Source organism: Hakea prostrata, chromosome 2 (genome assembly GCF_041222555.1).
Source record: "Hakea prostrata isolate BN-2017 chromosome 2, UWA_Hpros_2, whole genome shotgun sequence".
Classification (NCBI taxonomy): domain Eukaryota; kingdom Viridiplantae; phylum Streptophyta; class Magnoliopsida; order Proteales; family Proteaceae; genus Hakea; species Hakea prostrata.
Genome location: NC_142601.1, coordinates 29,110,165 through 29,180,548, shown reverse-complemented (window position 1 = coordinate 29,180,548; position 70,384 = coordinate 29,110,165). Strand labels below are relative to the sequence as shown.

At 40.9% G+C, this 70,384-nt stretch overlaps 1 protein-coding gene and 1 pseudogene across 2 annotated transcripts; both read right to left on the bottom strand.

The window, feature by feature from the left end:
• Nucleotides 1–40,379: 40,379 nt before the first annotated feature.
• Nucleotides 40,380–43,837, bottom strand: LOC149024191 (rop guanine nucleotide exchange factor 7-like). Its single transcript, XM_089144506.1, has 8 exons — nt 43,822–43,837; nt 42,915–43,737; nt 42,713–42,829; nt 42,454–42,608; nt 42,152–42,226; nt 41,767–42,057; nt 41,316–41,672; nt 40,380–41,218 (listed from the first exon to the last, which is right to left on the bottom strand). Exons 2-8 carry the CDS (start codon nt 43,240–43,242, stop codon nt 40,724–40,726), a joined length of 1,818 nt encoding a protein of 605 aa, XP_089000632.1. The 5' UTR covers nt 43,243–43,737; nt 43,822–43,837; the 3' UTR covers nt 40,380–40,723.
• Nucleotides 43,838–62,865: 19,028 nt separating this feature from the next.
• Nucleotides 62,866–64,929, bottom strand: LOC149024190 (thaumatin-like protein 1; annotated as a pseudogene). Its single transcript, XR_016171426.1, has 3 exons — nt 64,686–64,929; nt 63,893–64,593; nt 62,866–63,298 (listed from the first exon to the last, which is right to left on the bottom strand). The product of XR_016171426.1 is annotated as a thaumatin-like protein 1 (transcript).
• Nucleotides 64,930–70,384: the final 5,455 nt, after the last annotated feature.

Sequence of the window (70,384 nt, the reverse complement as noted above, 5' to 3'; positions counted from 1 at the left end):
GTAGGAATGAGTGGTTGGCAATGATTGATGAAGAAGATGCTTCACCACTACCAAGGAGGAGTTCTTGGGAGGCTCTCTCACGTTCCCGGATGTTAAAAACGCAAGAATAGGGCTCCAGTCTCGAGGAATAAATAAATAGAAAAGAATATTCCAAGAATCTTTAAATCTGGGCTCAGCAGACTTGTTGGTCGATACCTTTGGTTGATAGTATCGACCAATAGTATCGACCAAAACAATCTCTCGCAGAAATTTTCCTGAAAAGGTCCACCAACTTTTAGGGGGGCGTTGGGGGCGAAACAAAAGCCATATTTTGTTTTTTTTTCTTCCTTTTCTGTGTGGGGGGGGTGTTTTTTGGGGGTGGGTGGGGGGATTATGCACAGGAGTTTGTTTGCTATTTCAACTGTCTCGCTCTTCATCAGTGCACAGATTCTAACTTAGCACTGGTAATGTGCTCAAGGAAGGAGCAGCATCATCAATGTCCATAAACTGGAATCCCGACATTACGTCATCAACCAGTAGGGCCCATAAGTCCCTCCTACCACCACTTCGGGTCTTTGGACCTACAAACATAACAATGACCGGGTCGGGTCAAGGTTAGGTAAAAGTTGGATTTTACAACTTGTGCTTGGGTTAAAGTTGAGTTATTAGTTATAAGTTATAGTGTATGTGTGTTAAGTTGTTGTCAGGGGTAGTCATTGTGAGTAAGTTGTCGTTGTGAGTGTGTTCTCGTATGAGTTTGAGTCGGGAGTTGTTGTTTTGAGTTGTCGTTGGGAGTAATGGTCGTGAGTGGTCTTTATGAGTTATGAGTCATAAGAAAATGTCAAACAATTATTAATGCAACAAAAGAAAATGCATAATGTACAATAACACAAGTGAAACAAACTGAATTTCATTAATCACTTAGGAAATTTTTACAAGTCTAAAAGCAAATACATTCATGGTAACATAAAAGGAAACTCCTAGCACTGTCTATCTAGGTGATCGACTCTAATTATCTGTCTTATCTCTCCTAGCTCTGAACTCCTCCTCCAGTTGTGCAAATCACTCTCCGAAAGTATGCATAAAGGACTCTATCCTCTCCTGTCCAACCTCAATCCTCTCAAGTGTGGAACAAATCAATGACCAATGAGAAGCCACACCTGGAGCCTCAGAAGTCGTATGTGAGGGACCTCCAACCTCAAAAAAGAGTGGTGTAGGAATTTCCTCGTGTCTTGGAACATCCTCGTGACCCTGATCCTGATCTCCCTAATCCGTAACATCATCAAGCCTCATCCTGAGCTTGAACCTCATCGTGCTCATCCTCATCATCATCCCCGTGCTCATCCCCACATCATCATCATCATCATCATCACCCTCATTAGCATCCTCATCCTCAGTATCACCATCCTCGACATCAACATGCTCCTCCTCTGATCTAGCTGCATCGCGAAGCCTCATCTTCCTAATCAACCATGAATCGATGTCCTCTCCTATGTCTCGTCGATGAAGTATAGGCATATCCTCGAATCTGACAGTGAAGTGTTGGAAGATGCTTGTCAAGAGTCGACCGAAAGCCAAGTTCCTGACCCCAGGAAACTCAACTCGGTCGATTATGACGTGCTGGATGATATAGGCCAGGTCTATCTGGAATCCAGTGTAGATGTTGTAAATCACTAGGGCCTCCATCACCGACACCTTACTGTGGTGCCTTGCCTTCAGTATGATGTTTCACACTACAATGCGAGCAATAACTCGAGCTGAGGGATGCATCGTAGTGCCGCTCCGTGGACTGTGGCAATGGATGTCATCCCAAAGAGTCATGCAAATCTCATGAAGCTCATGCGGAAGAAGAGCCTCTGTGATGTCTGTGCCGGCAACGATCCACCAACTAGAATTTGGAAAATGTGGAACTCGAGAATGCCAGGTCAACACCTTCGTAGAAAATCTGATCCTCGTCCCTCTAACCCAAGACTGAATGACTAGCCTGGGACCCCGTATATGTCGATCTTTGTGTGATAGGTCATGTTACTATAGAAGTACCTGACAAGATAGGGATAGATAGGATAATTTGTAGTCTATAGGTGAAGCCACCTCAAAGCCTCTAGTCTCTCCCGAATGTGGAAGGTCTTTAAGTCGTCCGTATAAACTAGCCTCCCGTACTCGATCGATATGTCTTTAAAGTAGTACTCAAATAGGAACTCGGCCCCTGGAGTACTGAAGAGATCCTCTTGGAGAACTACTGGTCGTGGAACATGTCCCCAACCGCTGTCTGCTCGTCATCCTCCCCTAGGCAAAGTGAACCTGTTGAGACAAGAGAAAGTTTGCTTTGGATTAGTACTTAGACCCGTTTCGCACCAAAGAAGGGCATTTTGGTAATTTTTTGAAAATTTTTTATTTTGGAAAAATTGCGATTCGACATACTAGCATGTGCATAAGACTTGGTTAAACATGTTGGTATGGTTTATTAGAAAAAACAATCCATCGAGAATGCAGTTTGGACTTGAAATTCAGCAATAAGGAAGAAGAAAATCTTCTTTTGGGCTAGGTTTTGTGATTTTTATAAAGTTGGATTTTGGTCAAACGAAGTGTGTGAGCATCTTCCTCATATTGAAACAATCATGTAGGAAGTGGTTTGGTGTCAAAATTCCATTTGGTTAGAAAATGGTGTAAGTTTTTCCAAAAAGGGATTTTTGGTAATGTGAATAGTGAAATGTGGGCAAAGTGTGTGAAATTTTGTCGTTGAAGCTTGGCATTGTGTGGAAAATTGTTGGAGCATGTTTCTAAATGTCCCTAGGCATGTTTCTAACCAAGAACAGCAAGCAATTCTTAGTTTTGAAGAAAATCATGTTGATGGTAAAGACATTAGAAAAGAAAGAGAAGTGAGAATGGAGCTTACCTGTGATTGATGATCAAAGTGTGATGAAGAGTGGTTGTGGAAGCCTTGAGCAAGCCTTTGAACCTTTAGAAACCTTAGAGAACCTTTCCCCAGAGCCAAATTCAAAGAGTGTTGTGTTAGAAATGAGTTTGAAGTGACCAAAGTGGGCCCTTTAAAGCTGTTTTTCGCGACAGTTTTGCTTTGGTCGATCCCCTTGGTCGATACCATCGAACAAAGAGCATCGACCAAGCAAGGTAGTTTTTGTTGTTTTGACCATTTTTGAGAAATTTGGATCTTTGATGATTTGTTTGGATTTTTAATGGCCGGTGTAGTTGAGTTAAGTGTGTTTGACATGTTGGGAATGTAAGTTTGACTTTGGATGAAATTTTCGTGGATTTTTTTACTTTTTTTGGTTTAGCTGAACGGTTGGAAGAAGGAATCGTGGTGCCTCCTCTAGTTGGAATGGAAGAAGGACTGTCCCTGAAGTTGGTGTGCCTTCTGGTGGTGTTGAAGACCAAAATCCTCCAAGTGGTCAAGCTGCTGGTAATCCACCCGGTGCTCCTCCTATGGTTAGTATCCATGATATCACTAATATCATGGGGAATATGATGCAACAGTAGAGTGCACAGTTTAATCAAATGTTGACTGGGATTATGGCTATGCACAATGATACCGTGCTGCTGCCTAGGCAAACCCTAATCATGTTGTTGTGCCTGATGCTGAAAGGTATGCAGGAACTCTTCATACCAGACTGATTGAGAGTTTTCTGAAGCTGCAAGTTCCGAGTTTCACAAGTGTGATAACGGATACTCTGTTCCCTAACAAGTGGTTAAGGGAATTAGAGAAAGCTTTTAGAAACTTGTAGTGCCTTGATGCATGGTGGAACTTCACCCGTCCTATCCTTGAAGCCTTGCAAGCTGATGGTATCTTTTGGGAAATATTTAAAGGAAGCTTTTTGCAAGAATTATTTCCCCGAGTCTGTGAAGGATGCGAAAGAGTCGAAGTTCATGGCTCTTACGCAAGGTCCCCTCTCTATACTTGAGTATCAACAGAAAGTTGAGGAATTGTTTTTCTTCGCTCCTAAATCCTTGAAGGAAAATAGAGCTAAAGCAAAGTTCTTCAAAGGTTTGAGACCCTTAATCAAGGCATATCTCACTATCTTGCCAATTGAGAGCTATGCTCAGATAGTACAGAATACAAAGAAAGTTGAAGAAGCTGAGAGAGAGAATGTTCGTCACCTAAGATTCCTGCCAAGAAGAAGTTCTGGTTATGTTGATAGGACCAACAGGAAGTTCACTAGACTTGCACCGTATCCCACCTCGGACTTTTTAGCCACGGACTATGGGACAAGGTGTTGGGAATGCAAACCTCGGGCAAATCTATGCAAACCCGAGGCCAGTGACTCAAAGACTTCTAGCACCAACCTGTAGAACAAAGAGAGCTTTTCTGTTATTTCTGCCTACAAACAAGACATCCCGTCTGTCTCTGCCCTCCTAAACCAAGTCGTCAAGCTGCTACAGTTGCGAAGCCAATTCAAGCCCCTCCTGCTGGTAAAGTGTATAGCATAGTTGGAAGCAATATAGACCCGAATCAAGATGTCTTGATTTGTACGTTACTCTTAGCTTAAACTCTTGATGTTAATTTAATCTTGCGATAAGATGTCATGACCAATACATTTCCAATGACGGTCGTGGGAAATTTCCGGCGAGGTGTAGGTAGAAGATGGTGAAGGGAGAACCCACGTAAGGGTTAGGTTTAAAAGGGTTTAAATGGGGGTAGTTATGTCATTTGACTCTTGATGCGTCCAAAATTTGCTCAGCCCTTAGATCTCCTTTAAATGACCTGCAAAATAAAGCGTCAGATGTGGCCCGACCGCTAGGATCAGGAGTCCACCTCCGAAGGCTAAGTCAGTTGATGAACTTAATCACAAACGGCTCTGCTTGAGCATAGAGCTAAGGAATAACAAGAATACGATTCAGATAGTAAGCATCTGAGTGTTTTCATTCGTCCTCTACCTTGTGGGTAGGTGATGTCTTATATAGAGTGTACCTTCGAATCTTCTTCGTTGGATGTATTTGAGCCTCCTTCGGATAGTCGTTGGATCTTAACTAATAGATCCGTTTAGTGATAGACTTCTACTAGTTTGGACTAGTAGATGACTCCTAGAATAACCCGACTATTATTTGATGGTTATCCATATGATAACGATGATTGGCAGCCACCGAATTCTGCTAGCCGTCATTAGGTTGATTAACCTACTCCGAAAGTATTGGATTAGGGCGTGCTTGTGACTAAGTAAGTTTTCTTCCTCAGCAAGCTATCTCATGGACCCGGTTTGCTGGGAAGCAAGTCGATTCCTTTCGTCCCGACCGAAGTCGAAGGTCGAACCAAGAATGAACCAAGTTCGATCATATTTTATCCGTATCACGAGCCCCCCAAACCAAGCGTTCGGTCGATCCCGAGGGCTTGGTTTTTAACTGGGTTCTTCATCAAACAAAAGTCTTGCATAATCCTCAACCCATTAAATGTCATTTCACATTTAATGCAGTTGTGTCGCTTTTTCCTCGAGCATTGTGAGGGTGACACCACGCGTCCTTCCGTAGCAGAAATTGTCATTGCTCACGCAATCCAAAACGACGGTTTCTGAACACCTGCTTTGGATTCGTGAGTTCAAACTTTCGAGCCGTCTTCAAATCTCGATCGTTGATGTTGAATTCATCTCGATCGTACACGTCCTCGAACACTTGTGTGGGTGCTTAAAAGTGGTTCGTTGTCTCTGTAGGTTTCATTCTCCTTGTTTAGGATTTTGAAACCTCGTCGTCTTCTTCGCGCCTTCACGATCCTCCCGTTCTCGAGCTTTCTGCCGCAATGATTCAGTAAGTTTAATGACTCCCTTGCAAAGTTTACTTTCGTCTACAGGTTTCTCTTTTAGAAACCATAATCAGTGTGAAACCCAGCCCTGACCCTAATCCGGAAACTTTTTTATTTGTAGGTCCAGTGACCCGAAGTAAGGCAAGAAGGGGCCATTTCTGTTGAAGACTTGATGGCTGGATTGGAATCCATGAGTGTTGATGCCAATGTTCCAATGGTGGAAACTGCACCCTAATGAAGATTGGATTAGTTGATGGTCTTGGAGTGGTCTCTGTATTGATTCAAAGGCATTTCTAACTCCTAGGTATGTCACTCTAGGTGTGTGCAAAACCCCTTGATGTTTGGACTTGATCTGAGCCTTCAATTCCCTATTTTGAAGTTGTTGTCTTGATTGGTCGACTCATTGGTTGATTGGACCAATCGACCAATCAATCGACCAATTGATTCTGTTTTTGAAATTTGAATCCTGTCTCTTCTATTTAAGTCTAATCTCGGGAATACTCCGCCTCATCTACCTCCTAAGCCTCTGGAACGAGTTAGAACCCTAATCTAACCCATTCCCTTGCATTCCTTGGTGATCTCTCACAAAGACTTGAAGGATTCTTCATCCTCCTACAGCAAAGGTATGATTTCACTCACTCTTTCCTCTATCTCTGATTTTCTTTCTTTAATTCTGTTCTTTGTTGAGATCGAAAGAAGATGATGCACTCTTGCAACTATCTATTCCATGATCTCATCATGTTCTTTAAGATCCATGATCATCATCATGATCTTAACCTCAGCCAGTAGAATCTTCGAAACCCTAACCCTAATCCTTTGAAACCCTTACTTATGTGATCATCTGGAGAACTTTTTGGTAACCTCCCTTGTGAAAGGAAACCTCACGGGTAATGTGGAGGTTGATCTAAATTCAATATTCTTTAATTCTTCTTGTTATAATTGACCCATCATCAATTCCCTCCCTCCTGTGATCTCAACCTTTTTCATGGGAACCAAAAAGGGTGAAACCCTAATTTCTTGGGTAAGATCAAGAACCCCTAGTTTGATCATGGTAACCCAATCAATGTGTTTTCTTTACTATATCTGTAATCTTCATATCCTAGTTCTTTAATCTTTGATTATAATATTTTTCCCTCATAATCTATATTTAACCTAGTAGGTTAACCTTTTTGTTCCTAGGTTACAACTTGGGAACTTGATTTGATTTATGATTTGATATCCTCTATACCCTAGAATACTACCATGATAATTTCCCTCTGATTTGTACCCTTTTGAACCATCAAATTCGGTTCTTGATTCTCAAAATTCGGATTCTTGTAGGCCACTGTCTGCATTGGTCGACTGGTCCAGCAGACCAATCAATCGACCAATGAGTACAGCAACCTCATTCTTGGTCTGTTTCGATTGATTTATGATCTTTTCCTTTATGCATCTTTCCTAACATGTTGTATGCACTTGTTTAGGATTGTCTTCTCAGGTTTAGTCAAGATCATACTTGATTCTTTAAGATCCTATCCAAGTTAGAAGGTAAGGACAGTTAATTTCTTAACTACATAGATTGCTTGTTCTCTGGTTTCTACTTCATGAAACTATGAGATTACCTATTTTTGTTGTATTTTAATTCTGATCTCCTACTGTGGGAACAGTAGCACTTGTTTATAATGTCTTTTTATTATTCATGATATATGAATTACTTATTATTGCCTAATCTGATTTTTGCTTTTACATTCTCTTGTATATGATGAACTACTGGTTGTGTATGTCATGACTGTTCTGAGAATGTGTTTGCTTAAGTTTGGTTTGGGATTGGGGAGTATCCTTTTGATGCTTTTGTCCTTGGACATTGGAGGGAATAGTATGGGATGTTCTCCGAAGATGCCCATCGACGCTTTCCCGAATCATTGGTTGTCATACCTAGGGATGTCTAGCAGTGTTTGGCTAGGATATACCCATGTTATATCAGACCCGATTCGGAAGGGTATTGAGACCGAACGACCCGTGGTAGCAATGGGGATTCACGGGCGCTCAAGACCGGTAACCAACCCATGAGAGGACGGGAATCACATTGTGGGGGCCATTTATTGGAGGGTTGCATATGGCTAGACTTGGGCTCATGGGCGCTCAAGACCGGTGAAATGATCCGTGAGGGGACATGAGAGCTTCCCGTTTACCATATGTGGATAACCAATAGGGTTGATGAGTCCGGTGAGTAATATCCGTGACTCTAGTGGAAAGGATACCGGAAAGGATCGCCCGGGGCGAGGAATGGAAGTATCTGGACCTGAGTTGATGTAACTGACTAGATGACTTGCATTGGGCTAGGCTTTTCCCTGACATGCGCCGGTACTTATGCCAAATGGTTGTGAGAGAGTGTGTTGACTTAACCCCGTACCATGGTTTGTCCTGAGGGATGCAGGACCCATTACAAACCGGCTGCCCAAGATATCTTAAATGGTTGAGGGAACCCAAGATATCTTATATGGTTGAGGGTGTGAGCGGACCTTCCCAAAGAAGTACGGTGCTATGACTTAAAGCATGTCTACCATAGAGACCAGCATACATAGAGTTGGATGCATTCATACTTTATCTATTTCATACTGCATTGCATCATGCTATGTTTTGCCACATGTTATCTATGATGTTATGGATTAACTACCTTACTGAGTTTCTTCGAAACTCATTCCTTTTTGTATATTCTTTGTTTAGATTATCCTGCAGGTACAGATTATTATGACGAGCAATACAGTGAAGCGCAAGCCGATGAAGCGTATTACACGCAAGGTGCTGGCGACGATCAAGATTACTCTGATGATCCCCCGGCGGATCAAGCTGCGTACTACTTTTGAAAACAGCATAGAGTTAGAACGGATTCATTGGATTGACGAAGTCCATACTTATGAAGACGTTATCTATAAACTAGAAGACGCTTGATCTTAGTTTATTTCTTAGTACATTTGTTTCAGTTGTAATTCCTTTTGACTTTCATACTGCGCTCCGCTATATTGGTGGAGTGAGTTTCCGCCTCACTTTACTCTTTTTGATATCATTGGATATCTGGTATCTTTTCCGCACTCTGATTATACTGATTATTCATTATTGTTTTGAACCTTTGTTTATAATATTAAACCTTGACTATTTCCTGTTTATGATTATGTTATTGTATATGTGGGAGGATGATCTCCTCGATACTTGATCTTCTAGGCTGTGGATCACACTCTCGGGTATACCAGTTAGGGTACCGGCTGGGAGGATGTGACAATCAGACCTTTCAGTGATGGAAGATGGTAGGGTTTCTTCTAAGACTTCCCCTGTGTCTAGTGCCAGTAAAGGCGATAGTGGTGATGAGGCCTTTGTTTCTGTCTCCTCTAGGCAGTCGGATAGTGATAAGGAAACCCTAACTGCCCTCTGGCGTGACTTCATAGAAGTCAACCAACAGAGAAGAGTAGAAGAAAAGGCTGAGACTTCTTCTGCCCCTCCTGAGTCTGGACCATCTGTGACTCCTAAGGTGACTGCCGAATCTTCTGGGCAGTCAAGACAACCTACCAAATCCGCCGGTGGACCTGATTCTATTGCTTCCTCCTATAAAGAGGAAAACCTTCCTTTAGCCGTCTAGGGTTATGACTTTCCTTCTTCGTACCATCTTAGGGTTCCCAATTATGATGAGAGAGTCGATTCAACCCTTCCGGGCAAATTTTCCTTGTATATTGATACACTAGAAAGCGGGGTTCGCTTTCCCTTCTTCAATCCTTTGTTTGCAACCATTCTGAATCATTGGGACATTTGTCCCGGAATGTTTCTTCCCAATAGCTGGCGTCTCATCGTCGGCTCTTGGGTTTATGTTTTGAACTTGGCATCACACCTTCTCTCCCTCTTTTTGTACATTTTCATGTTCTTTCTATTTCCCATCCTCCCGGTTGGGTTGTGCTTTCTAAGCGCAATAAAGTGGAGCTTGACTGGACAGGTAGCATTCTTGCCAAAGGAACTTGCCCTTCCAATCATAAAGGATGGCGCAAGTGGTATTTTTTCTGCCGAGTGCCTCAATCAGATCTTAACTTCCCGACCGTTTGGAAGCAGTACACTTCATACTCTGAGGGTAATCGGGTTCTTCCATTATCCAAAGAAGACAAAACGGCCGTCGGGAAGATCAAGTCAATTTCATGGTATCAAGAGATACATGGATATGAGATGGAATACAACTCCATCCTTCAATACTGGGGGTTGGCTCAAAGTGAGCTTTCTAACTACCACGTATCACTTTCCTGAAAATACTTGTGAATTCTTTCAACTCGACTTTTGTCTTTCTTCGCAGTGCCTCCAAGAATGAATCTCGAAAGTCTTCGGGTAAAGGCTGCCAGGGCTGTTGTGACTACTGAACAACGGTCTCCTCGAGCCTTGACTACAGAACAAGTAGCTTCTGCACCACCTCCAGACCCTTCTTACAAGGGTATCAGGAACCTGAAGCCAGTGGTTGAGGATTTTGGGAGAGGGAAAAAACCAATAGTGGAAGAGGTAGATATCCCCTCTCCGGCTCGAACTAAAAGGAAGCACGACTCCACTGATGCTTCCGCCCCGAAGAAATCCAAAAATAATAAAGATTCAGAGGAGATCTTCATGCCTCAATGGATGCTGATGTGGACAGATAGGGCAACACAGGATCCTGAGAAGGCTGTTGAATGGAGCTCTCTCGGTCTTTTGCATGCCGATCATCAGGCCTTTGAAGCCCTGGAGGATGACGTTCTCGTTCATCATTCCACAAGGTATTATTTTTCTTGATCTTTTGCTAATTGTTTTGTAATCTCTCATGAGATTTTTTGATAATCTTATTGTCCTTCCAGGGATGTTGTGTTGAGCTTTTATCAACACATGGAGGCATTGAGCCGAGTTGGTTGCAATGGCTCCTTGCTGCAAACCTGTGAAGAGAATTTGGCGAAGGCCAATTCTGAGGTGGACCGGTTGAAGAAAGCAGCCGAAGAGTTGAAGGAGAAGCACGATGAGGAGATGAATTCCTTGAAGAAGGAACTTGACTCGTCGATTGCTTGTGCAAATGCTGCCGAACGTGAGGCCAAGAAGCATAAAAATGAGGCTATTGCTTTTGGCGAGAGCCTCGAGTTCAAGTCCTTGGATAATGAGCGCCTGTTGAAAATGGCAGTTCCTAGCAAGCCCGAACATATTAGACCAGGTCTTCGGAGGGACTGCATTTGGAAATATCTAAATAGCGTCCCCTTCACTAAACTGTTGGGCTCCTTCAACCTTCAAGCTTACCGAAGCCAGGGCAAAATGATGTCTGGGAAAAGATCCTTAAATCTAATCCTTCCTTCGACACTACTCCTTTTCGAGAGGTGTGCCATAAGGAAATCTTCGGGAAGCTTAAGTTGTCTTTCCTTGACTGGGTTTTGGAAGAGGAGGATCCTATTCCAACGGACCCGAATATCGAGGAGTATCTTGTTGACTCGCCGCCTCTTCCTAAAGAACCTCAACAACCTGCTTTGGAGGAAAATCTCTATAAAGATTCTTCAGTCGATAATGAGGAAGAATCATAAGAAACCATCTCTTTATTTTCTCTTTTCTTTTGTAAGGGTTGGCCCTCCACAATTTTGATGAAATGGAAATCAGTCTTTGTTTTCTCGAACTCTTCCAATGATTGCCTTAATACTTCCTCATCTCATATCCAAAAAATTGTCTTTAAGAACAATATGTGAATGATATAAGTTATCACGTAGATTAACTTGTACTTTAACAGGAGATAACATTCGGGATATCATGAAGATGTGTTCGGGAGAGGCATGTTCGGCCTTTGAGCCTGTTTTGCCATCTGAACCTTTATCTCCCAACAGCTCCTTTATTTATAACGAAGTCCAAACATCTCCTTCGTATCTGTATACCAATTGCCTTTCCCAAGGAATTGGAAATACTCTATTATTTAATGTTGGTGCGACGGTTGGTATTTGGCAATATCCTCGTATCAGGTGCATACCGTTCCACGTGGAGACCTAGTTCAGTGTTCAAGTATCGAATTTGAAGCGCCTTTATTGTAATATCCAGCCCTATTCTAACCTTGACCCTGACCCGGATCCACTGTTGTATTCAGGTCCGAGGACCCGAAGCGGTGGAAGAAGAGATTTATGGACCATTCTGATTGATGATCTTGATTCGGAGACCGAACCCATGGACATTGACAATGATACCCCTTGCTTAAATGCATTGTCAGTGTTTAAGGAAAATCTGCGCATCGGAGAAGATTAATATGGTTGATGTACTAAATGACCTCCTGTGCACAATCCGAAGGTATTCCCCGAAACTAGACTTCTTGATTGAATTGTGGAAGAAAACCTCACTCAATTTGACCTTGTATAGCCTTTCAAATCCCTACTTGAAGTTGCTTTTCTAAACCTGAGTTTTCTGCTGAAATCATCTTGGTCGATCATTTTGGTCGATACCATCGACCAAAAGCATCGACCAAAATGTCCCAGTCTGCCAAGTTAATGATTCCATGGAATATTCCTTTTCTATTTAATATGACCTCGAGCCTTGAGCCTTTTGCAATCATTTTTCTCATCTGGGAACGTGGGGAGAGCTTCCCAAAGCAGCTCCTTGGTTAGTGTGAAGGGTATCTCATCAAAGACACTTAGTTTATCATTGATTCTTGCCTTCATCTTCTACACTAAGGTAAGACTCTTCATTCCACTCTCTACCCTACCATTTTCTACTCCTTTCTATTGTCATCTTGCTGATGGGACATTTGGAATGGTGCTGCAACCTTGCAACCACCACTCCAAGTGCCTACTCATGCTCAATCCATGATTCCCTTAGCCATTCATTGATGCTAATGCTTATATCTCATGCCTAGCATATGTATTCCATGATTTACCTATTAACATCATACCATTTGATATCAAACTGAGCTATAAAGTGTATTATGTTCATGTTTAACATTGCCATATGATTCCAATCGAATTTCTATTAGTTCCTCTAGCTATTGCATGCTATTCCTCATCAATGCAATCAAATTCCAACTCATGCCATGATGTTTATCACTTGAACTTGATAGCTCAAATTGGGGCTTTTTAATTAGACCATTGGATTGGGTTAATTCCTTGATTTATAGTGTCCTACTACTGTTGTTAAGCATGCCTCCAAGTTCCAGATCGATCCGAACACCGGAAGACTCATTTTGGACCAAAATCCCCAAAATCCACTATTCTGCCCGAGGACTATTTTGGTTGATCATTTTGGTCGATACCATTGACCAAAACCATCGACTAAAGTTGTTGCTGACAGCAACCTTGGTCAGTTTTGACTCGAATGACATCCGATCTTCCCGACTTCTTTTCTAACTTATTATTGATGTTTGTTTAGGGCCTTAACACTTCTATTGGACTATTCTTGGTATTCTCAATTCATCATCAACTCATCCAAGGTAAGGATGGTTATATCCATAAACATATAAGTCATCAAATATTGAACTATGCTTTATTCAAGGAATGAAATCCCTAAATTTCTTTCAATCATTATGATACTGATACATATGTGTTAGAACAGTAACATTTAAACCTTTATACATTTGTTGTGTTACTCTATCATTTTGATTTGCTTATGTTTATAATGATTCGTTTCAATATCATGATTTGAGTACTATTATGAATATGCATTGGATGCATGAGAAATGATGAGATTTGATGTGTGATTGCTTACGTATGACTTGGGATTGGAGGGTGTCCTACTGACACTTCTGTCCTTGGGCATCGAAGGGAATAGTATGGGATATTCTCCAATGGTGCCTATCGACACTTTCCCGAGTTATTGGATGACATACATAGGAGTGTCTAGTTGTGTGGCTAGGTTCATCCTTGTCGTGTCAGACCCGAATCGGAAGGGCATTGAGACCGAACAACCCGTGGTAGTGTACGGTTGGATGGGCGCTCTAGGCCAGTAGCCAATCCGGTAGGGGACATAAACCATGCTACGGATACCTGAAAGGGGCCATTTATTGGTAGAGTTGCATATGGATAGACTTGGGCTCACGGGCTGTTGGTAATACATCAAAAGTAATTCAATTCAATTAATTGATGGGGAAAAATTCCTTACCCTGGATTTGCTTTCCCTTACTTGAAGTATTCACAGCGGAAGTCTAGATCCACGTCCTCGTTCCACCACCAAAGATTTACCGGCGAGATTCCTCAATCACAGGGAAAGGGAATAATATCCACAACCCAAATGCCGTGGATTAATGGAATGAAGATCAAATGCAAGCAAAGAAGAAAATCTAAACCTGCGATTCTAAGAGAGAGGGAGAGAGAGATGGAGCCGCCGTTTCTCAGAGATTCGCTCGTGCGAATGAATTACTCCGTTACTTGCTCACTAATGCGGTGGTTACTAAAATATATAACCTATTTTGTAACCGCCCTAATAGTGAGTTTCCAATATTGCCCTTGGGCATTTAATTTATTAATCAAATTAATAAATTCCAACAGCTCCCACTTGCACAAGGGCAAGTGAACAAGGGAAAAAAAAAGGAAGGAAAAAGAGAAGACCGGGAACACATGAATCGTATACATATAATGATCTCTTCACATGTATCCAGATAAAGAGGCGCACAATACAAAGGAAAGGAAAAGAGCCAACCTAGAGGCACACAAAAAAAAAAAAGAAAACAAGGGGATCCTGGAGCCAAAAGAGAAAAAGGAAAACTTAGGGGAAAAAACCAACACACGGTGACCTGAGTGCCGGAATCTATCAGACAAAAGGAAAACCAGGGTAAAGTCACAAGAACATAATGGACATAAGGGGGACACACAAAGAGAGGGGACAACCAGAGCAAGCACACAAGTATGAAAGGCTGGTGGAGCATCATATACAAAGAACGATGTCCACCAACACCAAGAGTCGAACCAAGAGAGACAAGACAGCAAGGAACATGAAAGTGGGAACATAGGATCTCTTCACAATAGAGAAACCATCGATCAAAAGGGACATCATGATAGAATGACCACACAAAGAAAAGCAGCAAGGAGGAAGCCATGTGAGTGAGCACGATGAATATGTGTTATGCTAGAAGAAACACAACACAGAAAGTGAATAAGAAAAAGGGAATGAACTCAAACATAATAAGAAAGCGAAAAAAAAGTCACAACAAGAAGGTTAATGAGAAATAAAAACATCGGGGTAAGAGGGTCAGCACCATCAAACTAGTAGATATGTGCAAGTACAACTTCTGATGAATGCCAACAAAGTGAACAATGATATGTTTGGTCCAGAACTGGGGCCTGAAGCAAACACAGGGACAAGGGGCCTTTGATGTCATCACAATGAAGGAACAAGGAAGAGAGAAGAGGGAGGGACAAGGTTGACACAAAAGGAGAAAGAAAGGATCAGGAGGGCACAAGAAAGAAAAGAAACAACAGGACGGAGAAAAATGGCTCGGCTAGGGGGATGGAGACAAAAAGAAAAAAACAGAAAAAGAAAGGCAGGAATAGGAACCCCATCTGGCCCGAGTCAGGACAAAAGGCTAAAGAAACCCGGTATAATGGTTGGAGACGAAGAATGCAAAAGGTCTGAGATAAAGAACCGAAAGAAAAGAAAGGCCACCGCAAAAAAGAGGAAACCAGAAGGTAAAGCAGAGAAAGAGAGAGGGAAGAAAAAAAGACTTAAACAGGGCAGAAAAACCACCAAGCGGAAGACACGAGAGTGCAAGCAAAGGACCAAGCGAACGCAAGTCATGGCAAAGCGAGGTTGACCAAAGATCCTAAGTTCTCAGAAACAAGAGGAAAAAGGCGAAGAAGGAAAAGCAACAAGGAGAGAGGAAAAGACACGAACCAAGAAAGGAAGAAGACAACTAACCAAGGAGGAGAAGAAACAGAAGAGTACAGGGCAAGTGAAGAGAGGAAGAAAGTGAGGGAGGAGAAGACAGTCTCTGGATGAAAGGTCATATCCGAACGATTGGAGTCAAGACCACATGTATCCAAAAATCGAGATTCTTTGTAACCGAAAGAGATGGAAAACACCAGAAGTGCATCCCAGACAAGGCCTCACTCTCATCTAGTCCAATGAAGACATGGCCTTTGAGGGTTGGAAATCCACAAAGAACACTCTCTGGGTCCAAGCTTTCCATATTGGTGAGAAGTAGAGGAACAAGGACACAAAAAGCCCTGGTCCACAACTCAATGGTGTGGAAGGAACCGATGGTTGGAACCGTTGAGGATATAGGGGATCAGAAAGCATCTCCCCAATAAGAGATGGGTAGATTTGGGCCATCATGGATCTCACCATGTCTAGCAAGGTTCTATTCCTCCTCCAGAACCCCATTTGTGGAGTCCGGAATAGTAAATTGTCTAGATATCCCCTTCACACAAACCCTTTGAACATATTGGAGAGATACTCTCACCTCTATCCGTTCTAAGAGTTTTAATCCTTTTATCTAAGCGATTCTCAACCAAGCTCATGAATTTCTAAAACATTCAGAGCTTCGACTTATGAGAAATTAGATAAATGTGACCATACCTTGTATAGTCATCTATGAATGTGATGAAATATGACTGTCCTTTTCTAGTATGCACATTCATGGGTCCACACACATCTCGAATGGATAAGTTCTAAAGGAAGAGAGGTTCTCAAAGCCTTTTTAAATGGTTTTCTAGTTGCTTTTCTGCTAGACATGACTCACGAGGTTGGCAAATCAGATAGTGAACCTTGGCCTAAGAGACCTTCTCTTGCAACTGCTCATCCTATCTAAGCCAATATGTCCTAGTCTAGCATGCCACAAATTAGAATCAATACACAAAGTATTTTGGCAAACAAAAACATTACTAGAATTAAATGAATAATCAATTGTATCCAATACAATGAAACCATTATCAAGAAAACCATAACCATAAACCGTATCACCCAAATACAAAACCAAAGAATTGTTTTCAAATACAATTCTAAAACCATGTCTTAAAAGATAAATAACGAAACAAGATTTCGCCGAATGTCGAGCATACAGCACATCATGGAGTAATAGCGTACGGCCACCTCGAAAACTAATTTGCATGTGCCTATGCCATGAACCTCCACGCTTGAGTGTTCCCCATCGTTATCCTTTGCTCCTCTTGGAATACGACGGTATTCCACGAAGCTCGAGCGTTCCTTGTTATGTGTTGTGCACTGAATCAACAATCCACAAAGGATTTAGTTCAGCAAGCATAGTAGAACTTGTTACATAACAAGATGAGGTATAACACACAGACATACCTCTTGCTCGGTGAATCACGAGCAAAATGACCGGGCTGGCACTTGAAGCAAATCAAAGCTGATTTCTTCTGCAGCACTAGTCCCCCTTGAACGCTGGGCCCACCTTGTTTTTGTTCCCACCGGTTACTTTGCTTGGACCGCTGAGGTTGAGCTTTCTCTCTCTTGCGCTTGAAGCTTGCACCCTTACTAGTGCTAGCTTCAAAGCAAATACATCGGTTTGAGGGGTATCGGCCAACATCCGATCCTCATCAAGCTCAAGGTGCTTGGCGGCTTGATCGAAAGTCTTGACCTCATCGGCATGAGTCAAGAAGATCTTCATATGCTCCCAAGTCTTTGGCAATGACCTGATGACTGCGGAGACTTGCTCCTCATCAGTCTTCTGGCGCCCACATGCGCTCAACTCACTAATCATGTTAGACATGATGGTTATATGCTGCCTCATGGTGTGACCCCGGCGCATCTTATAACCGTCAAAAGTGAGTCCGAGCTGGCGGCCTCTTGTGGTGGAAGTCCCTCCATACGGAACTTCACAGCCTCCCACAAAGACTTTGCAGTCCTATGCTTCTCATAACGAAGCATCGGGTCATCCTCATGGAGCTCGGGATTGTAATCCCGGCTACCCGGTCTTTCCTCTTCCATGCATTGTATATATCAAGGTCCACTGCGATCTTGTGCGGTGGTACCTTCCTCAGGTGGGTTCATGGTCTGGTTTATGGTTTCCAGCATATCCTGCTCTTCCAGGAGATATTGCACCTTTCGGTGCCAGAGGTCATAATTCCTCTCATTCAGCTTATCTCCTTTAGTGAGGTCAGCAACAATGCTCTTGGTAGTAGCCATTTATTCTAGAGATATTACATACAAGAATGAGTTCAATAAATCTAGCATAAAACACAACTCATGCAACAACAAATCACACTAGCATAGTCAACCTATGGGATAAGCACTTAAACCAAAAGAGATGCTAAAAAAACATTCAATCAAATTCTCATGCAAACCCACATAGACTTATACACTAGCTTCATCGGCAAGAAACATGATTGATAGACCCATAAATAAAAAAAATTTTATTAAAATAAAACATGCAATCATGTTAAAGCTATGAGGTGGTTCACACAGAACACTTCTACCTCATTAGCTCCCACTAGGCCCCAATAGGCCTTCAATGCCCAAACATCACACAGACTGTCGGGCCATTGGTGTCCAGTAAGTTAGAAACACATTCATGAACGGAGGACCAATTTCCAAAAAATCCATCTCCCGACACATGCCGCGCCCAACGGAATTCCGTCTCCCTTTATGCCCCAGACGAATGACCGTCTGGTCCACAGTGACCAAAAAACGGCTATTTTTCAATTTTTCTTGAACGGAAAAAAACGGTAAAACACGTTTTTTCACTCAAAAATCATCCAAAAAACACATGAAAAAATCCAACAATAAATTTCAAACAAAAATTTTCATCATGGATTATCAATTCATGCAAATCTCCATTAGGGAAATCCACAAGGATCTCCCACTCGGATCCGAATCAAAATTAAAAGGTTTCCAAAAACCCTATCAATTCTCCCATGGGTTTCAGTATTAAACCCTTGATCCTCCCATTGGATCCATACAATAAAATTAAACAATGGGGAGGAACAATAAACGTGGGAACCAATGGCTCGATGCCAATGTTGGTAATACATCAAAAGTAATTCAATTCAATTAATTGATGGGGAAAAATTCCTTACCGGATTTGCTTTCCCTTACTTGAAGTATTCACAGCGGAAGTCTAGATCCACGTCCTCGTTCCACCACCAAAGATTTACCGGCGAGATTCCTCAATCACAGGGAAAGGGAATAATATCCACAACCCAAATGCCGTGGATTAATGGAATGAAGATCAAATGCAAGCAAAGAAGAAAATCTAAGCGCGATTCTAAGAGAGGAGAGAGAGATGGAGCCGCCGTTTCTCGGAGATTCGCTCGTGCGAATGAATTACTCCGTTACTTGCTCACTAATGCGGTGGTTACTAAAATATATAACCTATTTTGTAACCGCCCTAATAGTGAGTTTCCAATATTGCCCTTGGGCATTTATTTATTAATCAAATTAATAAATTCCAACACGGGCGCTCAAGACCGGGGGGGGGGGGGGGGGACCGAGTAGATGAGTTGCATTGGGCTAGGCTTTACTGTGACATGCGCCAGTACTTGACCAAATGGTGATGTGAGAGAGCGGTGACCGATTCCCCTTACCATGGTTTTTGATGACTTTACCGATCTTCCCGGGCATTCCCAAGATATGGAAATGGGAGAGTGATCGACGACCCAGAGAAGTACGGTGCTATGACTTAAAGCATGTCTACCTTAGAGACCAGCATTCATAGAGTTAGGCTCATATCTGCATCATATGTTCCATATCACATTGCATTATTATATGTTCTGAATGTGTATGATTTCTAATTATGGAATAACTTCCTTGCTGAGTTCTTCGAACTCATTCCTTTTGTGCAAATGTTTTAGATTACACTCCAAGTACCGAAGATTACGATGGCACCTCCTATGAGGCGGACTATGATTCCACATACTACCCTCCGGATAGTGGCGTCGGTGAGGATTCGTATATTGGAGCCGAGGAGGATTATTATTCGCACCAGGGTTAGCCCCACAGTTGTGCGGGAGCGGCAGCGATGGGTTTACTTCATCCGTACTGTTGAGGAGACTACTATTAGTATAGAAGAAACCCTAGCATAGTGCCCCATTCCCCTGGTGTATTTGTGGAACCATTGGTCTTGTAACTAACTTATCTTTGAGTTTATCTTTTGACACTTAGACATGTATTTGACGTTATCACACTTCTTTTCCGCTATTCTGAGAGAGTGGTTATCATACCTTCTCTCACCCTTATGATTATGCTTTAATGTTATTGCCTTCCGCACTCTGATTTATTTAGTCTTATCTTATTCGTGATATTTAGTATTAACTGTTTTTACCATTGATTATTATTGTTCATGATTGTGTTACCGTGTATGTGGGAGGCATGGACCTCAGATCATTGATCCTTGGACTGTGGATCACATCCCGGGTATTCCAAATGGGGTACCGGCTGGGTGGATGTGACAGATTGGTATCAGAGCCCAAGATCAAGTGGAACCCCGACCACAGAAACGGTGACGGAACATTCCGAGTCACAGATCCGGAAGTGACTCAAGTGCTCCTAGAAGTGAATAATAGATAACCTGGACTAGAAACCAAAATATGGAAACATAACTTGACTCATGAATAAGACACAATAATATAGACAAAACAACTGAACTTCATTGATTTCATAGGGAAATTTTTACAAGTCTGAAAAAGAGAAATACATCCATAATGACATAAAAGAAAATTCCTAGTGATGTCTATGTAGGTGAACGACTCCTGCGATCTGTCTGATCCCTCCTAGATTTGAACTCCTCTTCCAGTCGTGCAAACCTCTCACTGAGGGTGCACATGTGTAACTCCATCCTCTCCTGCCGAGCCTCGATCCTCTCAAGAATAGAGTAAATCGACGAATGATGGGAAGCCACATCTGGAGCCTCAGAAGTCGTGTGTGATGGGCCTCCAACCTCAGTAAATCGTGGAGCGGGAACCTCCTCATGCCTCGGAGCATCATCATGACCCTGATCATCACCCTCACTATGCTCATCATCGTTACCACCGTCATCATCATCAGTACTATCATCCTCTGAGTCGTCATCTCCTGATGCATCATCGATATCATCCTCATCCTCTGATCTGACTGCATCCTGGAGCCCCATCTTCCTGATCAACCATGCACAAATGGGCTCACCTAAATCTCGACCCTGAATCGTAGGTGTATGCTCCAAGTCCACACCAAAGTACTCAAAGATACGAGTCAAGAGTCGACCGAAAGCCAAGTTCCTATCCCCAGGAAACTCGATCCGATCAATCATGACATTTTGCATGATGTATGCTAAATCGATTTGTACTCCAGTATACATACTATAAATGATCAGTGCCTCCATCGCCGACACTTTGCTATGATGCCCTGCCTTCGGAAGGATGTTTCGCCCGACGATGCGAGCGATAACTCTAGCTGAAGGATGCATCGCGGTACCACACCGGGGCACATAACAGTCAATGTCATCCCATAGAGTCATGCACACCTCGTATACCTCATAAGGAAGAAGCACCTCTGTGATATCTGTACCAGCAGGAATCCACCAACGGGAATCTCGTACGATCGGTACATCTAAGATGCGAGCCAGTGTCCTCGTGGTGAAACTGATCTCTCTACCTCCGACCATGGAATCTATGACAATCCTAGAACCATCCCTCGGATCATCCTCTATACGGTAAGTCAGATTACTATAGAAGTATCTGATAAGATCTGGGTAGACTGGTTGTGCCGTAGTGTATAAGTGAAGCCAATCCATAGCCTCTAATCTCTCTCGGATGCGAAATACCTCTAAATCATCCACATCCACCAATAGTCCGTGCTCGATCGGTATATCATGGAAATAATGCTCGTATAGAAACTCCGCCATAGGAGTAGTGAAATGCTCCTCGTCTATGACCTCAGCCCGGGGAACAAGTCCTCTACCCCTGTCCACTCGTCTCCCTCTTCTAGGCATGGTGTATCTGTTGAAACAAGGAAAGAAACTCATTTGGATTAGTCTTAGTGTATGATTGTTAGATGAAGGGCATTTTCGTAAATTTTCAGAAAATTCGATTTTTGGTGAAATTTTGGTTTGATCCTTCTAACATATGCATAAGACCTACACAAGCATGCTAGAATACTTTATTTGGTGAAAATCCATCTTTTTGGCATATTCAAAGTGAAAATTCAGCAAGTAAGAGAGAGAAAAATCCCTCTTTTGGCTTGCATTTGTGATTTTTGAAAAATTGGAATTTGACCGAATGGAGAGTGGGAACACTTTACCCCTAGTAGATCAGTGTTGTAGAAATTTGTTTCATGTCAAAACTCCTTTTGGTTTGAAAATGAGACAAGTGCTTGTAAAGTTGAGTTTTTGTGAAATGAATAGTGTTTTGGTAACCAAAATGGATGCAATCTTGTGTTTGGAACTTAATCTTATTTGAAAAGTTATGAAAACATGTTTCTAATCATTTATATGTACGATTCTAACCATTAGCTACAAGTATTACTCAGTTTTATTGAAGAACACAGCAATGGTGAACGAAGTTTACAAGAAAAGAGAAAAAGAAAGAGAACTTACTTGTGTAGATGATCAAGTGAGATTATCAAGAATGATTGAAGCCTTGAATCAAGTCCTAGCACTCTTGAAAACCCTAGAAAATCGCTTTCTCCAGAGCTAAACTCGAAATGGTTGAGTGAGAAATGAAAATGAAATGAGAAGTGGGCCCTTTAAATCTGATTTTTCGCGCAGAATTTATTTTGGTCGATCATTTTGGTCGATACCATCGACCAAAAGCATCGACCAAAATCCTTCATTTTTCTGCATTGGGGTATTTTGGGAGTTTTTGATTCTTGGACTCATTTCCTTTGGATTTTGATCAATGCTGATTTATTTTACTGTTATATTGATAATTCTAACCATGATTTGGTTATCCTATTCGTTGGCCAAGTTGTCTTTGTCAAATTTGAAATTTTGGTATCCTTATCTTTGATCCTTGCAGAATGGTCTTACTTAGAAATCGTTTCGTCGGATCCGGAAGCAACGGAAACGAAGAAACCCCTGCTGGGGGCTCTGATCAGCAGACACAGGACGATAGCCACACCACGAATGGCATTCCTGGTGCCCCCGATATCGGAAGCTTTAGAGATATCGCCAGCGTCATGACCAACATGATGCAACAGCAGGCTGCCCAATTTAATCAAATGATGACTGGTTTTGCTACCCTTCGCAATGAGAACCGTGCCGGAATTGGAACTTCTGGAGCCGCAGCCCCTCTTATGGAAAGATTCACCGGGACACCCCACACCCGTTTGATGGAAAGTTTCCTAAAGTTGCAAGTACCTTCCTTTACTGGTGTAACAAAGGACACCCTCTTTCCGAACAAGTGGCTTCGTGAGTTGGAGAAGGCCTTCAGACATTTGCAATGTTCTGATGCTCAGAAAGTGTTGTTTGCCGAGCGAAGCTTCAGCAAGAAGAAGCGATGCATGGTGGGCTTCCACTAGGCCTATCCTTGAGACCTTGAATGGTGGTGTCGTTACACGGGAGAAGTTTAAGGAAGCTTTTTGCAAGAACTACTTTCCGGAAGCTGTAAAGGACGCAAAGGAGGCCGAGTTCATGGCCTTAGTACAAGGTACTTTGTCTGTGGTTGAGTATCAGCAGAAATTTGAAGAACTTTTCTTCTTCGCCCCCGAGTCTATTAAGTCTGAAGAAGCCAAGGCGAAAAAGTTTTTCAAGGGTTTGCGACCTTCTATTAAGGCATACCTCACTGTCTTGCCTCTTGAAGGATATGCTCAGGTGGTTCAAAACTCGAAGAAGCTTGAAGAGAATGAAAAGGAAAATGCTCGAGTTCAGAAACCCTGGCAGCCTAGATCTTCTGGATTTGTGGACCGCACTGATCGGCGTTTTGCTAGACCTACTCCTTATCCTGCACCCGCCTTTCAGCCGAGACATGTTGGTCAGAATCCTAATTCCCTTCCTGTGAGCTATTATGGTCAGTCCAGTGGAGCCAGACCTCAGGGAGCTACTTATCCTCCTAGGCCTGGGATGGTGAATCCTAGACCAGCTTATCAGAGACCTCCCCCTGCTGCAGCTCCTATTGGACCGAAAGATACTACTTGCTTCCTCTGCAAGCAAGCAGGCCATTATGCTTGTTCTTGCCCCAACAAGTCTGTGCAATCTCAAGCTCCTGTAGTGAAGAGTACTCCTGCTACTACTTCTACCCCTCCCTCTGGCAGAGTGTTTAGTATATCCGGTACCAAGCAAGACCCCGCCACGATGTTGTAACAGGTACTCTGTTAGTAGCTTCTCTTCCCGCATTTGTATTATTTGATACGGGTGCATCACATTCATTCATATCATCTACTTTTGCCTTGAGGACTAACTTGACACCTCGATGTTTATCTAGTCATTTGTCTATTTGTACCCCTGTTGGATCTGCTGTTAAACTAGATAAAGTGTTAGAAGATTGTTCTATTTTGATTTGTGGAAGAAATCTGAAGGCAAACCTTGTATTATTTGACATGAGAGATTTTGATGTAATCTTGGGAATCGACTGGTTGACCTTCTACAATGCCGTGATCTTATGTTCCTCAAAGAAGATTCGGTTCCATGTAGAAGAGAATTCGGTTTTCGAATTTCAAGGAGAGAAGGGAAGATTTAGCAAAAAGACCTTGTCCACTCTAATGCAAGTCCATGCCTTTTTGGGAAATGCTTCGTCTGGAAGTAAGGTCAGAGAGAAGAAGAGACTTGAAGAAGTCAGAGTTGTTAGTGAATTCCCTGATGTTTTTCCGGATGACTTGTCAGGTTTGCCTCCTGATAGGGAAGTTGAGTTTTCTATAGACTTAATTCCTGGAGCGGCTCCTGTATCCAAGGCCCCTTACAGAATGGCACCTACCGAACTCGAAGAGTTGCAAACTCAATTAAATGAACTCTTAGAGAGAGGTTTCGTGCAGCCAAGTGTGTCACCTTGGGGAGCTCCGGTCTTGTTTGTAAAGAAGAAAGATGGTAGTATGCGTCGTGCATTGACTACCGGGAATTGAACAAGTGACAATCAAGAAACAGATATCCTCCTGCCTCGGATTGATGACCTTTTTGATCGGTTGAAGGGTGCTGCTGTCTTTTCAAAGATTGATTTGAGATCGGGATATCACCAGCTGAAGGTGAAGTCAAGTGACATCCTTAAGACAGCGTTCAGAACAAGGTACGGACATTATGAATTTAAAGTGATGCCTTTCGGCTTGACTAATGCCCCCGCCGTGTTCATGGATCTCATGAACCGAGTATTTCACGATGTACTCGATAAATTTGTAATCGTTTTCATTGATGACATCTTGATTTACTCAAAGAATGAGGAAGAGCATGCGGAGCACCTGAATCGCACGTTGCAAAGGTTGAGAGAAAAGAAACTCTATGCTAAATTTAGCAAGTGTGACTTCGGCTCTCAAGTGTAGTGTTTCTTGGCCATGTTGTTTCAGCCAAGGGTATTCGTGTTGACCCGAGAGAAAGTCCAAAACGTTATCGATTGGGAAAGACCGAAGACCGTGACCGAGATAAGAAGTTTTCTTGGATTAGCGGGATACTACCGGAGATTCATTGAAAACTTTTCTAGGTTGGCTGCCCCTATGACTAAGCTAACTAGAAAAGAGGAGAAGTTTGTCCGGACCGATTCTTGTGAGAAGAACTTCGAAGAGCTGAAAGTTAGATTGACAAGCGCGCCGGTTCGACTATCACGATAGTTCCGGTGGATTGACGGTCTACACCGATGCTTCTAAAATCGGTTTGGGCTGCGTGTTGATGCAACACGGAAAGGTAGTGGCTTATGCCTCTCGACAACTAAAGGATTATGAGCGGAACTACCCCACTCATGACTTAGAGCTTGCAGCTGTTGTATTTGCTTTGAAAATTTGGAGACACTATCTATACGGTGAGAAGATCGCCATCTTCACGGATCATAAAAGTTTGAAATACTTCTTCACCCAGAAGGAGTTGAATATGAGACGAGAGAAGATGGTTGGAGTTGGTCTCGACTATGATTGTGACATCCAGTACCACCGGGTAAAGCAAATGTAGTGGCGGATGCTCTTAGTAGAAAGAGTCAAAGAAAAGAGTTGGATTTAAATGCTTTGAGTCGGCCTTTGTTGTCCTCGATGGAAAGATTTGGTTTGGAAGTGGTCCCTAAGGGTTCGGATTGTATTCTCTATGCCATGACTGCAAGATCCTCCCTTAGAGATAGAATTGTTGCCTTGCAAAGTTCTGATCAGGAGTTGAAAGAGAAGATTGATAAGATTGCCTCGAATTCAGAAATGGACCCTGCTTTTAGTACATCTACGGATGGTACATTATTGTTTAGAGGTAGACTCTGTGTGCCCGTTGTTGATGAAATCAAGAAAGAAATATTGAAAGAAGCACACCAGTCCATCTTTACAGTACACCCTGGAAGTACCAAAATGTACAAGGACTTAAGGGAACATTTTTGGTGGATTGGTTTGAAAGCAGATGTCGAAGACTTTGTTGCCAGGTGTGGAACTTGCCAACGTGTGAAAGCTGTTCGCCAACCCCCATCTGGATTACTTCAGCCCCTTCCTATTCCTAGTTGGAAGTGGGAAGATATCTCAATGGACTTTGTGACTAGCTTGCCGCGGACGAGTAAGGGAAATGACACTTGTGTGGGTGATTGTTGATAGGTTGACTAAATCAGCCCATTTCATTCCTATGAAGATCACCTACTCTTTGGATAAGCTAGCTAGACTTTATGTGGACAATGTAGTTCGTCTACACGGAGTACCAGTGAGTATCGTTTCGGACCGTGATCCTAGGTTCACCTCAAGGTTTTGGAATGGATTGCAGAAAGCCTTGGGAACCCAATTGAATTTGAGTACAGCTCATCACCCACGATCGATGGACAATGCGAGCGGACAATTCACATTCTTGAAGACATGCTTAGGTCTGTGTGGTTGACATGGGTGGAAATTGGGATGAACACCTAGCCTTAGTCGAGTTTGCCTATAACAACAGTTATCAAGCAACAATAGGCATGGCTCCGTTTAAGGCTTTGTATGGTAACACTTGTAGAACACCCTTGTATTGGACTGAGACTGGTGAAAGAAAAGTCTTAGGTCCGAGAGATGATTGAAGCTACCGGTGATATGGTTGACATGATTCGGGAAAGGATTAAGTCTGCTCAATCTAGACAGAAGTCGTATGCCGACAAGAGAAGAACCGACTTAGAATTTCCAATTGGAGAGAAAGTCTTCCTTAAAGTATCACCTATGAAAGGGGTGATAAGATTCAATGTGAAAGGAAAGCTTAGTCCCCGCTTCATTGGACCTTTTGAGATTCTGGAAAGGGTTGGACCGGTAGCATACCGCTTGGCCTTGCCTCCGTCACTTGCTGGAGTTCACAATGTGTTCCATGTTTCAATGCTTCGGAAATACCTAGAAAACCCGGAACACATACTACAGCAAGCACCCGAAGGACTTAGTGCCGATCTTTCTTATGATGAAGGACCAGCCGAGATCCTAGATAGAAAGGACAAGCAGTTGCGGAATCGCACCATCCCTCTGGTGAAGATCCGATGGAAAAACCATACCCCTGAAGAAGCTTCATGGGAGAAAGAAGAAGACATGAAGGAGAAGTTTCCTCATCTTTTTGGAAGCACAGGTACGCTTTCAATTTCGAGGACGAAATTCTTTTAAGGGGGGGAGAATGTAATATCCAGCCCTATTCTAACCTTGACCCTGACCCGGATCCACTGTTGTATTCAGGTCCGAGGACCCGAAGCAGTGGAAAAAGAGATTTATGGACCATTCTGATTGATGATCTTGATTCGGAGACCGAACCCATGGACATTGACAATGATACCCCTTGCTTAAATGCATTGTCAGTGTTTAAGGAAAATCTGCGCATCGGAGAAGATTAATATGGTTGATGTACTAAATGACCTCCTGTGCACAATCCGAAGGTATTCCCCGAAACTAGACTTCTTGATTGAATTGTGGAAGAAAACCTCACTCAATTTGACCTTGTATAGCCTTTCAAATCCCTACTTGAAGTTGTTGTTCTAAACCTGAGTTTTCTGCTGAAATCATCTTGGTCGATCATTTTGGTCGATACCATCGACCAAAAGCATCGACCAAAATGTCCGAGTCTGCCAAGTTAATGATTCCATGGAATATTCCTTTTCTATTTAATATGACCTCGAGCCTTGAGCCTTTTGCAATCATTTTTCTCACCTGGGAACGTGGGGAGAGCTTCCCAAAGCAGCTCCTTGGTTAGTGTGAAGGGTATCTCATCAAAGACACTTAGTTTATCATTGATTCTTGCCTTCATCTTCTACACTAAGGTAAGACTCTTCATTCCACTCTCTACCCTACCATTTTCTACTCCTTTCTATTGTCATCTTGCTGATGGGACATTTGGAATGGTGCTGCAACCTTGCAACCACCACTCCAAGTGCCTACTCATGCTCAATCCATGATTCCCTTAGCCATTCATTGATGCTAATGCTTATATCTCATGCCTAGCATATGTATTCCATGATTTACCTATTAACATCATACCATTTGATATCAAACTGAGCTATAAAGTGTATTATGTTCATGTTTAACATTGCCATATGATTCCAATCGAATTTCTATTAGTTCCTCTAGCTATTGCATGCTATTCCTCATCAATGCAATCAAATTCCAACTCATGCCATGATGTTTATCACTTGAACTTGATAGCTCAAATTGGGGCTTTTTAATTAGACCATTGGATTGGGTTAATTCCTTGATTTATAGTGTCCTACTACTGTTGTTAAGCATGCCTCCAAGTTCCAGATTGATCCGAACACCGGAAGACTCATTTCGGACCAAAATCCCCAAAATCCACTATTCTGCCCGAGGACTATTTTGGTCGATCATTTTGGTCGATACCATCGACCAAAACCATCGACCAAAGTTGTTGCTGACAGCAACCTTGGTCAGTTTTGACTCAAATGACATCCGATCTTCCCGACTTCTTTTCTAACTTATTATTGATGTTTGTTTAGGGCCTTAACACTTCTATTGGACTATTCTTGGTATTCTCAATTCATCATCAACTCATCCAAGGTAAGGATGGTTATATCCATAAACATATAAGTCATCAAATATTGAACTATGCTTTATTCAAGGAATGAAATCCCTAAATTTCTTTCAATCATTATGATACTGATACATATGTGTTAGAATAGTAACATTTAAACCTTTATACATTTGTTGTGTTACTCTATCATTTTGATTTGCTTATGTTTATAATGATTCGTTTCAATATCATGATTTGAGTACTATTATGAATATGCATTGGATGCATGAGAAATGATGAGATTTGATGTGTGATTGCTTACGTATGACTTGGGATTGGAGGGTGTCCTACTGACACTTCTGTCCTTGGGCATCGGAGGGAATAGTATGGGATATTCTCCGATGGTGCCTATCGACACTTTCCCGAGTTATTGGATGACATACATAGGAGTGTCTAGTTGTGTGGCTAGGTTCATCCTTGTCGTGTCAGACCCGAATCGGAAGGGCATTGAGACCGAACAACCCGTGGTAGTGTATGGTTGGATGGGCGCTCTAGGCCGGTAGCCAATCCGGTAGGGGACATAAACCATGCTACGGATACCCGAAAGGGGCCATTTATTGGTAGAGTTGCATATGGATAGACTTGGGCTCACGGGCGCTCAAGACCGGTAACCAATCCGTGAGAGGACGTGAGAGCTTCCCGTTTACTATATGTGGATGACCAATAGGGTTGATGAGTCCGAAATCCGGGATTTCGCTGACTCTAGTGTGAAGGATACCGGAAAGGATCGCGGGGCGAGGAATGGACGTATCTGAATCGACTTGACCGACCGAGTAGATGACTTGCATTGGGCTAGGCTTTACTTGTGACATGCGCCAGAGTACTTGACCAAATGGTGATGTGAGAGAGCGGTGACCGATTCCCCTTACCATGGTTTTTGATGACTTTACCGATCTTCCCCGGGCATTCCCAAGATATGGAAATGGGAGAGTGACTGACGACCCAGAGAAGTACGGTGCTATGACTTAAAGCATGTCTACCTTAGAGACCAGCATTCATAGAGTTAGGCTCATATCTCGCATCATATGTTCCATATCACATTGCATTATTATATGTTACGAATGTGTATGATTTCTAATTATGGAATAACTTCCTTGCTGAGTTCTTCGAACTCATTCCTTTTGTGCAAATGTTTTAGATTACATTCCAGGTACCGAAGATTACGATGGCACCTCCTATGAGGCGGACTATGATTCCACATACTACCCTCCGGGTAGTGGCGTCGGTGAGGATTCGTATATTGGAGCCGAGGAGGATTATTATTCGCACCAGGGTTAGCCCCACGGTTGTGCGGGAGGGCGGCGCTGGGTTTACTTCATCCGTCTTGTTGAGGAGACTACTATTAGTATAGAAGAAACCCTAGCATAGTGCCCCATTCCCCTGGTGTATTTGTGGAACCATTGGTCTTGTAACTAACTTATCTTTGAGTTTATCTTTTGACACTTAGACATGTATTTGACGTTATCACACTTCTTTTCCGCTGTTCTGAGAGAGTGGTTATCATACCTTCTCTCACCCTTATGATTATGCTTTAATGTTATTGCCTTCCGCACTCTGATTTATTTAGTCTTATCTTATTCATGATATTTAGTATTAACTATTTTTACCATTGATTATTATTGTTCATGATTGTGTTACCGTGTATGTGGGAGGCATGGACCTCAGATCATTGATCCTTGGACTGTGGATCACATCCCGGAGGGGGGGGGGGGGGGTATTCCAAAGGGGGGGGGGGTTCCCCCGGAATTCGAAGCGTTCCTTCCATCCTGTCCCTTGATTATCTTGGGCTTTCAACCATTGCATCTCTCTTTAAGGCTATTGAAACTCCTTTAAGGATACCTCTTGCTATCTGCAAGTTATTTCTGTCTGATAGATTTGCAAAATGACATTTCGTCTTCCTTTGCTGTATCCATACTCTTGTCCTCCAATAATATCTTCGATCAGAATCTAAACCAGTAAGTCTTCTACTCTGTTCATGTCACGAATCTCTTCTTCTCCTTGAGTAATTTCCACAGTATTCATACTTGGGGTTTACTTAACGGAAGTTCTGAATGGTTCATGCCCAACAGAGATCTAGGGTTTTTTCTGTATGTTGTTGGATTCTCGTACTGACACTGCTTTTTTTATTTGTAGTGCCTCCCAGAATTAACTTGGACTTTATTAAGGCAAATTCCTGCAAGAAAACTGCCCCAGTACCGATGAAGGTTGCTCCCTCTGAGGTGATTGCCGCTGGTGAATCTTCTAAACGTGAGGAGTCTGCTGTTGGTGAATCTTCAGATCAGATTCCCACAATTTCTGCTGATGTTTCTCCTACGCTCCCTTTGCTTGAAGAGACCGTTTGGTCTTCAAAGGAGGACGTCGCTCCCTCCGTCGTTGCTTGTACTGATGATGCCCCTGTTCGAGATATCGTTCGGTCTTCCATGATGAAGACCCTTCAGGCATCTGAGGAAGATGCGGTCCTTGCTGGTGCCGCTTCTATTTCCAACTCTAGTGCTTGTTTGGCATCCTCCTCCGCTCCTTCCTTGGAGCTGGAGGGTTTTGCCACTAGGAAGCGCCCTAGGTTGGCTGATGATGTATATTATCCTTCTTGGTCGTTGAAGAGGTCTGACCTGGTGACAGGCGATTTTGACAAGTCATTAGAATAGTGCATTGTTGTTCAGATGCCTGCCGAGAACAAAGCCCTCTCCACGATCCCAGATAGAGATTTCATGAAATCTCTGGTGATGTAAGTTTTTCTTCATTACCTTCTGTTCTGAAGATTTTTCTTTGGCTCTTGACTAACTTTGAAGTTATTGCAGGAGTCTCACTAGTAACTTCCACAACCAAGTGGAAGCAGCCTCTAGACTCAGTAGACTGAGTGATGAAGCTTCCAGGCTTCGGGAAGACTCCAAAGCCAAAGACGTTGAGATTGCTCGTCTTGGAAACCGAGCTTGGGAGATTGCACGAGAGAAGAATTCCGAGATCGAACGTCTTCGTTCAGATTTGGATGATGCCAGGGAGAAAATCCGTCGACTGAAACAGGAAGCAAGGAGTCAAGGGCGAAAGGGTCTGAAGCGTTACCCCAAAGGCAAGCTGTTATCCCTTTGCCCGAGTCCCTCCCAAATGATGTTCGCAGGGCTTGTATCTTCAAGTATTTGCACAGTAAGCCTTTTGTTGATATGTTGAATGCTTATAACTTGCAGGCATACCAGGATGGCAAAAACGAAGTATGGGAATCAATATTAAGGAGAAATCCTTATTTCAACATGACTCCCCACCGCGCCAACTGTCATCCTGAAGTGTTTGCAAAGCTGGGACTTCCTATTCCCCCCTGGTCCGAGGATGCGACAGACCTTCCACCTCCAGATCCAGACATAATGCATTATCTCGATGATTCTCCTCCCTATTCTTCTCTGAAAGGATTCAGCTATGAAGAGCTTGCCTTGAATGCAGGTTTGATCAAAGATCAGACTTCTCCCGGTCAAGCTGGATAAAGAGTATGGAATTGCAGAGGATTATAGTAACCTATGTTTTCCCGACTTTGTTCTTCTTCTTCTTCTTGAATCTGTGTTGCCTCTGACAAAGTTATTACTGATGAACACCGATGATGACTTTCCTTTTTGACCGAATGAAGATTGTACCCCAACACTTGTTATCTCATATGTATATTTGATGTAAAGGTTGGCCCCTTCTGGTCATTTAAAGGAATATAGAATTAACTCCATCCTTGAACTTTGTTAGTCACTTGAGTCATTGTTGCAGTAGGTCTTAGTTGTTTAAAACAATGCCTTCACTTAGAGTTTTCCAAAGAAATTCACTAAGTCTGAGAAGGAACTCACTCGGGTTTTAAACCGATGCATTTACTTAAAATTTTCTGGAAAAATTCAATAAGTCTGAGAAGGAACTCACTCGGGTTTTAAACCGATGCCTTGTAGAAGGAACTCACTCGGATTTTAAACCGATGCCTTTACTTAAGAATTTCCAGAAAAATTCAATAAGTCTGAGAAGGAACTCACTCGGGTTTTAAACCGATGCCTTGTAGAAGGAACTCACTCGGGTTTTAAACCGATGCCTTTACTTAAGAATTTCCAGAAAAATTCAATAAGTTTGAGAAGGAACTCACTTGGGTTTTAAATCGATGCCTTTTGATTTTGTCCGCTGGATCTGTTCTTGAGTGTTGTATGAGGCCCCCCAATCAAAAGATAGTATGTTGAAAACTGATAATTGTATTGATTGAGTTGAAATTTGTTACATCATAAACAAAAATGATAATCTTCAAGGATAATATTTCTTCAGATGCCTGGCATTCCACGAACGATCCAACTCTTTCTGGGTTGTCATGTTCTTCAGCTTGTAAGCCCCCGAACCGACTGGTTTAATAACCATATATGGTCCTTCCCATGAAGGGTCCAATTTCCTTTGATGGCATGGATCTAAAGCTAAGGTATTTCTCAATACCAAGTCTCCTGCTATGTACCGAAGATTCTTCACTCGGGTATTATAATGTGATGCTATCCTTCATTGATAATGTTGAGTTCGTGCTATTGCTTTTGCACGAACTTCATCCAACAAATCAAGGCTATCTAGCAGTCCTTGTTCGTTCGCCTTTTCTTCGAACTCTCTATCCCGCAGTGTTCCAACCATTACTTCGACAGGTGCCAATGCTTCAGATCCGTAGGCCAGTTTAAAAGGAGATTCTCCTGTAGGTGTCCGAACCGTAGTTCGGTAGGCCCACAGTACATTCTGCAATTCTTCGACCCACAAGGCTTTGTCAGCTTCGAATCTTCTCTTTATTCCCTCAAGTAGCATTCGGTTTGTAACCTCTACTTGACCATTGCTTTGTGGGTATGACAATGATGACATACGATGCTCAATCAAATAAGTTCCGGAGAATTGCTCAAATTGTGGACAGTCAAATTGAGTGCCATGATCTGTCACAATTATTTTTGGCATCCCAAACCGATATATAATTGACTCGAGCATGAACTTCTCCACTTTTCTTTCAGTGATGGTTGCCAGGGTGCTAGCCTCGACCCATTTGGTGAAGTAGTCAATTGCTACTATAAGATACTCTCTTCCGCCTGACGCCTTGGTGAATTTGCCCATGATATCGATTCCCCACATCGCAAAAGGGATGGGATCTAGAATCGAAGTCATGGTTTCAGCTGGGCGTTTAGATACCGTAGCATGGATTTGACAATTGCTACACCGATGAATATATTCCATAGCAGCTTGTTGGAGCTTAGGCCAATACAACCCATGCCTCAGAATTTTGTGTGCCAGGGCCCGACTGCCCATGTGAGCACAACAAATTCATTCATGCACCTCAGCCAGAGCTGATTCCAATCCCTTGGGACCCAAACATCTCAGGAGGGGTCTAGAATAAGATCTTTTGTACAGCCTTCCATTCTGCATAATGAATCGCACTGATCGCACTTTGATTAATCTCGCCTCTTTCGATCCTCTGGTAGTTTATCATCTCTCAAATATTCGACTATTGGATCCATCCAGCAACACTCCGCTTCAATATAGGAAATTTCCTTCTCGTGATAACTTGGAAATGTTATCTCTTCTATGTAGACTGAAGGGTCTAAATTCTTTTCTTTGACATTGGCTAATCGGGATAGCTCATCTGCCATTGTATTTTCTTTTCTTGGAATCTAACATACTTTCAGATTTCTGAACTCTTTCTACAATGCTTGCACAATCTCTTGGTATTTCTGTAACCGGGGTTCTTTAACGCCATACTCCCCTTGTACTTGATTGACAATAAGTTGTGAGTCACTATAAATAGTTGCGTCTGCTATCGCCAATGCTTTTGACAATCTAAGTCCAGCTATTAGGGCTTCGTACTCCGCCTCGTTATTACTCGCTTCAAATGCAAATCTCAATGCATACCGAATAATGAATCCTGCTGGACTTTTCAGGAGAATTCCAACCCCTGCTCCCTGCTTGTTACTCGAACCATCCACATATACCTCCCAAATGGTCGAGATAGTGGGTTTGGCAATGTCTTCCATTGGTGTAGTCTCTACTACAAAGTCGGCTAGTGCCTGAGCTTTGAGTGTCGTGTGAGGCTTAAAGCTCACTTGGAACTCACTGAGTTCAACCGACCAAGCCACCATTCTTCCAGACAAATCAGGTTTACGAAGAACTTTACTAAGGGGAAAAGTAGTAAATACCTCGATGGAATGAGCCTGAAAATATGGTCGTAGTTTCCTAGCTGCTATCATAAGAGCTAGAGCCTGTTTCTCGATCTGAGAATACCGTGTCTCCGTGTCAAGTAGTACATGGCTGACATAATATATTGGCCACTGCTTCTTGTCTTTTTCCTGAACGAGTACTGCGCTGACTGCCGAAGGGGATGCTGCTAAATATAGCTACAAGATTTCTCCCTTCTCGGGTCGAGATAATAGCGGTGGTCTTCCCAATGTCTCCTTCAATTGTTCGAAAGTTTTTTGACACTCCTCAGTCCATTTTGCCTCCTTACTGCCCCTCAAGTCTTTGAATGTCTTGAAAAAAGGTTGACATTTTTCTCCTGACTGTGAGATGAAACAGTTCAAACCGGCTACTCTCCCTGTTAAACATTGCACATCTCGAACAGTTTTGGGGGCCTCCATATCAATTAAAGCCTGTATTTTGGCTGGATTAGCCTCAATACCTCTTTGTGATACCATGAAGAAACTCCGAAGGCACATTTCTCCGGATTCAGCTTCATTTGGTATTTTTGCAGCACTGAAAATACCTCCGTTAAATCTTCAATATGTTTCGTCCTTGCAATGCTTTTTACCAGCATATCATCAACATAAGCTTCGACGTTTTTCCCAATCAAATCTTTGAAAATTTTGTTGACGGCCCTCTGATAAGTAGCCCCTGCATTCTTAAGGCCGAACGGCATGACTTTATAATAAAAACTTTCACAATCAGTCATGAAAGCCGTAAACTTTTCGTCCTCCTTGTTCATGAGGATCTGATTATATCCTGAGTAGGCATCCATGAAACTCAAGGTTTCATATCCTGTAGTTGCATCTATCAACAGATCAATCCTGGGCAACGGGTAACAATCTTTAGGGCAAACATTGTTGAGATCTATGTAATCTATACACATCCTCCACTTCCCATTTTCCTTTTTGACCATTACCACTTTGGCCAGCCAGATTGGACATTCAATTGGTTCGATGAAACCAGAACTCTTCAATTTTTCAACTTCGCCCCAAACGGCTTCGTATTTTTCCATGGAGAAATTTCTCCTTTTCTGGATAACTGGTTTCACCTTTGGATCTATCGAAAGTTTGTGCTCTGCAACATGCCAATCAATTCCTGGCATGTCATCTGCAGACCACACGAACACGTCACTATTTTGTTGAAGAAAAGACTTTAACTCCCCCTTTGAATTCTTCCAGCTACTCAGATCCGATATAAGTGACTTTTTTTTCATCATTGGGATACAACTGAATTTTCTCCAGTTTCTCTACTAGCTCGGGCCTTTGCATTTCTGCCTGATCCCGATCATCTCGTACTTCAATTGGTAACGCAGTTACCTTCCTCGGGCCCTCCTTATCTTTTAGATATGCAACATAACATTGCCGAGAAATTCTCTGGTCAGATGAAACTTGACCGATTCCCACCTCTGTCGGGAATTTTATTTTTAGATGTTTCGTAGAAACGATAGCTCCAAACTTTGATAAGGATGGTCTCCCAAGGATTACATTGTAAGCTGGGAGCTCTCGAACCACTAAGAAATTTACCCAAACAGTAGCTTCTTTGGGGAAGCTTCCAATTGATAGGTCCAACTGGACCGATCCTTCCGCTATTGCAGACGATCCTGCAAAGCCATATAGATGCATGGATGATGGCTCCATTAAGTCTTTAGCCACCTTAAGTTTCTAATAAGCTGCATAAGATAAAAGATCTGCAGCAGACCTGGTGTCAACTAACACCCTGTGTACTTCTCAGCGTGCAATCCCTACCTTGATGACTATGGCATCATCATGAGGTAAACAAACGCCTCTTTCATCTTCTTCGGGCAAAGGTGATCGAACCCTCACCATTTGGCCTTTTACGCTTCTGCGTTTCTCCGGCCCCAACGAATTTTGATTTTGCTTTCAGCTTCCGGAGTGATTCAGGCTCGGGACCTCCAAAAATTGTAAGGATCAGTGACCGAGTAGCATCAACCACTTCCTTACCCTTCTTAGACTTAGGAGCCTCCTTCAGTTGGTCTGGGCTAACCGAATGGTCCCTTTTGGTACCTGCGTCACGTGGTTCCTCTCGTCTTTTGTTGACGAAATTGGACAAATGTCCCTGGGATATCAATCTTTCAATATCCGCCTTTAAATGTCTGCAATCATTGGTATAATGACCGTAATCCTTGTGGAAACGGCAATACCTTTCTCTGTCCTACTCCCCAGGTTTAGTAGGAAGCTTCGGAGGCCACTTCAAGATATTTCGTTTCTTGATAATGTTTAAAATATCAGCCCGAGGAGTATTTAATGGAGTATACTCACTTTTGTCGGGAGATCTTTGTCGCCACGCCTGATGATTCTTCCAACTCGATCACGAATATTCAGCTTCTGCTTCTGCTTGTTCTCAGGAGCCTTCTGCTCTTTCGCAGAGGCTTTATTGTCCCCCTGGCGTGCGTCTAAATTTCCGTGACTTCTACCTGTTTTTGGCATCTTTGTACCAATTCAACATAAGTTGTAGGCATATCTTGAAGTAATAACTCCAAGAGTCATCGATTTGTGAGTCCAGTGAACAAAGCAGTTTTAGCTACTTGCTCATCTAGATTTTCTATCTCCATTGTAACCCTGTTGAATCTTTTCAGGTATTCCCAAATCGATTCACTCTTCCCTTGTCTAATGGTAAACAAGGTTTCCTCGATCTTCTTGATTTGGATTCCACTCTGGAATCGTCCTATGAATTTGCGTGCCAATTCTTCAAAATCTAGGATCCTTCCTGATGGGAGGTTCGAGAACCATTTCTGTGCTGCTCCCTTCAAGGACGAACCAAAGACCCTACAAAGGATTTCATCAAAATTACCTGCAACTGCCATAGTCTACTGATAATAACTGATGTGGGCCGTGGGATCTCCAGAGCCATCAAACGTGGAAAAAGTTGGCAAACGGAAATTTTGAGGAAACTGATATCCGGCAATGGGCTCGGCAAATGGAGTCTTTCGAATAACTGAATAGATATCATCAGTTATTCTCCCTCTCGCCAATTGTCGGAGCTTTTGATTGATATTGGCCAATTCTTGACCAATATTTGCGGATCGACTCCCATCGACACGATCATTCCCTCGAACAACACGATCATTCTCTCGAACAACACAATCATTATCCCGAGCAGCACGATCATTATCCCGAGCGACACGATCATTAACCCGAGCGACATGTCTGTTGGTCGGTGAGTGAGTTCATACTCCTGCACCCAACCGTGTATTTGAATTGGTAGTACTCCCTTGTGGTCCGTCAAACCGATTACCGCACCTAGGGAGATCCTCAGTTCTCCTAGGTACTCGGTCGCCTTCCCGAAAGTTCTGACCGACATTCTGTTCATTGATCAATCTTTGATCCCACTGTGATGCTCGCCTTTCTGCACCACGATGATCAGGGCCTTGTGGTATCACCACCTGTCGTCGGTCGATGCACGAAGTGCTTGACTTACCTCCAACATCTGGAGTTTCAGTTGATCCAATTGATACTAGAGTGAATCTGGAGGATTGTTACCTCCCTGACCACCATCTACTTCGAGTGGTCGACTTCCCTGAGGAATATCTGGATTGTTTACTCCGGGAATTTGGATGCCAGTATCTCGTTGTGCAGCAGCTGCTGCTGCTGCCGCTGATCTAGTCACCATAGCTTTCTGAAACGTTTCCTACAGACGGCACCAAATGATGCGTCCAAAATCTGCTCAGCCCTTAGATCTCCTTTGAATGACCTGCAAAATAAAGCGTTAGATGTGGCCCAACCGCTGGGATCGGGAGTCCACCTCCGAAGGCTAAGTCAGTTGATGAACTTAATCACAAACAACTCTACTTGAACACAGAGCTAAGGAATAACAAGAATACGATTCAGATAGTAAGCATCTGAGTGTTTTCGTTCGTCCTCTACGTTGTGGGTAGGTGATGCCTTATATAGAGTGTACCTTCGAATCTTCTTCGTTGGATGTATTTGAGCCTTCTTCGGATAGTCGTTGGATCTTAACTGATAGATCCGTTGAGTGATAGACTTCTACTAGTTTGGACTAGTAGATGACTCCTAGAATAAACCGATTGTTATTTGATGGTTATCCATATGATAGCGATGATTGACAACCGCCGATTCGCTAGCCGTCATTAGGTTGATTAACCTACTCCGAAAGTATCGGATTAGGGCATGCTTGTGACTGAGTAAGTTTTCTTCCTCAGCAAGCTGTCTCATGGACCCAGTTCGCTCGGAAGCGAGTCGATTCCTTTCGTCCCGACCGGAGTCGAGGGTCGAACCAAGAATGAACCAAGTTCGATCATATTTTATCCGTATCAACTCTAATGAGGGTGATATTGTGATTTCGCTCATGAGTCAACAAAATCTTGGGTGGAATGTTAAGAGTATGCAACTTGTAATTTTGAGATTGTGCAATCTATAATTTAAGGCACTAAAGCATGCAACATAGAATTCAAGCCCCACCACAGTGTGCAACCTATAAAAAACTCAAAAATATTAGAGTTTGTAGATAATTGCATTTATATTTTCATTTTTGTATTACATTTACACCCATGCATGCTTCAAGTTATATTAGTTGTACCCATACCATTATAATAATAGGGTTAAGTAATGACTCAATGCCTGTTGTGTTTTTAAAATTCCTATATTACCCTTATTTACTTTAGAAATATGGAATTTTAGAAATTTGAATGAGTAATTAGGATATTTTGTATGTGGGTACTGTGTATTCTAGTATGTTGACGGGTCAATTTTCAAAGGAAAAATGCTTATCAGGCTATGGAGGCATTGCATGAGACAGGGAGGAAACATACTTTTTTGTTTTGGTCAAGATGGCTTTCAAGAAGCACTAGCCATTTGCAAAGCTCTTACTAGGCAAGAGATATGCAATTATCAAAGGTTTAGTTGGAGAGTGATAACCAGTGTATTATCCATATGATCAGTAAACCATCTTCGCAACCACTATGGAAAGTCAGCCTTATCATCCAAGACGTACAACAACTGGCAATTGAGTTCTTCGAAATCCAGTCTGCCGTGAAGCAAATATAATTGTTGATGCCATTGCCAAAGCAACAGTGAAAACGCAAGATTGTTTCTTATAACTACCCCCACTCCCCCCAAAACACCTTCCCTCTTTTTCTTTCCTAAGCTTTGTTATTACATAGAATAGGATCTAAGCTACCTAGAGTTTTTAATTTCAAAAAATAATTTTCCTTATTACCTAAAAAATGTTTCTAGTAATTTTTGGGCACTTTTTCAAATTTTCCTCATTTAAGGACGATTCAATAATAGCAAATGTTTCTGTTTCAATTTTTTTGCCCTTGCTTTAACTAGCAACTATCATAATAGCACATCTTCTTTGCTTAAAAAGAAAAAAACCAAACCAAGCCAACCCCACCGGCTCAAGGAGAACTGAACTACGACATCTTTCTTAAGAATGTTTGTCTTTGCTTGAATAGAATTTGATTATTTCAAAGCGGGTGATCTTTTCTTGAGTAATTTCCAACTGGGTGATGTGGGAGGAAATCAAAATCAAACAAACACTTAAAAGTTCTCACTTGGATAAACATCGCCAACAGAGCTTGGAAGCTTCACATATAATTAGGACTGTACAGAGGGACAAGATTTACCAAAAGAAAAGAAAAAAAGTACAGAGGGACTAGAAAAAAGAATTTTGCTCTAATCAAAATCTAAATAGACCCTGCAATGTGCAAGAAAGAATCCTTCCAGTCACCCAAACTCTTTACCATTAAACAATCAAACTCATTACAACATGAATAAAACAATATCGGATTGTTAACTTTCTTCCTCTTGGTTTCTCTGTTCATCTATATGTTCAAGCTCAAATTAGTCTTTTGGTGGAGGGCTTAAAATCCCTCTATGAAAATCCAAATTTTCCATGCTTGACCATCTTTTTGGTGTTTGTTGAGCTGAACTTGAGTTAGTATCTGATCCCGTAAGTGAATTACTAGAGCTTTTACCTCTCAAATCCATTCCAAGATAATCTGTCAAGACTTTCTTTACGCCAAACCCACGATGATAAGGTTTGTTACCATTGGGGAAGGGAGGTCGCCTCTGTCCTCTTGCAGGGCTAATAAGAGGAGCAGGTGAGAAGCTCGGGTTGGTGATAGCCGTTGCATATGGAGTGCTCGAGACAGGCACCGAGTACGGAATGGAAACCCTCTTGTGAGCAATCACACTGACTCTGTGAATGGAGGTGTAATCATCCGAGTGCTTGGTCAAGTCATCAACATAGAGAAGATCATCAATTCGGGCAACAATGTTGAATGCTAGGCTCTCCAAGATTCTGGAGTAGCTCTCTAGGATAGATTTCCCAACATCCTGACAATTCAAGACATTCATTTCAAAACTGAAATTTGTCTATTAAATTGAGACTAGACAGTGTGTACAACACAAGATCTCAATTAGAAGAACAAACCTTGTTGTGCTGTATCTTGCTCATGTCTAATGTTGTCTGTGGCAGACCTGGGAATCGCTGCTTCACGCAAAGCAAGAGGCTTTCAGCTCGATCTGCAAGCAACTCTCTCTTATCTGCATCACCCATCATCTCCTTGACCATCTCCCATGATGACTTTGAACCAGAACGGGCACTATTACTCGTAGACCTTGAGTTTGTTCTTCTGCGCCAGACATACATGGAGGTTTCGACGCGGTTGGCAATCTCAAGAGCCTGGTGTTCAGAAGATAGGTCAATGCAATCCAGAAGGAATTCGGGAGAGAACTGATCAGATACTATGTAACGGTAGATCATGTCTCCCAGGCTAGCTCTTCCATTCTGAAACCAAATATGCAGAACTTGTCAGTGGTCTTTGTTCTTTGTAATTAACCAGGGAAACAAATTTCATCATATAACACACATTCAACTCTACCTTTGGTAAAGCATCCAAGTAGGATTCAGGGATTTCCATTTCAGCCAATGCAATGCTGTTGATAGCCATGGCAGCTTTAAGGATTTGATTTGTGCTCTCACGCCTGTGTAGTAATTGCTTCCTAGAATTTTCCTGGAGACCACCAGGCGGGACACGAGGAACAGGTAGCCACCACTTTTCCTCTTGACGCTGAAGCGGTCTACGGAAAGAAGCCGATCCATCAGCATCTGTGTTGCAGATCCCTTGGTCAACATACCAAAATTCAGTATTGATGAAGCTATCCAATATCTCCTGTGCAAGGTAAAGACCAGTTAACTTGGATAACTAACACCAAATGAGAAGAAATGTAGTTAATGAACTGGGAACAAGCATTTGTGAATCTCACAAGAAGCATGTTGTCTAGTTTACGCAGTGCGGGGAGATTAATAAAGAGATCTGATCGCGGTCTGCAAGTCATAACCTGATTAATGCATCATGGAACAAATAATGGAAATCAGTTCAATGAACCACTCAAACATTTTGCAGATTTTGTTTGTAGCTATAAAATCATGTAATTGCCCAATTTACTTACAGTAGTTTGCATTGGAAAAGATAAAATCAATGGTCCTCCAATGTTGTGGAAATAGGTAAAACAACCAAAAAGTTTTAGAAATTTCATGTGGGTTGGAATGCAAGAACTAGAACTACCTCAAGCTTGCTTCCATCAGGGAATGTTTGGCAAGAGGGAGCAAATTCAACAATGTGATCACTAACACAAAGAAGCCACTCCATCTCTCTTCGCCACATTGATTTCTTCTCAGGAGGCAGGGGCTCTAATCTCCAAATTTGCCCGAAGAGCGTTGCTACAGATTGGGTAGAGATCAATAAAATTTACAATGAATTGGAATACAATAAGAGACTAGTTTCTCCGATCAAAATAGAGTTAGGCTTAGAGTAGAAAGATTACCACAGAGATTAGTGATGGCATTCGAAATCGCCAATGCTGTGCAAACCCCTTTCCCACATCCAGACATGTCTTCCCCAAGCAACAATTTTGAAAACCTCTCCTTCATCAACTCAACCTCTATTTAAACCCAGAGACCAGAGTTAAACTAGAGACCAGTGCAGAAAGAAACCATGAAAACACATGAATAGGAGGATTAACTTACCAGAAACGTCTGAGACTTGTTTCTCAAATTGTTTGTTCTCTAAATGGGTCTTCTCTTTAGATTTGGTAGCATCAGAAAATGAACAATTTTGTACTTCCGCCCGGATAGGCCAACCTAATGGTGATGCTGAAGATGATTCTACTGAGCTGCTGTTACACCTTTCTTCATTAGTTGTCGCATCAGATGCAGATGTATCGGAGCTGGAATTGCTCTCTCTGCATTCATCTCCAATCGAATCTGCGAATAACTCACTTTCAACCACATTCGCATTGAACGCATCTTTCTTGGCTTCCGTTTCTTGACCCTTGGTAACCCAACCCTCCTCCATTGTCTTATCTCCTAACTCAACAAACCCAGCAGCAGAACCAAAGAACTCACTGTCTTTAACAGCCAGACCTGAACAAATAAAACCTTAAAACGAACCCATAAAGCAGAGATTTCGAAATCCAAAAGCCTAATGCAGAAAATAGACTGGCGTTCAAAGAGCTTCTGAACTTCACTGGTTCCTGTTCTTCCTTCGCTCTTTCTTATCGTCGTTTCTTGCAAGAAGAGAGTTCTATCCATCAAGACTTAACCATTTTGAAGGGTAAAAGGGGGATAGCATATTGGGATTTTGTTTTTGTTGGATATTTATATTGTTGGGAGGGAAGTGAAGGTAGTCATGATGACTAGAGCTTGCTCTAACACATGATCTCTGTGACAGTTTAGGAGATGAAGAGCCTTCACCGTCGCTTCTTGATTTCAAGCTGCAATATTCTCTCTCTTTGCTTTAAAAGGACTGTTGTCTTGAAAACACAGAAAGCCAAAAGATATTCCAGAAGTCCTAGTTTCAAAAATTATTAGTTAAGACAGCAGGGGAATCGTGAATATAACGGGAATCAGGGAATGAGAGCCAGAAATTTATTACCTGTTACCCTTTAGGCCTTTACATTTGAAACTTGAAACTTGAAAGTGTTTTTTAACTGTTTCTGTTTGGCTTGAACTTGGAATGACCCCTATGGGTCCCGGCTGTAGCATTAGAAAACTGTTGGGGCTCAAATGAAGTTAGGTGGTTCAGTACACAAAAACAGCCAAAGAACAAAGAAGTTGCCGAAATGATCGAAGTAGGGTTCTTTGGTAAGGAAACTCTGGAATTTGTAAATACCCCTGAACCCTCTGATCTGATACCCTATGCGTGGGCCCGCCAGAAGTTGCCGTTATATGTTTATGAGTTTATCTTTCCGTAGACATAATTCTAACTGTCATAAACATAATACAGAGACATTTTGGTAATTGTCTTTTTTTTTGTTCACATTTTGGTAATTGTCTATGCGCAGCATTATGCCCGCCATGTCCGCAATATATTGCCGACACGAGATGATATATTGTTGTGTCGGTAAGTACCAATATGGAAAGGAGGTGCGACATGAGGTTTATAATTTATTGACGATATATCGCGAGAAATCAACGATAACTTCAAAATACACTAGGAAATCGCCGAACATATGAAATGTCAATCAAAATCGCTTTCAAACTTGTGTGGTTCGAACATTTAAGGCTTCTTCACAACAAAAGACAACATAAACCCAAATGAAGAGGAGAAAGAAATAAAAGGATGGAAATAAAGAGAATGGCTTATTATAATTGCAGAATGAGACGAAGACCAAGTATCCCTCTACATCATCATCTCTATGATGAATATCAAGGACAACAACAATAAAATTATGGAAAAAGATTGAAAGAGAAGCAACAGCAGCGGCAGAAGACCCCGATTGATAGAGAAGGAGACGGAAACCCTCGTTGGAACCACAATCTGCAATGTCGAGAACTTTGGGCAAATTATCAGCAAAATTCGCCGTCTCGCAAGAGGGCGAAATGGCGAACTTCATCAAGAATTTGCACCTTGTTTATGCCTTGGAATAGGGGATTTAGGGGGAAAAAGAAAAAAGAGGGAGATGAAATCTCATTAGGAGTGGTGGTGTTATAGTAATTTTCATTTTTTTTTTTTTTTGTCGTCATCAAACCAATTATAAAGATAGGGCCCATAGGCTAGGAGATGAAAAAGAGGTTGACTAATAAGTTCATAACACAAGTGCCCCATCTCTTATGGGAACATTCTTTGGTCTTTCTACATATAAAGCGTATGAAGTGTGGGGTTTTAGGCTATAATTGTCCCTTTGATCAATAATCGAAAAAAAATCCATTACAACCTATAGGAATTGTGAGGAGAGGTTAAATTTTGAGACCATCTTGGGGGATGAAAGGAAGGAAGCCTAATATCACCAAAGTGACCACATGGTTGATGGCTCATGGTCTTTGATTGGATTGGCAAGCTTTGACTGTGGACTACATCAATATCACTTGTGAAAATATGCTGATAGGGCCTATTGTGCTCACAGTAGAACACCTTCATGTATGTGAATGCATGTGAGAGATATCTAGATGGAATCTACCAAGCGTCAATGGTAGTTTCACATATTAAATTTCATTTGAATGTCTCATTTGCATCAACAAACATGAAGAAGATTCAATGGACTCACTCAATCATATTCTATAAGCGGGTCTTTTGATGGATCAGAAAATTTAATTGGATCACCAAATTCGGTCCAATATGCGTTATTGGCTCAAAAGAACTCTGAAATGACATTCCACTACTAAAAGTTTGTTCACTTGGCAACGACAGACACCTCTTGATAAAGAAGTCATGGATAGTTTTTCCAACAGATCCGTCCAAAATTTGAAATTATACAGGAAAACCTCATTTCCCATTAACAAAAAGTTAGTAAATCACCACCAAACCCACTAGTCCACAACTTTGTGAAAACCGCTATAATTTGCTGGTAGGTCCTAAAAAGAATTTGGTGAACATTCACTAATACCTCAAACATCTAGTATTTTTTAGCTTTGCTTGTAAGCTTTTAATTCTCCATATCTTCTCGTTGCTTCTATTTTTCGTCATGATGCTGGTAGTTCTAACAGAACCCCGCCTAACTCCCCTCAGGGCCACATTTTCATAACGGCTACCTGGTTTTGTTTTTTCAGATAAAACTTAAAAGCAAAAAAAAAAGAAAAAGAAAAAGAGAGACCCGTTTTGTAGCCGTTCGTAAAGCTGCGGCTTCCATTTTCAAAACGTTAGTTTACTCTTTTACCTACCTGCTCTCCTTTACGGTTGAAATTTGAAATTAGGAATCCCAAAAGCGTGGGAGTCATTCAACTCAGTTAGGTTTAGATTTTTGAACTGACGTTTGCTCTGGTGGTCCCGGGTCTGAAAAAGTGTCTAGCTTAAAGTCCCACATTGTGTTAGTTACCTTGCGGATGTCTCTTGTGCGAGATCAAACGAAAAATCCATCGTAGAGGGGAAAATGACCTCTTTGATCCCAAGTGAGTTAAGATCCGGAACCCGCAACTGTGAGGGTTGAGAACTGTGTTTGTACACCCTTCAACTATATGAACTAAAGGTGAGCACCCTAAACATGTGATAGAGGGTAAAACAATGATAACATGCCAATGCAGGATTGTTCGATTGGTAGGACACGCCTTAGCGAAGAGATTGTGGGTTCAACTCTTGGTGATGGTATTTGTTATATTCTCATCCCCTATATATAAAAAAATAAGTCTTGTATAAAAAAAATGATATATAAAAAAAGATTATATTCTAAATTTTCTGGTTGAGGGATATTTCCTAAATTTTAGGTTTGATTTATATTTTTTATTTCAAAATTCAAAATGGTTTCCATTAGTGATGGAAGATATGTTGCCAAGCTTATTAGGAAAGATATCATTGACTTTTATCTCACCAACTTTAAGTGCAAAATTACTTCTCAATCAACCTTTAATTATCATTTCCTTTCTTAACTAACATAATCTCACCAACTCTATTATCCATTTTATTAATGTGAGATTTTTGCAATTAAGGTACCTTACTTTATGTTTATTACCACAAAAAATTACTCCGCCGTTATTTCCATGAAAATTGGTTTCCTTTAGAGATCATTACCATTATATAAAAGATTACCCTTTGACTTATGATTACAATTAAAAGTTTATTGCCATCCAAGAATCTTGCCAATTATGATTATTCAATCAAGATTCATGCCGCTAAAGATTAAACAATCAATTTATGTTGCCATGTAAAGATTATGACCGTTGTGGGCACTACCCTATAAATAGAGGGGTTGATTGCTAAGAAAAATCACTGATACTCTCCACTTTTTTTGACTTTATAACGGTTCTATCTTCTCTTATTTTTCTTTTCTCCAGTTTGATCAAGAGAGTGTCCCTGTTCTTCCTAGAGTTCCTTTGATCTTGCGCTTGGATCTGAGGGGCTATTGCTATTGAATCCTAGAGGTTATTTGGTTGACCTGGTAGCACTGATACAAGGATCGAGGGGCTAAAATATTCCTTAAGGTCATTGACTTTTACGCCACAAAAAATAAGATAAGTTGTTCCAATTGAGTCTTAGATTACTTGTTTTGGTTGTGTCTCTAATCTACTTCCGTTTTAAGATTTGGATTGTCTTCTCTAAGCTCTTGTCAATTCTGGTTAATTTTCTAAACCTAACAATCTTAAGGGATATGGCTTCTGGTGATTCTACAATGCTAACTACCCTTAAGGCTGTAGGTAAAACTCTATATACCTCTATTCAATAATAGAAGGGGAAAGATCATTTACCTAGATTCACTTTCTCGAAATAGAATTACCGTAGCGGAAGTTAATTTGGATTCCACGCCCTTGTTCTTCCACGAACTTGTCACTGGTTTGATTCCACAATCACAAGGAGAGGAAATGTATTCCACAACCCAAATGCTTTGTGGATGGATGGTATAAGATTGAGATCCAAAATAAGAAGAAGAAGATCCTCGAACAATCCCTCATTCCTGCGTTTCTTGAAGAGAGGGAGAGAGAGAGGGAGCCGCCTTTTAGGAAATCTCACGTATGAATAATGTGATCACCCTAGTGATATGGTGGTTACGAAAATATATAACTCTATATTTTGTAACCGCCCTAAAAGTGACTTTTCAATTTTGCCCTGGGCATATAATTATATTAGTAATTAATAAATCCCAACATCTCCCACTTGCACAAAGGCAAGTGTTAATCTCTCTTTCACTGTGTGTCCCAAACACACATGTATATCCTAGATATACATATTTTGATCTCTCTTCTATGTATCCCAGATACATAGACATCTTGTATCACAGACACCAACATCCACAAGTCATACTGGCAAATGGGTTGTGTGACCGGTGATATACCCTCACACGTGAGCCCCAAACTAGAAACCTTCCCATAAGGCCAAAATGGCACATCACTCAAAGAAACACATCAAATAAGAATTACTATATCACAGTGTCCTAGGTTTATTCAAACTCACCAGACTAAAGGTATCTCGATCCCTCTGAGAGATCACCTTCTTGTCCTTAACATGTTCACTAATGTAACACATACAGTTGGCGCCAACAAACACTTTTAGGATGCAGTTGAATCAAACATTTCCTTTCGCCCCAGACCATCACTACACTTAGGATTGACTCATTTCCTAGTAATGCCCTTTTAGGTCAAATCAATCATGACCATAGGTAACACCCCAAAGTAGCCACATCAACCCTTTGTTTCATGATGTCGTCGAAAGTCACTAAGAACACTAATGGACCATAAGGTCCAGGACTCACACAATGAAAGGAGCAAGGATCCGTCCTCTCATTTCCTATGATTGCCAAGCACACATAGTATAATATACGTGTCACACCCCGCCCGCCAGGCCCGGGTTACCCGCCCGACAACCCGTGGGTGCGATCCGTCACAGGATCCATGGTTTTAGTCTATCAATAATAATAAATACAAATACATGAATCAAGAGCAAGAATAGTACAATAATCAATAAAAAGGTTACAGGAGTCCAAATACTCCAATAAAAATCCAAGAACGAACGAAAGAAGGAAGATCCAGAATCAAAAGTAATATCGAGTTCAGCGGAAGCAAAATAAGTAACTAAATAGTCTTCATCTTCGGGAGGCTTCATGCTCGCAAGTTCATGTATCATCGTCTGTGCCACATCGGCTTCAAACGAGAAGGCTCTTTCATACGAATCATCTCCAACTTCGACGTTGTGCAACCATGCATACAGTTTATATAATACATACGATGAAAGGAATGAGTTCCAACGAACTCGGTAAGGAACAAGCAATTCTCATATATATGTCAACACAATCCACGAATGCACATATGAAATGATATGGATGATATGCAGAAATATGAATGCTACTAAGATCTAACTATGCAAGTCTCTAATAGCTGACATGCTTTAAGATATACACCAGCCCTCCTTTGGGTAAGTCTCATCACTACGATCCGGCAAGGACTGGTTACCCTCTGTAGGGATCCTGGGCAAAGGGGTAAGTCCACACTGGCTCTCAAAACCGTGGCTGGGGGTTAAGTCAACACTCTCTCACCACGACCATTGGCAATGAGTCTTGGCGCATGTCGGGGTTTCTAATCCAATGCAAGGTCATAATGGTAACATACTATATGAAGTCCGAGATACTTCCCCTATGGCACCAACCAACTCGGTTCAGTATCCTTCGCAACCTAGGAGTAAGAATCCTCACGGATTTGGATACCTCTGTTGGACTCCACTCCTTAACCCTATGGTCATCCACATATTATTGGGGCGGATGCTCTCATGACTCCTCGCGACACCCGGTCCGCTCCTTGGACGTCCATGAGCCCAACCCTAACATATGCAACCCTACCATTACATGACCAATAGTGGACCACTGAGTCTCCGCACGGACTGGTTACCGCTGTTGGATGAAACATAGTCACGTCACCATTGTCACGGGTCACCCGGCTTCAATTCCCCTGCCGAAAGGGTAATAGCATGTGGGGTACCTAGCCATGCAATTCTAGACTCCCTAAGTATGTCATCAAGTAATCATGATAGTCTTTGGAGACATCAGCGAGCATGTGTCCCATTCCACAGCCTTCTGATATCCCAAGCCAAGATATCCCAATGGAATACCCCTTCCATCACAATCACACTACATCACTCTTTATCATATCATGAACAGTCGTGCAATATCATAAAAGATGAAGTACATCAAAGAACACCACAAACAGCAAGTGTACAATAAGATTCACATTCTTTATACAATTACAGCAAGTTACATGATCAAAGAATAGTAAATAGAACAACAGAATCATCATGTATATGTAATTGCATATAAATAAGAATGCATGTCCTTACCTGTAATTTAGTAGAAGTCCTCTAACTTGCAATCCAAAAACTATTATAAGACTTTTATTTGAAACAGAGAACACCTAGGCATAGGGTTACAAGAATGTATAAGAGTCAAGAGTCAAAACAATTCAAAAATCAAACCTACACAGTTACTGGAAACCAGCCGGTTGCTTGTGGCGGTTGCTTAAGTTAAGCGACCTCCACAAGCGACCGCCCCTGTTTCAGACAGTTTCCAACTCCGAAAATCAGACTTTTTATCATCCGATTTCAATCCGTTTTGGGATGATCTTAGTCCGAAATTCAAGCTTAATAAGTCTAGAACAAGGGGGTAACAAGAAACCCTAGAATTAACAAAGATTTATTACCCAAATCATTCCCCTTGATGGGATCCATCCATTAAACAAATGCGGGGATTCGTTTTCGGACAGGATCTCATCAAGAACATTGAAAAGGGAGATACAACAAATCAAATGGGTAACCACCAACAAAAAGGGGATGGGTTCATATCAATCAGAGGTTAGAAAGAAGAGAATTGCAGATGGAGATTCATTACCTTAATCAGAATCACCAAGAATAGAAGAGAAAAGGTTTTATATCATTAACAGCACTTCAGACCTGAATCCCGCACGTTTCCACCTGCCTCCTAATCGCCCAAAATAGCAATCCCGAACATAATAATGCGTTAATAGGGCGAGGGATGCTATTTATAACGAACAGGGGGCAAAATAGGGCATTTTCCCGCAAGCAGAACCGGGCGGTCGCTTAAGGCGGTCGCTTGGTTTAATCAACCGCCACTAGTAACCACCCCCAAGTATATTGCTATACAAGGGTGCTTTGCTCATGGGGTTGAAGACCAAGTACAACCTAACCCAAATGAAGACATGGGGGAGATCATAGTCCGAAAAATCAATCATAATAGGTTTGTAACAAAGAGGTTAGGGTTTCATCATAACATATGGCTCATGAAAAGGTTATGATCACGGAAAGAGAGGGAATGATTGTTATCAAGAAAATAACGAGAAATCATAGGAAATCTAGTTTATGTTAACGAAACATTACCCATGAGGTTTCCCGCACATGGAAGGTTACAAGAGGTTTCGAGAAAGATCATTCAAGGGTTAGGGTTAAGGTTTCAAGAATCTATTAGCTAGGGTTAAGATCATGATGATGATCATAGATCTCAAAGAATAGAATGAGATCATGGAATAGATGGTTGCAAGGATGCATCATCTTTTTCCTGATCTCAAACAAGAACAAGACCGAAGAAAGAATAATTAGAAATCCTAATTAGGTTAAACATGGATCATGAAGAAAATATAGTGATCAAGTTTAGGTTAACACAAATATCACCCAAGGGAAAGAGAAACAAAGAATGCACAATCTGAAAAAGTGTTGGGAAGTTTCCAACAAATAAAAGAACAATAGGGTTTCATATATGGTTACCTCTCATAAGAGTTGGTTACCTCTCATGAGAGTTACCCATAATTAATTCTCACAAAAACAACCCAAGATAGATAAAGGAAAGTCTCATTAGTATTTCAAAATAAAGAATGGAATTAGAAAGGGTCTACTAATGAGAGAAAATAAGGTTCTCAATTAAAGTGAAGGGAAACAAATTCAAATAATACAATTAGGGATTTACTAACAAGAATCCGTGTATCCCACGAAAAGACTAAGGAGAATAAAGATTCACCCTTAGGGCAAGGAATTTACAATCAAGAAAGGTTTTGGGGAGGGTCCAATGAATTAATAGAAAATAAAAGGGTTGCCAATTGTTCCAAGGAAAAACAAGGATCAACTCCTCGATCATGAGGACACAAGGGAAGGTCATGGTAATAATATGAGACCTTTCCCACAATAATAAAGATAGGTAGGAAATTAGGGAAAGTATCATTAAGAGCTTTGGTGGAATCAAATTCAAGGATCATCGCCATATGGCTTCAAGATCATAAAGTGAATTGGGGGATTCACTCTAGGGTTAAAAGAATTAAAGAAGAGGTCATTACAGTAGTGTAATACCCTTCTCATGATCAGAAAATCAGAAGTAGAGAAGAAAGAATGAATTAAAGAAGAAAGCGAATTGCATACCAACCTTTTAGAAGAGAAACCGATGAAGAAACCCGAACGAGTTGCTTGAGGATCTTTCTTGGCTTCGAAGGAGAGGTTCTAGGGATCTTCCCACGTTCTCCCAAGGCTTAGAAACAGATTGAGAGTGAAACACATGGAGTTCCCCCTTTTAAATAGCACAAAGAGTTCAAGAGTTACTAGGGTTTCACCAAACCGACCAAACCTGACCCGATGGTTGATTGGTTGCAAAAGAGGAAGTTCAAAGGTCGATCCCACACTATCTAGAGGTTTAGAAACATGGTGGGAATAGTTTACCACGAAATTAAAAGAAATAAAGCTTTTGAAAACCTTCAAAACAGATATTTACCAAAATGCCACTGCCTGGACAGCTTATTCAAAAACAAAGGATTTAATGGGCCTAACTTCAATATTTTTGGATGGGCTTCTTTAAACACATCATACTACTTACCTAGTATGGAGGGAAGTCTTCAAACCAAGTCCAACTAAGCTTTAGGTCCATCAACCAAGTTCTTCTTCACAAATAAATAGTTCAACACCAAATCAAATAAGGTTTCCATAAGGAAACACCATCATCAATATCCATGGGTTTTGGGTCAAACACCATATCTTCTACTGAGATGGCCCACAAAGACATTTTCCTAAGATTTTCAAAGATAGAAAAACTGAAATCATGGTCAAACTTCAAAGTCAACATTAAATAAAACCCGACTTCACGCAAAACAGATCGGGTTTCCGGGCTAGATTTGGGCTGGGTGTCACATTCTCCCCCCCTTAAAATAATTTCGTCCTCGAAATTCGGAGAGTACTTGGTTTTCAAAGGAATGGAGATACATTGCTTTTATCTTGACTTTCTTCCCCCAAAAACAACGGAAAACAAATAACAATTTTTTTTTTTTTTTTTTTTTTTTTGGAAATCAACGGAGAAAATCTAACATGCTTTGAAATCAAATCGAAAGTATAATCATGGCTTCATGAAGATTTCACAAGGATCATGGCGAAGATCAATATGAAGATCATAAAACCATAAGAATGAAAGGAGGTTGTAGAAGAGATGGTTGCAAGGATGCGGCATCTTCTTCATAGCCTCAACCACAAAGAATAAAACATAGTAAGAGTAGATCAATACAATACAAGAGAGATTATTAATCTTTGATTGAATAAAAGGAGATGAAAAGTTTGAAGTCTTGAAACAATTAGAAGGAAATAACAATTCATGAAGATCACACTTGATTTCTCTTCGAAATCATCATGTGGAGAATTTACAAGGTTATAGAGTATACGGAGATCCACTTTAGAACAACAAGGATAGAAGGATTAGTCATGGGAATGATTTAAAATTACCCTCCTATCAAAGGGAGATAGAAGGCACTAGAAAAATCGAAGAAAGAATAGGTAAGCTTCGGGGTAAACTTCTACCAAACGAAACTAGGTAACTTATACGGTAGAGAAATAAATCGAACAATGCATATGGTATGTATGCATTTGGCACAGTAGCAAGGTTAGGATTAGTTGGGATTCCGAATCTTTACAAGGGGATGGAAAGTACAACGAAAATAGATCTAATAGGTACAACAAACTAGACTCTTGGCTGACTTCTTAAATGGCAAAGAGGAATTCAAAACAAAGCAGATGATAAGAATGCGAGAGATGTACAGTTGACAAATCGAACGAAGATAAGAACAAAGGCTATGAATAACGAACATGAAGAAAAGTTTTCTAGGCTTCCCAAAAGATTCTAGGGTTTCAAAGGTCTTCCACGTCACAGAACACACAAGCAGAGATTATACGAAGATAAGAAGGCGACAGTCAAAACTTCAGATTAGATTTAGGCTCAGGATGAAAATGATGATTGATGAGGGTATGTAACGATAAGGACGAGGATACTGAGGATGAGAATGAGCACTAGGATGAGGTTCAAGTTCAGGATGAGACTCAGGATTAGGAGATTCAAGAAGATGAGGAGGAAACTATTCCAACTCGACAGTTGGAGGTGAGAGGTCCATCAAATTCAAATTTCGAGGCATCAGGTGTGGTTTCTCAGTTGTCAACGATAACTTCCACACAAGAAAGGATAGAGACTCAACAAGAGAGGATGGGGACACACATATACATTATAGAATATTGACTAACACGACTAGAGGAGGAGTCTCAAACTATGAAAGATTAGCTTGATTCTCAGAAACGATTAACAAGACAGACAGTTCTAGGAATTCCTTTTATGTCATCACAGATGTATTCACTTTCAGAATTGTAAACCTAAGTGATTAGTGAAGTTAAATTTGTATCACTTGTGTTATTGTATATTATGCTTTTCTTTTGTTGCATTAACAATTGTTCAATGTTTAGTTATGACTCATAACGACCACTCACAACCATTACTCCCAACGACAACTTAAAACAACAACTCCCGACTCGGACTCGTATGACAACACATGACGACAACACGACTCAGACTCATACGACAACACATGACGACAACATGACTCAGACTCATATGACGACTTACTCCCAACAACATCTCACAACCAAACTCACTCACAAGGACAACTCATGACTCAACACACATACTCAATAACTGACAACTCAACTTTAACCCATGACTACTACCCAAGTACAAGTCATAAATTTTAATTATTGTGCATTATTCAAACTTGTGTATTATGCTTCATTTATTCAAGTTTCTAATCCAAGGTTCTCTATTATTCACCTCTAAGACAACTTGAGTCACTTCTGGATCTATGACTCAGATTGCTCATCTAATACTTGTATTAACTATTATTGACTTCGTAAAACCAAGGCTCTGATACCACTCTGTCACACCCCGCCCGCCAGGCCCGGGTTACCCGCCCGACAACCCGTGGGTGCGATCCGTCACAGGATCCATGGTTTTAGTCTATCAATAATAATAAATACAAATACATGAATCAAGAGCAAGAATAGTACAATAATCAAATAAAAGGTTACTGAGGAGTCCAAATACTCCAATAAAAATCCAAGAACGAACGAAAGAAGGAAGATCCCGAATCAAAAGTAATATCGAGTTCAGCGGAAGCAAAATAAGTAACTAAATAGTCTTCATCTTCAGGAGGCTTCATGCTCTGCAAGTTCATGTATCACCGTCCGTGCCACATCAGCTTCAAACGAGAAGGCTCTTTCATACGAATCATCTCCAACTTCCGACGTTGTGCAACCATCCCGTACAGTTTATATAATACATACGATGAAAGGAATGAGTTCCAACGAACTCAGTAAGGAACAAGCAATTCTCATATATATGTCAACACAATCCACGAATGCACATATGAAATGATATGGATGATATGCAGAAATATGAATGCTACTAAGATCTAACTATGCAAGTCTCTAATAGCTGACATGCTTTAAGATATACACCAGCCCTCCTTTGGGTAAGTCTCATCACTCTGATCCGGCAAGGACTGGTTACCTCTCGTAGGGATCCTGGGCAAAGGGGTAAGTCCACACCGGCTCTCAAAACCGTGGCTGGGGGGTTAAGTCAACACTCTCTCACCACGACCATTGGCAATGAGTACTTGGCGCATGTCGGGGTTTCTAATCCAATGCAAGGTCATAATGGTAACATACTATATGAAGTCCAGATACTTCCCCTATGGCACCAACCAACTCGGTTCAGTATCCTTCGCAACCTAGGAGTAAGAATCCTCACGGACTGGATACCTCTGTTGGACTCCACTCCTTAACCCTATGGTCATCCACATATTATTGGGGCGGATGCTCTCATGACTCCTCGCGACACCCGGTCCGCTCCTTGGACGTCCATGAGCCCAACCCTAACATATGCAACCCTACCATTACATGACCAATAGTGGACCACTGAGTCTCCGCACGGACTGGTTACCGCTGTTGGATGAAACATAGTCACGTCACCATTGTCACGGGTCACCCGGCTTCAATTCCCCTGCCGAAAGGGTAATAGCATGTGGGGTACCTAGCCATGCAATTCTAGACTCCCTAAGTATGTCATCAAGTAATCATGATAGTCTTTGGAGACATCAGCGAGGCATGTGTCCCATTCCCGACCCTTACGATATCCCAAGCCAAGATATCCCAATGGAATACCCCTTCCATCACAATCACACTACATCACTCTTTATCATATCATGAACAGTTGTGCAATATCATAAAAGATGAAGTACATCAAAGAACACCACAAACAGCAAGTGTACAATAAGATTCACATTCTTTATACAATTACTGACAAGTTACATGATCAAAGAATAGTAAATAGAACAACGAGAATCATCATGTATATGTAATTGCATATAAATAAGAATGCATGTCCTTACCTGTAATTTAGTAGAAGTCCTCTAACTTGCAATCCAAAAACTATTATAAGACTTTTATTTGAAACAGAGAACACCTAGGCATAGGGTTACAAGAATGTATAAGAGTCAAGAGTCAAAACAATTCAAAAATCAAACCTACACGATTCTTTCGGAAACCAGCCGGTTGCTTGTGGCGGTCGCTTAAGTTAAGCGACCTCCACAAGCGACCGCCTCGTTTGAGACAGTTTCCAACTCTCGAAAATCGGACTTTTTATCATCCGATTTCAATCCGTTTTGGGATGATCTTAGTCCGAAATTCAAGCTTAATAAGTCTAGAACAAGGGGGTAACAAGAAACCCTAGAATTAACAAAGATTTATTACCCAAATCATTCCCCTTGATGGGATCCATCCTTTAAACAAATGCGGGGATTCGTTTCTGGACAGGATCTCATCAAGAACATTGAAAAGGGAGATACAACAAATCAAATGGGTAACCACCAACAAAAAGGGGATGGGTTCATATCAATCGAGAGGTTAGAAAGAAGAGAATTGCAGATGGAGATTCATTACCTTAATCAGAATCACCAAGAATAGAAGAGAAAAGGTTTTATATCATTAACAGCACTTCAGACCTGAATCCCGCACGTTTCCACAGCCTCCTAATCGCCCAAAATAGCAATCCCGAACATAATAATGCGTTAATAGGGCGAGGGATGCTATTTATAACGAACGGGGGGCAAAATAGGGCATTTTCCCGCAAAGCGGTAACCGGGCGGTCGCTTAAGGCGGTCGCTTGGTTTAATCAACCGCCACTAGTAACCACCCCCAAGTATATTGCTATACAAGGGTGCTTTGCTCATGGGGTTGAAGACCAAGTACAACCTAACCCAAATGAAGACATGGGGGAGATCATAGTCCGAAAAATCAATCATAATAGGTTTGTAACAAAGAGGTTAGGGTTTCATCATAACATATGGCTCATGAAAAGGTTATGATCACGGAAAGAGAGGGAATGATTGTTATCAAGAAAATAACGAGAAATCATAGGAAATCTAGTTTATGTTAACAGAAACATTACCCATGAGGTTTCCCGCACATGGAAGGTTACAAAAGGTTTCCAGAAAGATCATTCAAGGGTTAGGGTTAAGGTTTCAAGAATCTATTAGCTAGGGTTAAGATCATGATGATGATCATAGATCTCAAAGAATAGAATGAGATCATGGAATAGATGGTTGCAAGGATGCATCATCTTTTCCTGATCTCAAACAAGAACAAGACCGAAGAAAGAATAATTAGAAATCCTAATTAGGTTAAACATGGATCATGAAGAAAATATAGTGATCAAGTTTAGGTTAACACAAATATCACCCAAGGGAAAGGGAGAGAAACAAAGAATGCACAATCTGAAAAAGTGTTGGGAAGTTTCCAACAAATAAAAGAACAATAGGGTTTCATATATGGTTACCTCTCATAAGAGTTGGTTACCTCTCATGAGAGTTACCCATAATTAATTCTCACAAAAACAACCCAAGATAGATAAAGGAAAGTCTCATTAGTATTTCAAAATAAAGAATGGAATTAGAAAGGGTCTACTAATGAGAGAAAATAAGGTTCTCAATTAAAGTGAAGGGAAACAAATTCAAATAATACAATTAGGGATTTACTAACAAGAATCCGTGTATCCCACGAAAAGACTAAGGAGAATAAAGATTCACCCTTAGGGCAAGGAATTTACAATCAAGAAAGGTTTTGGGGAGGGTCCAATGAATTAATAGAAAATAAAAGGGTTGCCAATTGTTCCAAGGAAAAACAAGGATCAACTCCTCGATCATGAGGACACAAGGGAAGGTCATGGTAATAATATGAGACCTTTCCCACAATAATAAAGATAGGTAGGAAATTAGGGAAAGTATCATTAAGAGCTTTGGTGGAATCAAATTCAAGGATCATCGCCATATGGCTTCAAGATCATAAAGTGAATTGGGGGATTCACTCTAGGGTTAAAAGAATTAAAGAAGAGGTCATTACAGTAGTGTAATACCCTTCTCATGATCAGAAAATCAGAAGTAGAGAAGAAAGAATGAATTAAAGAAGAAACGAATTGCATACCAACCTTTTAGAAGAGAAACCGCTGAAGAAACCTGAACAGTTGCTTGAGTATCTTTCTTGGCTTCGAAGGAGAGGTTATAGGGATCTTCCCACGTTCTCCCAAGGCTTAGAAACAGATTGAGAGTGAAACACATGGAGTTCCCCCTTTTAAATAGCACAAAGAGTTCAAGAGTTACTAGGGTTTCACCAAACTGACCAAACTGACCCTGATGGTTGATTGGTTGCAAAAGAGGAAGTTCAAAGGTCGATCCCACACTATCTAGAGGTTTAGAAACATGGTGGGAATAGTTTACCACGAAATTAAAAGAAATAAAGCTTTTGAAAACCTTCAAAACAGATATTTACCAAAATGCCACTGCCTGGACAGCTTATTCAAAAACAAAGGATTTAATGGGCCTAACTTCAATATTTTTGGATGGGCTTCTTTAAACACATCATACTACTTACCTAGTATGGAGGGAAGTCTTCAAACCAAGTCCAACTAAGCTTTAGGTCCATCAACCAAGTTCTTCTTCACAAATAAATAGTTCAACACCAAATCAAATAAGGTTTCCATAAGGAAACACCATCATCAATATCCATGGGTTTTGGGTCAAACACCATATCTTCTACTGAGATGGCCCACAAAGACATCTTCCTAAGATTTTCAAAGATAGAAAAACTGAAATCACGGTCAAACTTCAAAGTCAACATTAAATAAAACCCGACTTCCACGCCAAGGGGCGGGGGGGGGGGGGCCGCGGGCGGCGCGCAACACAAAAACCCCCCCCACCGCGCGCCGCCGCCCCCCCGCCGCCCCCAAGCACCCGCCCGGCACCCAAAAAGGGAAAGCCCCCCCGCCCCGGGCGGCGGCCCCCCCCCGGGGGGGCGGGCCAGCGATCCACGGTTTTAGTCTATCAATAATAATAAATACAAATACATGTAATCAAGAGCAAGAATAGTGCAATAATCAATTAAAAGGTTACAAGAGTCCAAAAACTCAAATAAATATCCAAGAACGAACGAAAGAGGGAAAATCAAGAATCAAAAGTAATATCAAGTTCAGAGGAAGCAAAATAAATAACTAAATAATCTTCTTTCTGGTTTTCTTTTATAAATCCAAAAACTAGTTTTCTAACTTAGCAAATAAAGATGTCCTCCAATCTTTCTCCATACGATCATCAAAATCCTGGCAATCTGCCTCCGTCGGCCATCAATGGTGCTAAAAGTGCACACACGCATCTTCAGGAGGCTTCATGCTCTGCAAGTTCATGTACCACTGTCTGTCTCACATCGACTTCATACGAGAAGGCTCTTTCATATGAATCATCTCCAACTTCAGACATTGTGCAACCATCTGTACAGTTTATATAATACATACAATGAAAGGAATGAGTTCCAACGAACTCAGTAAGGAACAAGCAATTCTCATATATATGTCAATACAATCCACGAATGCACAGATGAAATGATATAGATGGTATGCAGAAATATGAATGCTACTAAGATCTAACTATGCAAGTCTCTATTAGCTGACATGCTTTAAGATATACACCAGTTCTCCTCTGGGTAAGTCTCATCACTCTGATCCAGCAAGAACTGGTTACCTATGTAGGGATCTGGGCAAAAAGGGAAAGTCCACACCTGGCTCTCAAACCATGGCTGGTGGTTAAGTCAACACTCTCTCACCACGACCATTGGCAATGAGTACTGGCGCATGTTGGGGTTTCTAATCCAATGCAAGTCATAATGGTAACATACTATATGGAGTCCAGATACCTCCCCTATGGCACCAACCAACTCGGTTCATTATCCTTCGCAACCTAGGAGTGAGAACCCTCACGGACTGGCTACCGCTGTTGGACTCCACTCCTTAACCCTATGGTCATCCACATATTATTGGGGCGGATGCTCTCATGAACCCTCACGACACCCGGTCCGTTCCTTGGACGTCCATGAGCCCAACCCTAACATATGCAACCCTACCATTGCATGACCAACAGTGGACCACCGAGTCTCCGCACGGACGGTTACCATTGTAGGATGAAACATAGTCATGTCACCATTGTCACTGAGTCACCCGGCTTCAATTCCCCTGCCGAAAGGGTAATAGCATGTGGGGTACCTAGCCATGCAATTCTATACTCTCCTAAGTATGTCATCCAGTAATCATGATAGTTCTAGAGGCATCAGTGAGCATGTGTCCCATACCACAGCACTCTAATATCTCCAGCCAAGATATCCCAATGGAATACCCCTTCCATCACAACTACACTACATCACTCTTTATCATATCATGAACAGTTGTGCAATATCATAAAAGATGAAGTACATTAAGGAACACTACAAACAACGAGTATACAATAAGATTCACATGCTTTATACAATTACAGCAAGTTATATGATCAAAGAATAGTAAATAGAACAAGCTGAATCATCATGTATATGTAATTGCATATAAACAAGAATGCATATCCTTACTTGTAATTATGTAAAATTCCTCTAACTTGAATTCCAGAAACTATTATAAGACTTTTATTTGAAACAGAGAACACCTAGGCATAGGGTTACAAGAATATATAAGAGTCAATAGTCAAAACAATACAAAAATCAAACTTACACAGACATCTGAAACCGGCGGTCGCTTAGGTTGAGCGACCGCCACTAGTGATCGCCCCAAAAACAGAGAGTTTCAAATCGAAACTCGGGCTTCGATCATCCGTTTTGGTTTGAATCTTTATGATTCTAAGAAGGACCAGCTGCTTGTCTAATTTAGACATAAAATCGCGTAAATGATCACTCAAACTTGTAAGAATTACCATATGTCTATATGTATTTGGGTACTATTGTAGTTTTATACTTATAAATGTTCTTGTACTTATTCAGTGTCGTATATATATACATAAGAAAAGAAGGTATGATCTCAATGATTAATAATGAAAACCAGTCAATTCATAAGGTCCCATGAAAATCTGGCTTAAATCTCACTTTGTTGCATTATAGGCTGAACAAGCCATGAGTTCCATGTGAATGATAGCATCTTTTTTTTGGTCACAAGACACTTTTTTTGGGTTTTTTGGGGTGGGGAATCCTCATTAGAGGTAAAGAACCGGAGAAGGTCTTACAGACATTGAATCTTCTTTTTAGTCTTTTGGGTTGATGTTTACCTTCAATGCATGAAGATGATGTGATGCTCTGCACGGAAAGATTCAAATTCAGGCATTCTTGAGGGTTGAGATTTGCCATTCCCAAAAGAGGTCCAACCTCACAATGGGTGGCTAAGGGTTGATGAACCTCTCTTCCACAAACCCATATATATATATTCCTTCTTAACCCCAAGAGAGCAACTTCCTTCCCACAAGTCCCTATTGAGGGGTTAAGTGAGGTCACACCATCACTACCACTTAGTTGTCAACCTAATCATTTTAATTAAAAAATTAAAAATGAACCAAATCATGCTTAATAAAAACAGAAACCGTGGCTCAATGTAATTGTTGTTACTTTTGAAACAATCCACATCATAGCAAGATAACTTATTTGCAGATATGATAAATATTCCTAGGTTGATGAAATTTAAGAAGAAAGAATAATATCACATGCACTTTTGCTTGGACTAAGAACCTTGATTGCACTAAAAGTTTTTTAATTTTATATACAGGGAAAGAGAAAATTTCTTGTCACCATGATTTTGACATTTGAATTGCAATTATATATCAACTTGTTTTAGCAAGTGGAAGATTGATGATGATATTTAACAAATGAAAACATCTGAACAAGATCAAGGATTTATGATGGAAACTTGTGACTTAGTACGCATAATCTCAGATATTCTTAACACAGAATGAATCCCATTCGACATGGAACAGCTAAGAAAAGAGTGAAAAGGAAAGTAGAATAGTAAAAGCTACAGTAGGTATGCATATGGAATTGAGCAAAATACAAAGAATGAATCAACCAGAAGCAACCAAAAACACAGAACAAATGAACCTCTCTTCCTTCATTTCCTTCTAAATTATTGTATCATCTCATTAGAGCTACAAAAATAATAGAATGGATCATACACTAACAATAAACTATAAGAAAAAGTAGAGCATTTCCAAGAATGTCAATTGGGTTGTTGCCTTCACTCATGCTGTCTCATCAAGTTGCATCTCTCTCCCTCAAACGCCAAATTGTGAAAACGTTGAAAGTTGGGAAAATGATGCCTTTGCTTTGATCATACTCTTCCTTGCTATCCATTCTACCTAACAAAGGACAACTTGACTACCTATCATGAATGCTTTCTTTCGATCACTTTCGCATCGATCTCAGCTCAGCTTTCAGCTTATCTCGACCGGCATGGCCGCAATGTAATGACGATGGTTGATGTGAATTGTATAATTGTAAGGTGAAGAGGGGGCCAAGGTCCAAGCCCAGCTCACCCAGATTCCGCTACCCTCCACTAGAGTTAGCACGGAAGAATCTATCTTCTGAAAAGTTTGGTCGCTGATGATAAGTTAGAACAGCAGCCACAACCGCCCAATTGCCACAAAAACGACAGCAATGATCAATACTCTTCCCCCTTCCCCTTGATAGCGATGATGAAGCTCCGCTATAGTATGGATCGCCGAGGTATATCATCGACGTATCATTCACCGGCGGTGCGTCTGCTGCCTGTGGATTCTTCCCTGAGGATGACGTACGGCTGCATCCAATTCAAACACCTTTACGTTAGACTCCAATTATTTAGTCAATTAAAAACACTACCCACATCTGTAAATCTCACACACTATGCTGGGCCGTAAAGCTTCCACAAGTTTTGCCAGAAAAACTCAGTCAGGCTTTTCGTCAAACATGTGATGCGCATCACCACAAATACCAGTCATCACTCCCCAATCTCATAAATTAATTAATATTACCCAGAAAGAAAAAAAATAATTTTTATGTTAGTAAAAATGGGGCGGCGACGTCGGCACCACCAAAGTGCAATAATAAAAATTAGGTGATTTGTCGGCAAAACGGCAAGAAGAAGCATCCATCGGTTGCTTTCTCTCTATCTGAACCTGATGGTTTCTGTCGTTTCCAGGTTTCAGCGAGCCGTTGCAGTTATCGTAAACCGTGCCACAAAACCACCGTTGATTTGGCATTGGGAACAAGAGTGAAACGCAAGATCCCAATCCAACGGTTAGTTCCTGACGAGAACGCCAACGGCTCTTTGACGATTGAGATAAAGTTAGTCAGACCCAACTACCCTTAACGATTTCCGAGAATGACATTTTTTTTTAATGCAAGAACGAACCTGGTGCCAGAGGCAGAAGAAGGGCAAAAAGTGATAAGATAATTCGCGTTAGCGCAGGTGAAAGTACTGGTGCCGTCATCGTAGGCGTAGCTGTAGGCACGAGGACAAGCGTTCTTAAAGAATTCAGAATAAGAAGATGGCTTGCACGTGTTTGGATTCCCATAGGCACCGCTGCAGCAATATTGTGGATCACCAAACGCTTCACACGCGCTTTTACACGCTACGCCGTCGCTGCTCTCTGTGCTGGTCACCTTGAGTTCCGATGGACACGCGCTGTTAAGGTCCACCACGCACCCCGTGACGGTGCAATTCCCACCGGAACCGTTTTGCGGTTCAACTAACATGGGCAGGTTGTAACCGTCCACCAAACTGACGTCGTAAAAGTCAAGCCCACCTGCACCGTTAAGAGTGAATTCGGCTAACGTAGCAGGGGGGTGTAGCACCACCGGCGCATTCTATCTTTCCTGACCCACAATCACCGGTGACGCATGTGAACTGACCACCGGTTGAATCTTGACTGCAAAGTGTCCGACCCCATAGCCGGCCGGACCAACCAACCGGTACGGAGAGGGTATTCGACTCGCCGGTTTGAAGAACGAAACCGGTGGAAGATAGCGGCGCCGTTCCTGCGCCGGAGAGAATCCCCGGCCATACTGTATATCCGCAATTGTTTGTTAGAGTGAATGAAACTCCATATGTTCCTGCAATATCAAAAACGTAAATGGGTTTTAGAAAAATCTCCATTACAGCGAAGAAAAAACAGATTGTTTCGAATTCTAATTCTAATTCATACCTGAGATGATTTTAAGAATAAGGAAAGAAAGGAGAGAAACAGAGGAAGAAACTCTAGCCATTATGGAAGAGAAGAACAAGTTGAATGAAAAAAGATAAAGAAGAAGAAGTAGTTGAGATTTTGGTAATCAAAGACTTGAATCTTTCCTCCAATTCCAGACAAACAAAAAAGGGAAGTTAAAAACAGAATGGCAGAATGAGCTCTCATTTATAGACTTGCAGGAGCAAGGAAGGTAGTGGGCCCTCTCTTGTGATTTATTACTGCAGTGCTCGCTTCGGAGAAGCTGGTTTTTTTTTTTTGGGTGGTAGAAACTAGAAAGTCGCTTCTGTTTTATTTATTTATTAATACTGGAGATGGGCATGATGCCTCAGGAAGAGTTGTTGATTTTACCACTAGAAACTTATTTTTTACAGAAAATATAAAGATATGCATTTGTACAATGTACATATACATCATATTTTTGTACAGTTTTTTGAAAAAGGGCAATTACAAAATCACACGAAAGAAGGGTTACCATTCTTTTTCATAACAGAAACGAATCCAGGAACTGTGAATTATTTCATATTTTATTTTCCCCCTGTCTGGACTCTGATGCTCTGTGTTCTTGGGTTTTGGAAAGGTAGATATATTCAGTATTCTGTACCAAAATGAAAAACAAAATTCCCTTGAAATAGGATACCGTCCTTATTTCATAGGATACTAGAGATAGGAAACGAGCATTAATTATTTGTTAAATTAATTAAATAGAGATATGTATCTTAATGATAGTTTATATTAATGGTATATCCAAGGTTCGAAAAGTCGGTCAAATTTCGGGTATCGGTGGCCGATGAAACCACTGAAATCCTAAAATGTCAACAATATTTCTCTGGCATTTAAAAGGGGTTCGTTCTCATTGTTCATTGGAGTTTTTTGCATAGAGAGAGAGAGAGAGAGAGAGAGAGAGAGAGAGAGAGAGAGAGAGAGAGAGAGAGAGAGAGAGAGAGAGAGAGAGAGAGAGAAAGAGAGGACGGGGCAGAGTTAACATGGTGTAGAGAGAGAGAGAGAGAGGACGGGGCAGAGTTAACATGGTGTAGAGAGAGATGCAGAGAAAAGGAAGCAGGAGAGAGAGATTTACAGCGGGAGAGACCGAGAGAGAGATTAGAGATAAGAGATCACAAAGATGAGAGAGAGCACGAGATTTAACGGCTTCTTCAGATCTTCATCACCAACATCGCCACAGCTTCCATTCTACAAAGAAAGAGAAAGAAAAGAAATAAAAGAGATTGCACTCATCAACAGTCCCAGTGATATTTTAACATTATTAGATGAGAGAGACTAGTTAATGCGATATTTTCAAAATTTTGAATTTTTATCAATATTTCCGGAATATATTGCAATATATCGTGATATTTCGGCAATTTTTAGAAAAATATCTCTCTTTGGGTCCTTCCGACATGGTGATATATCGCGTTATGTCGTTGACTTCTTATACATGGGTATATCATGTGTTGGCATCTTGCATGTTTACATCTCTTATCCTTGGCCTTACCTCCTTTAAATTTTTTATCTTGAAAGCAATGGGAGTTCAAATCAACTCCCCATGTGGGCACAGATGGAAAGAACATGAATGCAAACAGTCTTTCTATGTTTCATGAGGATATGTGGGATCCATTTCCTATGGAGGATTCAAATATGTTCCATCCATACCCATTGTCGGTATGACATTGTCTGAATGTAGTACATTCATTAGTTATATCCAATGTACCGAATGGGGTTTACTATAAGTCGATAATATATTGCCGATAAATCAATGATCTATAGGGGAGTGTCAATCGATTTTTTGATCGAATTTTAACCAAAATTTTGCCCATTTTCTCTTTCCTCTCTAAAGCCTCCCAGAGCTTCTCTCTCTCCATCTAGGCACTTAGGATTTCTACAAGCTTCAGAAGGCGATCCGTGTTCGTCGACAACAGAATGTGAAGCATGAACCATACTCAACAGGATGACTCTATGTACTTGCCTACATTGCTGTACTTTCTATAGTAGGGTTGTATCTTGTAATTATATAATAAATTGTAGAGTTTAGTGCTTCTCTTCACTGGTTGTGTATTTGTGTTTTTTTTTTGCATGTTTACATTGTTTTATATGAGTTTTTGAAACTTTAGTTTCGGCCGCATACAGCCGGACATGTGCTAATCCGAAATATTAGTTTATGTAATGTTTTAGGTCAAAATAACACTCCCAGTGTGTTTATTGGCTCAAGTTAGACTACACCACAAAATTCAAGCCAAAATAACCTTAGATGCCCCTCAAAATTCACTGTCAATTTTTTATTGACACCACTCCAAAAGTCACCCAAATGTTGTGACATTTTTAAGGGTGTCAATTGCGTATCAAAATCGTTAAATCATACCAAACCACGTCGTCTAAAACCGCACCATACAACCATTCAAACTTCGGTACGGTACATACTGGAACTGGATTTCTTCGGGACGGTTCCGGTTTCATGTACTCATACCGTCGGTATATACCGAAATCGTACCGAATTGGTACTGTACCAAATTAAATGATATAATGTAATTTTACAATTAAAACACTTTACTTTTACCCTATCCCTATTTCCATGTTTCAATTATTCGTTTTGTCATTCACTCCTCTTTTAAGATTTACTTGTTTTGTCTCTATTAATTAGATTTACTTGTTTTACCTCTGTTAATATCAGATTCTATCGATTGTCTTATCGCAATTTCATTAGGATCTTAATGAATTAGTAACAAAAGTGGCATGAGTTTGTTCGTGTCAAAATTATACTACACTAGATATTGTATTTAAACTATTTCCAACACCCGATTTAATACCAAAACTGCTCGAGCTGTTTTTTACAAATACCGACATTTTTATCAATCGAAATCTGTACCAATTGATACCCTTAGACATCTTTAACCGTGGTCATATCATTGGTGGACTTTAGCCTCTCCAATGCTCACGTTTACTAGTATTGTTAGATTTAACAATTGCCATATCTCATACTTCATTCACCTTTACACTTACATGAATATATTTTTTTTATTTTTTCATGAAGAGATGTGAGCATCAAATAGGATCTCTTTCTCGATCACAAAATTAATATCATATGGGAGAGTAGGAGAGTCAATTCTAAAGACATGCCGAATGACAAGGAGAGGTAAAACTTAAGGTTAGTAGGTTGCATCATGCAACTCATGTGTTGAAAAAGCTTCAGTCATGCGCATTAATTGTCAAGCAAAATTTTGGACCGTTGGATTTGAAATTTCAATCGAGATTTTGATCCGATGGTGAAGCGATCTTTATTTAAATAATATGCAGAAAAAGAATTTTTTTTTTTAATTTTTTTTGAATTGGTTGATTCTAATTGTTTTCTTTTTCGATAAATATTTAGGTAAGTTGGACAACAGTCACTGTTCCCAACATCAAACTTGAAAGCAAAAGGCAACTCCCTTGCAACTAATATTTCTCATTTGGATAGAACATAGAACCTTTGTATATTATATATAAGAAGGAAATTCGAGAGCGATAAGGAAAACCTCACGTATTATTTTGGCCCTTTGGTAGTGAGTCACTTCAGCATTTGTATTAGTCATGCATGAGAGAATGACTCTAAAATTAAGTTATTCAAATTCCTTAATCTTTGTTACAATACATTAGAAATTATTTCTCATGAATAATCTAACTTAACAATAGAGATCGCAGGAGATTAGTTAGTGACATAAATGGATTAATTAAAATTCGTATTCGAATAGGTATAAATACTACTTTAGGACAATCTTAATCCGTTGAAAATTGATTAATACGAATATAATAATTCTCCCTATCCAATCGATCATTGCCAAATTCATTTGGTTTCCGACTAACTAATTGTTGGTATCCGGTTAATTTGTATCTTAATAAATTAAAAAAATAAAATCAAACACTCATAAAAGTCCCATAAAATAATGTAGTTGCTTTATTTAGAGGTACAAGTTTAGCTCTGATAGTCGAGACTCCAGACTTGTTGTAGCCTGCCTTGAGTCTGAACAAGTTTAGCTCAAAATTTTGGCATTGAGAGACAAGTTGGGACTGACCTAAAGTTTGCCTACTTAGGGTTAGGGTTAGATCAAGGTTGAGTATTTTACCAAGACTAGCTTGTTGGATTCAGTCCAACCCTATGACATGATTCTAGGTATTTTTGATAAAATTAAGATAATAATATATATATTATTTAATTATTCTATAAGTAAGAGTAAGGTCAAGATCAAGGTCAATGACACCCCGAACCCTAGCCCAACTCTACAGGGTTAGAGTCGAACTAACAAATTTGGAGTTAGGATTAGGGTTTGAAAAACCTACCAACCTAACCCTATTACACCTTTAATGTTGAATCTTAACCTTAACTCTCATGAAATAAATATTTTCATAGTTGGTATTTAATATTAGATTAAAAAAATCCAATATAAAAAAATAATTATGAAAAATGTTTTTTTTTTTTTTTTAAATTTTTTAAAGAGAATAAGTAAGTTGGATTTTTCAAGGTGATAAGTAGAAAATAATAATAATCAATCGGGTAGAACCATAGTTAGCATGATCGCCCCAGTAGGGACCGGTTCCAGAAATGAATCAAATGAAGTCTTGGGCAAGAAGGAACTTGATGGTTATGGAAAGAAATGTGAACCCACCAAGTTCGCAATAGATAATTGTGCCTTATATCAAAACCATAACTAACTTAGATTGAGGGAGAGAGATACCTACGATTGGGCGACTTACGGATGAGATTAGTGAATTAATCCGAATGACTCAAGTAAGAGGTAAACACTATATAAATTGAAGCACAACACAAATGAAAGGTAATTGAATCGTCTCCCTCTATTCTCATTTTTCAATTAAACTCTACAACTGTGGTGCTCTAACTGATTTAATTTTTAGATATTATTTCTCGACAACTGAGCTGGCCCACAATTGATATTGTTTTGCATGAATTCAAGAGCTGATCAATTTTTGAATGCATCACAAGACTTCCATTATATCATTTGAGTTCATGCTACGCGGAAAATCTATAGTCATTTTTGAGGCACAAATTTTGAGGGCGTGGTAGATATTGGAAGCAATATAGGAAACCCTCCTATACAGCTGGAGTATCTTTTTTTTGTACTGGAAAGGGAAGATAGATTTAAAAAATATTTAGATGGATTGCAAATCAAAAATACTTACGCGTTTCTTGTTGAAAGTACACAACTTTTGATGTGTTTCTATTTTTTTCCAATTTTTCTTTGAGCTGAAGCTGTAATTTAATCAGCAATAAGAAAAAGTGTGATCTTTTTGGAAATCCAGGGAAGCTGCCACGTCAAAGATTCTTCATTCCTTGATTCTGTTTGTCGGGTGCGATCACCACTTGTAAAAATGGGAAGTTATATTCGTGGATTGAGATATGGAGGATTCTAAACGAACTGGTGATTAAGTGGTGTTACTCTTGTTGACGACTGGAAGTTTTTGTCCGTATCTACATGAGAAGTAAGTATGGCCAACCCATACACAAAACGCAAAAGAAATTTATATTACAGGGGCTAAAGGGGAAAAAAGAAAACAAGAAAAGTAGAGAAGGAAAAAAATAGAAACCAAGTAAAAAAAAAACACTTTCTTTATTTTTATTCTTTATTATTTTCCTCAATAAATTAATCACGAGGACGATTAGCTATTAGGCGATT

Excerpts from the sequence above, each read along its gene's own strand:
- LOC149024191 (XM_089144506.1), bottom strand. The coding sequence starts at position 43,242 with ATGGAGGAGGGTTGGGTTACCAAGGGTCAAGAAACGGAAGCCAAGAAA. Across the intron at positions 41,673-41,766 it reads ACTTGGATGCTTTACCAAAG|AATGGAAGAGCTAGCCTGGG; the intron begins GTAGAGTTGAAT and ends ATTTGGTTTCAG. Across the intron at positions 41,219-41,315 it reads GCAAGATACAGCACAACAAG|GATGTTGGGAAATCTATCCT; the intron begins GTTTGTTCTTCT and ends TTGAATTGTCAG.